The sequence below is a fragment of the Chrysemys picta genome, chromosome 11 (genome assembly GCF_011386835.1).
Source record: "Chrysemys picta bellii isolate R12L10 chromosome 11, ASM1138683v2, whole genome shotgun sequence".
NCBI lineage: Eukaryota > Metazoa > Chordata > Testudines > Emydidae > Chrysemys > Chrysemys picta.
The window spans coordinates 13,791,260-13,849,237 of record NC_088801.1 but is presented as its reverse complement, the minus strand read 5'-3'; the positions used below and the strand labels follow the sequence as shown (position 1 = coordinate 13,849,237).

The window sequence follows — 57,978 nt, the reverse complement described above, 5'->3', positions numbered from 1 at the left end:
ATGATTTAAGCAAAGATTTTGGGATAGAGAGAATGCAAAAGTCTGAATTTACCATAAAAATGTGAAAACTAAAGTAACAGAATTTTCAACAAGGAGAAAAATACTAGAAATAGAGTGTTATGAAAGAAAATTGTCTCTTCAGGAAAATGTATTTGTAAAGGAAATAAATTAAAAGGTCCAGGTAAAATTGCTACAAGATTAACATAAATAAGTGTAGTATTTATCAATAAATATATTGCTCAGAAATGGAAACAAGAAGAATGGGAAAAGAAGTCTTAATCACCTAAAATGCTACACATTGAGAAGGAGCTCATCCGAATTCAATACAGGTAGGAAAATAGAAGATAATGGGCCAGGTTCTGATCTTTGGTACACCCGTGTGAGGTCACAATCCTACAAGTTATAACCCATGCACAATAATTTCTGTCATCAGGGCCTAAATCTAGAGAATTTCCACTAAAGTCCATGGAGTCGCTCCAGACATTTATTGCTATAATTGAAATCAGAATCTGGCAGTAAGGTAAGGATGTCTGATGACACAGCAAAAAGCACAACTTCCTTTTTTTTTTTTTTAAAAAGTACTTTCTGCCGAGTGCCGAAGAAAATAAAGTGATCAGTAATTCATTGTAGGATGGGAAAGAATAAGTAAGAAAAGACAAAGGGAATAAAACTTTATGAGTGGAGATATTTTTGCTGACGGCACAGGTAGAGATATATAACTACAAGCTTGCTGGTAACAGATAAGGATGTTTACAGTCTTCACTCACAATCCAAGGTGAGAGGCTGGAGATGTTGTAAATACAATGGGGTTGGGGGGTGTCTGTCAGTGCTGTGCTTTTGGAAATACAAACACATGCAGCAACTACTAATAGGGGACGACAGGGAAGGGAACTGCCCTTCATTACAAAGAAGAACAGGAGGACTTGTGGCACCTTAGAGACTAACAAATTTATTAGAGCATAAGCTTTCGTGGACTACAGCCCACTTCTTCGGATGCAGACTAACACGGCTGCTACTCTGAAACCTTTCATTACAAAGAGACATCTTAAGGCTCCCAAGAGAGAGGTTTATTTATTTTATGTTTAGGCATTTCCATGGCTGCTCATCATTGGGGTATCTGATAAGCCAACACAGGAAGTAATTTTAGGTCAGCCTAAATGATCACAATGATCCCTTCTGGCCTTGGAGTCTATAAAAATTTCCAGAGTTTGGGGGTAGAAATCCACATACCTCTTATGAGCCGCAGCTGTCTGTATGAAAGTGTGATACATGTGTTTGAGAAAGTCTGGAGCAAATTAAAACAAGGGTGTATAATAAAAAGTGCCTTTGCAACACTAACTATAGTATTTACTACATGCCCTTATATCTACACTAGGCCATACAGTTAATGCAGACTTGTTATGTGTATATAACATTCAAAACCTGAGCTCAATCCTGCTCCCATTAAAATCAATGGCAAAATTCCCATTGACTTCAGTGAAGCAGGATCAAGCCCTGTGTGCTCCTAGTTCAGCAGCACTGAGCACTCAGAAAAGTAGAGGCAAAAGCCTAAAAAAAGGTGGAGTGATGTTTTCTTACTATAACGGCACTAGCAGCTGCTGCTGCAGATGTAAGGGGACTGTTGCCCCCTTACTAACATTCAGTGGGGGTGTTTTGGTTGGCTAGCTCCCAGCACTAAAAGGGGAGGGGTCGATGGCAAATCAGGAGCCTGAGACTGATAGACGCCATCAACAATGGGGAGAGGCCAATGCTCCAGATCAGCCTGATTGACAGGGCGGGCAGCTAATCAGAGAGTCAGGAGGCCAGGGGGGTCCCGTCCTCCCTGTGAACTGGAGTTGCCTGGATCAGACAGAGTGGGGCCGAGCTAAGGAGAGAGCAGGGGCCTGAGCTAAGCTGCTGGAAGCAGAGCTGCAGCCTCAAAGCCAGAGCACAGCCCAGAGAGAGCAGACCTGCCCTGGGGGCAGAGCTGCAGCAACCAGAGCCAGAGGGGCCAGACAAGCAGCCCAGGGAGCTGAAGGCAGAGCAGCAGCAGCAGCCGTGCTGAGGCAGAGTGGGGCTTGGGCTGGAGTTGGGGCTGGAGCCGTCCGGAGCTGGGTGCGGTGAGCAGCTGGGGAGAGTGAGGGGGACCCTGGGCAGTGGGCCCAGCGCAGGGAGACACCTCAGCCAAGAGGCTCTGCAGGCCAGACTTGGAGGGGGATCGTAACCCCGATCGGGCAGGGGCGATGCTGGAAAAAAGGGTCCTGCCACCTAGAGTCTGAGAGCATGTGGCCACCGCCAGAGCAAGTGTCCAACCCGCAGCGTGTCTGCAGCACAGCCAGGGCCTGAGAAGGAGCCTGGGACCTACAAGGAACAGACTTCAGAGTAGCAACCGTGTTAGTCTGTATCCGCAAAAAGAAGAACAGGAGGACTTGTGGCACCTTAGAGACTAACAAATTTATTAGAGCATAAGCTTTCGTGGACTACAGAAGTGGGCTGTAGTCCACGAAAGCTTATGCTCTAATAAATTTGTTAGTCTCTAAGGTGCCACAAGTCCTCCTGTTCTTCTTTTTAAGGAACAGACTGTGAACTGCCCTGACGTTCCAGAGACACTGTTTGTAATGTTCCCTGCCACAGAGCGGGGTGATGTGTTTTCCTTTAACCTTTCCCATTTTTCCTTATTCTTTTTTTAAAATTAATTGTTAATTAAACAACTTGTATTTGCTTTAAATTGTATGAAATCATCAGTGGGTCAGGGAGGTGCCCAGTGCCAAGAGAGTACCCCGGAGTGGGGACACCCTAGCCCCTGTCCTGGGTGACCACAGCAGGGTTGGGGGTTGAGCCCCCCAGGAATCCTGGGCCCAGCCTTGTCGGGGTTTACGAGGACTCTGCCAGACAGGAGAGTGGAAGGGGAGTCCTCAAGGGCAGGGAGGCCTCTGGGTAAAGGAAGTGGGAGCGAGGACTCAGATCCTGTCGCTAGCCCACTTCACCAGGGTAGTGCAGAAGCCAGGAAAGTTCCCCACAATAGCAGGACCATTCCCCCGCTTACACAGACAATACCGCCCTTTGCAGAAGTGAGGGGAAATCTAACAACAGGTGATGATTTTCTTCCAAGGCTATTTTATTCTTAATGGAGCATGTGAGAGATTTCTCACTGGTTCAGATTTTGTTCACAGCTCTGCTAGCATAAATCAGGAGCAGCTCAATGTAAAATAAGATTGGAATCAGACGCTCTATGTGCACCCCTTCCCCTCCTACATGTGGAGATGAGGGTTTAGTGAGCAGAATGGATGTGTTTAACCTTCTGAACAAAGAGATGCTCCAAGTATTAACCCCATCCAGAAACTTTCAAAGTGCCAGCTTAGAGCCCTGGAGGAAAAGATGGTATTGATTATATTGTATTTTTAGAGTAGTTTAGGAGACACTTGCTCTCTCCCCTTATTCAAAGATTTGAACATTTGGGGGCCAGAGGAAGGCGAGGTGTTCATACTGTGTAGGGTCTTCAATTCTGCAGTCACCCCACTTTTTTTTCCAAAGGAGACAGTGTTATCAACATTGAGGATTTGCCCCAGTTATAGCCATTAGTGGGCAGCTACAAAAACGATCCCTAGCATAAAATGGCTAATTTACTGTAAGCAGTAAAGGTGCAGCTCACCCTTGCTTGAAACCAGAGTAAACTGTACCAATGCAAACTGCAGTATATACCAGTGTTGGTTGTTTACACTACGATTTTGTACTAGTTTAGCTATAACAGCGGCTTACATCCTCGATGCTGACAAAGTCCAAATGGGCTCCAAAGCACGCCACAAGGTCTGGTAAAAGAGATGGGTGGGAATTTGTTCATTTCTTTAGTTTTGTTTTTTTTGGTTGAGTCCTTTTATTGAGATTCAATCAACTGGGTACTTTGTTATTTATTTTTGCACATATTTAATGACGTAAGGTTAGGATGTTCCATAAGGAAAAAAGTAAATCACTTACACATCCATCTCTTCATGAGACTTTGAGCTCCTACAAATGTGTATTTTAGCTAATACAAATTTGTTTAGTGGAGAGTATACTTTCATTTCTATGCATGTTATGCTTTAATAAAACCTAGCACACATTTTATAGCACTTTTCTTTTTCAAAGCTCTTTACGAACATTATCTAATTGATCCCACAGTGACTGTCTGAGGCGAGTATACAGTATCGCCAACCCCAAGAGTTCAAAAATCATGAGTCAGGCTTCAGAAAATTATGAGATTGGCTTAAACATCATAGGCTCTTTAAAAATATATTCCATTTCCTTTTGCCTCTTGGTTTGTTAGCCTCCACTTGTCTCCAGTCACATTTCCAAGCTTTTCTCTGCAGACATGTGGGCTGGAAAGTTACTTTTTTAAAAATGGAAGTGGAGGTTCTCACCTCATCACATGCCTCCAGCAGCTGGGGCTTTACAAAAACCACCAAACACCGCAAAACTCATGCTAGAAATCAAACAAGCTGGCAATACTGCAAAGAGAGATTATTTTCCCTGCTCCCAGCAGCTTTGTATTTTGCTTCATCCCATTTTGTGTCCTTTTGTTTGATTTTTACCATTAACAAAAGCCAGGTTTAGCAAGCTGCCCACCCAGGATGGCTGACACACAACCGCTTGTTTTGGCCCCAATCCTGTCAAGGAACTGATGAGGAGATATCTGAGCCATTAGCGATTATCTTTGAAAAGTCATGGAAGACGGGAGAGATTCCAGGAGACTGGAAAAGGGCAAATATAGTGCCAAACTATATAAAGGGAAATAAGGATAGCCTGGGGAATTACAGACCAGTCAGTTTAACTTCTGTACCTGGAAAGATAATGGAGCAAATAATTAAGCAATCAATTTGCAAACATCTAGAAGATCATAAGGTAATAAGTAACAGTGAACATGGATTTGTCAAGAACAAATCATGTCAAACCAATCTGATAGATTTCTTTGACAGGGTAACAAGCCTTGTGGATGGGGGGAAGCGGTAGACGTGGCATATCTTGACTTTAGTAAAGATTTTGTTACTGTCCCTCATGACCTTCTCATAAATAAACTAGAGAAATGCAACCTAGATGGAGCTACTATAAGCTGGGTGCAAAATTGGTTGGAAAACTACTCCAAGAGAGTAGTTATCAGTGGTTCACAGTCATGCTGGAAGGGCATAATGAGTGGAGTCCCGCAGGGATCAAATCTGGGTCCAGTTCTGTTCAATATCTTCATCAACAATTTAGATAATGGCACAGAGTACACTTATAAAGTTTGCGGATGATACCAAGCTTGGAGGGGTTGCAAGTGCTTTGGAGGATAGGATTAAAATTCAAAATGATCTGGACAAACTGGAGAAATGGTCTGAAGTAAATAGGATGAAATTCTATAAGGACAAATGCAAAATACTCCATTTAGGAAGGAACAATCAGTTGGACACATAAAATGGGAAAATACTGCCTAGGAAGGAGTACTGTGGAAAGGGATCTGGGGGTCACAGTGAATCACAAGCTAAATATGAGTCAACAGTGTAACACTGTTGCAAAAAAAAAAGCGAACATCATTCTGGGATGTATCAGCAGGAGTGTTGTAAGCAGGACACAAGAAGTAATTCTTCTGCTCTACTCCTTGCTGATTAGGCCTCAACTGGAGTATTGTGTCCAGTTCTGGGTGCCACATTTCAGGAAAGATGTGGACAAATTGGAGAAAGTCCAGAGGAGAGCCACAAAAATGATGAAAGGTCTAGAAAACATGACCTATGAGGGAAGATTGAAAAAATTGTGTTTGTTTAGTCTGAAAAGAGAAGACTGAGGAGAGACATGATAACAGTTTTCAGGTATGTAAAAGGTTGTTACAAGGAGGAGGGAGAATTGTTCTTCTTAACCTCTGAGGATAGGACAAGAAGCAATGGGCTTAAATTGCAACCAGGGAGGTTTAGGTTGGACATTAGGAAAAACTTCCTGTCAGCGTGGTTAAGCATGGAATAAATTGCCTAGGGAGGTGGTGGAATCTCTGTCATTAGAGGTTTTTAAGAGCTGGTTAGACAAACACCTGTCAAGGATGGTCTAGATCAGTATTTCCCAAACTGGGGTTTGTGAACCCCTGGGGGTTCGCAAAATGTTACAGGGGGTTCTCGGGGAAAAATTCCCTAAGGGTGGACAGAGCTGGCCCTAGGGACCCCAGGCAGCATGGGGCCAGCAGCCCGGAGCTCCTAGACTTCCAAAAGCTAAGCAGATCAAAGCAAGCAGATCTATCACACTGAGGAGACTTCACCTCCCTTTCCATTTCTTATAAGGAGTCTCGAAGGTAGATATTTTTTGCTGTTTTTAAAATTAAATAGGCAGCTAGTATTGTTTTTAAAATTATTATGAAGAACAAGTTCAAGCTTTGTTGTAACGTGCATTGTTTGCTTGGACTGCTCAAGACCTGAATGCTTGTGTAGGAGGAACTCTTTGAGTTGGCTTCTTAAATACCTTCATGCTGTTTCACATCTGATATTCCTTGATGAAACATAGGAGCCTGGTCTTATAACAGGCTTATTCAAAGTGATACAGGCTATGAAAGTGAGATCTTGGAAGAGTGTTGCCGTTTTCATAACGCAATAAAAATACTGTAATGATAAATAATACATAGTAATAAGCATGTCACAAAAACAAACTTTATATTTCCAAGATCTTTTATAATTTATACTCAGGTAAAGGAGAAAATCCCTGGAAATATTCATTTTTAAGAGGGGGTTCACAAGACTTGACATTTTAGTGAAAGGGGTTCACAGGTTGTTAAAGTTTGGGAACCACTGGTCTAGATAATACTTAGTCCTGGCATGAGTTCAGGTGACTGGACTAGATCAGTAGTTCTCAAAGCCGGTGCGCCGCTTGTTCAGGGAAAGCCGTGGCAGGCCGGGCCGGTTTGTTTACCTGCCGCGTCCGCAGGTTTGGCCGATCACAGCTCCCACCGGCCGCGGTTTGCCGCCCTTCCCGCAGCCCCCATTGGCCTGGAGCAGCGAACCGCAGCCAGTGGGAGCCGCGATCGGCCAAACCTGCGGACGTGGCAGGTAAACAAACCGGCCCGGCCCGCCAGGGACTTTCCCTGAACAAGCGGTGGACTGGCTGTGAGAACCACTGGACTAGATGACCTCTCCAGGTCCCAGCCAGCCCTAGGATACTAAGATTAACACACATGTTTAAAATTAACTTGCTCTGGAGCTCATGTCACTGAACTGGCCAGAGCTGCTCAGGGGTCCAAATCTTAGGTCCAGGAGGACCCACCCCTGGTGTGGACCAGGGAGGAGAAAGGCCTCTGGCCCTGCCCAGGCTGGAGACCCCAGACCCCCTAGGGACAGAGGGGAGAGACCACGGGTTCCGGTTGCTGCTGTCCAGCTGCCTCTCCTTCCACCCCCCGCTTCCCTCCCTCGCCCTCGCCCCTGCCCCCGGCTGCCTGCCGCCGCCCGCGCCCTTTCCTGGCTCCCCGCAGTCGCTTGTTGCTCTGCTCGGAGCGCTTCGCTAACCTCCGCCTCCCTCCTTCCCTCCCTCCTTTGTGGCCGCGGCCGCCTCCCCCGGGCGGCTCTGCTGCTGACTCAGCCAAAGGGGAGGCTCAAAGGGCAGCAGCCAGCCCTGCCTTGCCGCAGCCCCCGGCTTCCCTGACCCCGGCGGGATGTTGGCCGGCTGGCTGCTGCCCCCCGCTGTCCCGGCCGGGACCCTCCAGCTCTGAACTGGGCGCTGGCAGCGAGAGCTGGTTGTCAGCACCTGAAGCGAAGCGAAGCGAAGCAAAGTTTCTCTCTGGTCTCCTCCTCGCGGCAGGCAGCCGGAGCCAGCATGACAGCCATAGCGGTGCAGGTAATGAGGGGACACCGGGGCCCCGAGTGCCTGGCTGGGGGGAGAGCTCGGCTGTTTTGACTAGACACATGCAATCAGTGTTGATGCAGAGACGCTGGATTCCTGCTGTGTTTTTTTTCCCTTTGTTCTCCCGCTGGAGGCTTAGATGTTTATCACCCTGCGAGCTGAACTTGCTATGCTGAGTTCTTGCTACCTGTTGCTGTTTATAGTCTTCTTTGTGCACAAAAAAACCCACAACTTTCTCCAGATGTACCTTTCCAGGTCCCTTTTTAAATAAAAAGGAGAGCTTCTCTAAGAGCTCCGTACAGAGCAGAGTATTGGTACATTAGTCTCACCCAAATAATGGAAAGTGACCGGGGTTAGGAAGGGACCTATTGCCTTCGAAATCTAATCTGACCTTTCCTAGGAGAGATTTCTTCATTACCGCAAAGTGTACCCAAAAGCTGTATTCTTACTGTTCTGTGTCTTGGTTTAAATCCTCTCAATGATCATTTAACACCAAGCCTTCCTTTTACTAGCTACAGGACAAACTAGTACATGGTTATTAGTATAATATGTGGCTGGGAAGTGCCTAGGTCTGGAAAAATGACTTGCACCATACTGTAACAACAAGAGTTTGCTCTTATTTAGAAAGCAAGAGATTTTATAAACAAGTGGCTATAGTGTGAGACTTGTCTATCCAGTTAGTCCTAATACTAATTAATAAATCAAAGTTGGTCCATTTCCCTTCCCTACCCCCACAGTATTGTGTGTTGTTTACAAAGTTCTCCATCACTGACATGTTACGTACACTTCAGCAGTATGACTCTTCCTCTAAGCGTCTTGTGACGCTTTATATGAAAGATGATATTTTCAAAATAAAGTACATCAGTATGGTGAAGGGAGGTGTTTAGGCTTGTGACGGAGGGAACTCGCTGACAATGAGATCTCTTAAGCAGTGGAACACTGTAATCTCCCAAAGAAAGTGAGTGAAGCCCCCTTATTTGAGAAATGTAAAACCGGACTGGACCAAACTGTAGAACACATTCGGGAAGAATCAGTCCTGCACTGGCAAGGAGACTGACAAGCTAATCAGTCTATACACCCCTAGATGGGGTCGGGTGTGGATTACAACATGCAGGGCTGCACTACTCTGAAAGAAGGCTTGCTGTTTGTGTGAGAACATACAAATTGATGCTAGTAGCAGTAACTTACTTTGTAAGTACTTAGCAGTAGTTAGTCATTTGGGGATTTAGTTCTTCTTATTAAGCCCATCCATGTCAGAACCACCATATATGTCACTCTGAGATATCCAATTAAAGCTAGATTTCATTTCTTTTAAAACAATTCCATTTATTTTAAAAATGTATACTGACCTTATCAGTGTAGCATGTGGTGGGAATAAAACCAGATAAATATTAGGTTCCAGAGTAGCAGCCGTGTTAGTCTGTATCCGCAAAAAGAACAGGAGTACTTGTGGCACCTTAGAGACTAACAAATTTATTAGAGCATAAGCTTTCGTGGGCTGTAGTCCATGAAAGCTTATGCTCTAATAAATTTGTTAGTCTCTAAGGTGCCACAAGTACTCCTGTTCTTTTTGCAGATAAATATTAGTTGGTAACAAGCCAAACTCATGCCCACCTTTACCACCACCCCAGAAAATTAAGTATTCCAAGCACATATAAAGGAAGAATGGTCTGCTAGGGGTTAACAGGTAGGCCTGGAAAACAGGAGACCTGAGTTCTATTTCTAGCCCGGACACAGACTTTCTCTGACCTTGGGCAAGTCACTGCATTGCAAAGTTACTAAGGAGATTTAAGACCCATGAGTAGGAGATACAGAGTCCAAGGTTTTATGCAGCCTGGGTGTATTTTGTCTTTAGCTATCATGGAATGCATGGTTGAAAACCTACCTAAGGGGAGAGTGGGCAAGTGCTGGGGGATGGGGGAGGAGAGCAGCAGAATGCAGGGAGGCACGGAACAGCCTGTGTTTTTGGGCTTTGGAGGCACCTGCTCTCACTGAGTCACAGGCAGTAGATTGGCAGGGGTAGTGTTATAAAATATTCCCTGTCAGAATGTGCTACTTTGCTGTTAGTTGAGCACGCTTGAGTGATACACAGGCAACCCTAGGCTACTGCAATAGCCATACTTGCCCCAGGCACCCAAATGCTATTTGCACAGGGGATTGGAGTAAGTTAATGCTGACCTAGTCAGCAATGATGTGCATGCTGTTTAGTAGTATATAATATGGTATTTTTGGAAGGGACTGACAGTGGAAGCTGCTGAACACTTTTGAAAACCTGACTCTAATTGTGGGTATTGAGCACCTGAAAATCGGGCTTTAAGACTGTAATCTTTGGGGCAGGGATTGTCTTTTTTCTTGGGAGTGTGTATTGTTCCTAGTACAATTGGGCTCTGATCTCTGACTAAGAAATGTCAGTTCTGGCTTTATATTCCAGGATAATACAGGATTAATATCCTGGGACCGACACGGCTATAGGTGCACTGCGTAGGCTGATACATGACTGTGCAAGGTTCCAGCATTATGACTCAATATCTTGTGGGTATCTTTGTACAGTACAATAATTTGAATAAAATCAGAGATTGTTTCCTCATGAATAGGATATTCTGTGAACATACAGGCTCTAAAAACTGAGTACACTGAGCACTCACATACGATTTTAAAAACAACTCAAAGGATTAAAGATTTGAGAGTCTCATAAGTAACATTTTAGTGTTCGTGTATTACTATTTTAAAAACTCTTGTTTTTAAAACCCTCTTGGCAGGTTCAGTATAATACTTCTTTCCCTACCGTTTCCATTAGGCAAACAGTTTTTTCCCCACTTTCCTTTTGGCTCATACACCAAACACTGCTCTGCATCATGTGTTTCCTGTTTGTGTTCTAGCACCATCAGCAGTGTTAGCCACACTCTAGGGATAAGGATTGTTAGTGACCTTGTGCCCCATTGGCTGGCTAGTTCTGGAGTGGCAGAGCACAAAGGATTGTTCACCATACAAAATGGGGCTATTTTGACACTTGTGGTTTATTTTTGAGAGAACTGGATTTAAATAATATAGGTCAGATTGTGCTTGCCTTACTCCTACTTTACTAGTAGTCCCATTGACTTCAGTGGGACTGTTTAATATGAACAAGGCTATCACAAGCTCCCCCCCTAGTTCGAGGGTTCAGGCCCACACTCCTTATTCAGACAAAACTCCCATTGCCTTTCACAGAGTGCAGTATTGGGCTGATGATCTAATGGAGAATACTCTACAGATTCCAGTAGTTATAAAGAAGGTCAAAGCATGATCCTAAAGTTATATGGCAGCTCTCTTTCTAATCTCCGAAAAAGCATATTACAAATTGTTTCATGAAGCGAGTTGGCCTGAGTCTCTTTTCACTAGCACAAATTGTATATCAAGAGGAATACCATTGAAATCGATGGTGTAACACACTGGTGAAAAACTGGTAAGTGAGATGGGAATCAGGCCTAGTGAGTTACATTCATGAAGGCTGGGTTTCTATGGAGAATGCAGGAGTTAAAAGAACAGGAGTACTTGTGGCACCTTAGAGACTAACAAATTTATTAGAGCATAAGCTTTCGTGGACTACAGCCCACTTCTTCGGATGCATACCATCTGTATGTGGCTGTAGTCCACGAAAGCTTATGCTCTAATAAATTTGTTAGTCTCTAAGGTGCCACAAGCCACAAAAGTACTCCTGTTCTTTTTGTTTTGCGGATACAGACTAACACGGCTGCTACTCTGAAACCTGCAGGAGTTAATGCACCCCAGCCCCCATTCCCCCTTTAGGCTCCTTTGACAATCTCAGCCTACATCTGGTGCATAGGAGGCATTGTTATCTTTAAGGTTGTAGTCATTTCCACTGGAACCTCCTCTTTTCCATGGCTAGTGCCTTTCTGAAAAATTAATCTTTTGGTCTGAAAGTTTCCATGCTTGGTTTCTGTTCCAAGGGTGACTTTTTTTCTTTTTCTTTTTTTAATTTGAGCAGAATCTCTATGTGGCCATCTTTGAGTGATAGGAGAGTGGGGGAGGGGGGGAGAAATACACATTTCCCAATGTAAAGTAAGTTCTTATTTGCATTACAGTAGTGTCTTAAGGCCCCAGTCCTGACCAGGGCTCTATTGCTCTTGGCACTGTACAAATACACAGTCAGAGACAGTCCCTGCCCAAATCTAAAGTCCTGATCTTGAAAACACGTATGCATGTGCTTAACTTTCCATAAGTGAGTATGTAGTGAGGAGTCCTGCTAAAGTCAGCAGGACCATTCACATGTGCAAATTTAAGCACGTGCATAAGTATTCACAGAATTGGGGCCTAAATGGACAAGACAGACAAAGTGAAGCAGAATAATCACTTGCACAAGGCTGCAGTCAAGCAGGGAAGTCAACACAAGACAGCACAAGTCCCCATACGTTGCTTCAACCACAATACCATGCATCTTCTCTAATTTTAAAGATATATGTACACTGCAGGATCTATGTAGTCAGTCATGATATTAGGTCAGTGGTTTGAGCATTGGCTTGCTAAACCTAGGGTTATGAGTTCAATCCTTAAGGGGGTCATTTAGGGATCTGGGGCAAAAATCTGTCTGGGGATTGGTCCTGCTTTGAGCAGGGGGTTGGACTAGATGACCTCCTGAGGTCCCTTCCACCCCTGATATTCTATGAATTATTATTAAGCATGCATTCCCATAATTTCTAAAGGTCTCTCCATTTTGTTCCTATGACTTAAATATATCTTGAATAGTAACTAAAACAGATGAATTTTGTAACTTGTTTTCTTTTGTAATATCTCTTTTAAGGCACAGAGGTTGCTTGCTCACAGAAGACCCAAGAAATCATTCTTTGAGACGTTCATCAGAAGCCTCATTATTTTATGCGTGGCAATAGCAGTTGTCCTGTCATCAATTTCAGTTTGCGATGGCCACTGGCTTTTTGCAAAAGGACAGTTGTTTGGACTGTGGCACTTCTGCACCATAGGCAACAGCACCATATTGAAATGTGTCACTGATCTGAATCAGGCCAGTGTGGAAGGAATTAATTTTGGAATGATTCTTGCAAGAAGTGTGGTGTCTCTTGCTGTGGTTGTAGCAATATTTGGCCTGGAACTTCTGATGGTCTCCCAAGTCTGTGAAGACACTAATTCAAGACGAAAATGGTCAATGGGATCAATCCTTATTCTTCTCTCATTTCTCCTGTCCTCCAGTGGAGTCCTGAGTTTTTTAATCCTCCTGAAGGACTACATTACCTTCATGGGCTTCACACTGACCTTTTGGTGTGAGTTCATTGCTGCCTGCCTTTTCTTCCTTAATGGAATGAGTGGACTTCACATTAACAACATAACATACCCGTGGAACAGAGCAAGAAAATTCTAGAACTGGTGGGAGTATTCTGCTTTTGTGTCATCAGCTTTGCCAGTTAGACTGGAAAAATCCGTCAAATGAAATTGGAAAAGGACATCAGGTTTTTAAAGTCATTTGCAAAGAGAAAAGGTTTGAGTCAGTCTGAGAATTTCATAGGATGTACCCACAGTTCACTGAGGATGGCTGCAGGGGAAAAATTAAGACCCGCTCTAGTTTTATAATTTTCTGCAGTAGTAGATAACAAAATAAGGAAAGGCTCCTATTTTGTTTAAATTTTAAAAAAGCATCGAAAGTGTTTTATGGATAGAAGACCTGAAAATTGCACTCTATACCAGTTGTTTTAAAGTACTGGGGTCAAACACTCTGGGTGGTGCTTTTGGGTTTGGTATTGCTTTTTCTCTCCCTATCTTCAGTTGCTCTTCTTGAGTATGCGAACAGAGCGTGAGGAGGAATGCATGCCCAGCGTGTTCAGCCCGGCCAATGGAGCTTCGTTTCAGATTGGACAGACTATTTATGTCTGGTCACATTTATTAGCGTGGCATATTGAAAATCTTTATCAGGGTTTCACGCCCCGTCATTCTCTTCACAAGACATGGGGGAAACAGGTCTGAATCAATGTTAATTAGCTCATGTTTTCCAACTGTCATTCGTGTCCCTTATAACTATCCCTTCCATATATAATATATTAGAGGTTTGGGGTATGTACATCCACTATGGTTAGGATATAGGGCCAGAGTCTCATTTTGTCTCCAGCCCCTAGCAGCACAGAGGGACTGGATTGTGGCTATACATGGCCAGCAGATAAGGTGACCAGACAGGAGATGTGAAAAATCGGGACAGATGGGGGGTAATAGGAGCTTATATAAGAAAAAGACCCCAAAATCGGGACTGTCCCTATAAAATCGGGACATCTGGTCACCCTACCAGCAGAGAATTCCATGAGGAAAAGGGAACTAGCCTCTGGCATAAAGCCAGCAGCACCTGCTCCTGCACCAGCCACCCTATTCCAGCCTCTTCTGGTGTAGGCGCTCATGGGATACTTTAGTAAAGGCCAGTGCAGACCAGGACTCAGAATCAGGGAGCTCCAACTGGCTCCCTCATATCCCCACAGGGGCGACTTTGGCCCATAGGGTTAATTAAAGTTTAGCCTTGCTATTTCTGGTCATTCATTTGTCCATTCTCCTTTCACTTCGCTCCCGGGACAAGCATGTCTGAGAGTGTTAAAGTAGCTGATGTGATTTACTCCACCACGGTGACCCTTCACCCTGCCTTTTACCATAGACGGTCAGAATTACTCTGGTTGCACAACACCAATAATTCCCAGTGAGTCAATGGGAATTACTGCACTCCTGTAGCTAGAGAAATAAACTCATTCGCTTTGCCATGTAGAGGCTCTTCTGTGATGAGAGAGAAAATCTGTAGACCTGACAATTTAGACAGAATGATTTCCCCTTGTGATTTAAAATGAGGAAACATCAAAAAATAAACTTCCCCAAAAATGAGGTAACCAGAGGGGCTGATTCTGCATTCACTGAGCGCTGATGTAAATCAGGAGTAACTCCATTGAAGTCAGTGAAATTGCTGGTGTGATGGAGAGCAGAATGCCAGACCTAAGATCTCTAATTTAAAAGATGCGTAAGTTCATTACAGCTTTAAAAACCCTGCAAGTTGTTGATGTAGTAAAATTAGTCAAGCTGTCGACAGTCTAATCAAGTTCCTGCATGGCTGGCAGAAGCAGAATACAAGCATCTGAATTTAATGCTTGGAGCATTGCTCCAAATTCTTTTCAATATCCTTCCTGTTCAAAGTAGAACACTCCATTGACAATGGATTAAAACATTTAGAAAGCGTTTCACAGCGTCTGATAAAATCTATTTTATGTCTTTTGGAAAGATTTTTTTTATTTCTATAAAGACAAATATTTAAACATGTTCCTTCTTCATAGTTATATTTGAATCAATAATTCTTCAGCAAGGCATTTAATCTCCTGTACTACACCAGTTTCTAAAACATACTCTACCCAGTGCAAACACACCAGTATAGTTTGTAGAATAAATGTAGTGGAGAGAAAACGCTATTTATGCGAGCCATGAATAAATGTCATCCTTTGTGCAAATCTGTTCTTTAAGGCCAAGAATCATAAGCACTGACTACATACATTTTGTAATCTTGTACAATGCTCTTAAACTGACCGCTCATTTTCTAATGAGGAAATATTTTCATATTTTCTTTTTAAGAGATGTCAACTTTCACAGAATAAACTCCTAAACCTTTTTGTGTTCCTCATCAGTACGGGTGAGAGTGAGTTTTCAGTCCAGATCCAGATATGTATGTCTTGTTCTGGTAAATGTCCATTGTTCCCTAGCACCCTAGTTTGTATGTCTTCTTGATATGATAATGCACTAAGCTAAGTTACCCAGAGTAACTACTGAATTTTATCTTTTTGCAATATTGGGCCTATTCCTGCATTCCTTGTGCCTTCAGTAGGAATTTGGGATGCACAAGGAATACTAGATACATGCCCCTGGATCTGCCTATGACATGCTGCACTGTGATCCTAGCTGTTTCTCTTATTTAAATAAGGTGCTTTTGCTTCACCGAATTGCAGTTTGTTTAACACAACTAGAAGCTGAACCTGCAACCACTTAACTCATGGAAAGAGTCCCATTGATTTCAGTAGGGCTACTGTTATGAGCAAGCGTTTGCAGGATCAAGCCCCAAATTGTTGCACATGGGTTATATCAACGGCGTCAGTCTGTGGAGTGAGTGCCTTAAGCCATCATTAAGTAGTGTTTCAGTATGGGGTACGGGGATACAAACACAGAGTACCTCTGAGCAGGATGAACCTGGTGATGGAGCACTTGCATGAGATCCATGACCAGTGTATCCAGGGTTTTGTGGAGACACAACGCTTGATGAAATTACATTCCTTCTTGGTAACTTCAAAACAATGGATATAAATGATGTATGCACTTTGAGGCCAGCCTTAACACTAGCAAGAATTAGACCCACGGTGCTCCTGAACTGCTTCTTTTGGGAGGAGGGGAAAGTGGACCATGAGTTGTATATCCCCACTAGTCACATATAAAGAGGAAAAATCAGAGGATGAGTTAGAGTCCACATGGGACACACAACAGTTGCTTGTGCTTAAGGATGGTCCTGTAGAGTTTTATGAATAAATGAAAAGTCTTTTTTTTGAAAAAGTCCCCTACTGAAAGAATTGTGCAAAGTTTCCTTCTATAGCTGGCTTTGTCTAGCAAATTATTGTGCTTGATTATTACATTGTGATTATAAGGTGTATTTTGTTAGTTAATACTGCAGAACAGGCTAGTACTACTGTTAATTTTTCTTAGGCTGTTGCCTGTAATAAATGCCTGTATATACAGTAGTTTGTACCTTTTCTAAAGCCTAAGACAAAAAAAAATTGAAAGTCAATATTCCTGAAGTTGATGATGTTAAATAAACTACTTTGAAATTAGAGGACTAGTCAGTTCAAACTATAATTTGTTTTTATGTAACCTTATGAATAGATCTTATCTGGATTCCTCATTCCCCCCCACCCCTTTAAATATATACATAATCTCACATGTAACAAATGTGTAGGAAGATACACACACTAAAGAGAACTGATCAGAAAGGCAGCTGGAGAAACTATTGCCATTACATCTTGATCTATACTCAGATATGGCCAGCTGGTCTGCTGTGGCCTACACCCACTTAATATCTCTAAATCGGAGACTACTCATGTCCCCCTTAGCCTGACAGTCAGGCCAGCTCTCTGTGAGGGGAAATGCAGTCTGCAGTGTTTCATGTAGATTAGGGGCAACACCCTTGCCCCTGCATAGACACACACACACGCACCTCCCTTCTACTACATATTGTTTTACCACAAAATTCTATATTGTCTCCTTTCATGTATTTTCAGTCTTTCTCCTTGCCCTCACTAGGCAACCACATTACAAATGTTGTTGCCTCCCTTCCCATTTTTATATTGGTCTTTGAGTTTGGGATACTGGCAACTAAGTGAAATATATAAGAACGACCTGATCTCTGTTCCAGAAGTTTTATTCGGAGGTTGTGGTGCTAGGAGCTAGGTCCCAGGATTGTGAGTTAGGACTCCTGGTTCTACCAACAAAATTTACATGTGGTTGTAGGCATGTAGGAGGGTGTGGCCCTCCCTCGCTGTCAGTATCTGAGGGAGGCCACGCCCCTTTGCTGTCACACCCCTGGAACAAGTCTTAAAAAAGGGGGAAGTTAGCAGTCTCTAGGGCTCCAAACCTCAGGCAGGGTAGAGCAGCAAATAGTTCAGGGGGCCCAGGCAAGGGCAGGGCACCAAACAAACAGTCTAGCATCCTAGCTTGGTGGACAGTAGACCAACACAGGTCTCCACCATCTCCCAGCCCAGGGCCCTAACTGTGGCACTGCCACTGGGTCAGTGGGGATCTAGCCACAACACGCTGACCTAGAATCAGCCAGCAGTGTAGCCGGACAGTAGTCAGTTGCCCCTGGGCTACTTCCTCCCCTCCCCTCAGGGTCTACCTGAACCCTGAGGTCATCGTCCATCTCCCCAGGGTACACTGTCAGAGGCAATCCCAGCAGCCCCTCAGCATTGGGCGTGTTTGGCAGTTTGGGTAGCTCGTGTGAGTCCTCAGGACAGCAGAAGTTTTCTGCGGGCTCCGGTTCCAGCAGCGGGCGGGACGCATCTGTCTCCCTCAGCAGCTCCAGCCCAACTGAGCTACAGAGCCCGCCTCTTATACTTCCTATTCCTATCCTGCCCTTTTGCTTCAGGCATGGTGACTGAGGCCCTCCAGGTTCCACCATCCCCAGGGGTGTCTGGCACTCCCTCGCTGTCAATTTCCGAGGAAGGTCACTCTTCTTTGCTACAGTGGTTTTAGACAAGGCAATCAACATCTATTTTCCTCATTTATACAATGGAGATAATACTTTCCTAGCTCACAGGGGTGTGATCAGACTCACTTCTTTAATAGCAGATTGAAAATCTTTTCTTCCCGTTGGTGAGCAGTTACTCACACCAAGAGTCACGTTAACTTCAGTGGGAATATTTGTGCCAGGCAGTAAGGGGTTCGCAGTCTTTCTAAAGGGCTGTAAGATGAAAGATGCTATAGAACTTCAATTTATGACTAACAAATGTCACTGAAGTGAACATAAGGGAGCAATGCATTGGCAAAGGAATGCATCTGACCAATGAACCCTGAAAATGGATTTTCTGATGGTCAAATCATACTTACATTCGTTGTTCAGTGGCAGATAAGTAGCCCCAGGTGACTAGATTCAGAATTTTGCATGAACTCCTTTTATAATCATTTTGTCCTATTCCCCATTGTAATGTTTCCTGAGAACTATTTTCCTACTGATTTTTGTTCAGTTCAGTACACACTTCAATATGAGTCTAGTGCTGTAGGAATTCACGCAGCTGCCTTCTGTCTCCACCACAGCACCAGTGCTGTTAGCAGAAATATCCACAGAGAGCAAACAACAATTTTGCTTACTGCTTTTGAAGAGCAGCAGGGGGAGTGCCCAGTGTCTGCAAGAAACTGATGGCTTTTATGTTCAGTTCTCAACACACATAGTACGTGTCTTTCTGCATCTGGGGCTTAGATGCTGCGGGCCTGATTTTCAGAAGGGCTGAGCCTCCCCAACTTCCACTGAATACAATGGGCCTTGCAGGTGCTCTGCACCTTTGAAAAACAGATCCTGTATGATTAATGCCTTTATAAATACCCAAAGTAGAGTGCCAGGAATATGGAATGTGGAGAACACTTCCTCTAACAGGGTTAAGTAGATCAAACAGAATGACCTTTTAAAACTCCATTTGGTACTAGAACGCCGGGAAAAGAAGTGGGGGAGAGAATGCAGTTTTGTGACTGCAGAGGTTGTTGTGATCAAACCCTGCTTGGGTAGGTGTTTATTCCAGTGCATGTTGATGATAGGATTCACCTTTGATCTAAAAGGATTTCCATGACCTATAAAATTTATACCAATGCTAACTCACACGTAGCCGGCTGCTGTCTTTGGGTACCTCTCTCCTTTCACCGTATTCTGAGGCTAACCCCATTGTTATGTGGGTTTGCAAATAGTTACATCAGATAACAGTTGGCATTAATATGCAAATCTACATTGATTACGTCCTACTAAATCTCTTGACCTACAATTTTGTATTCAGATAGAAGTAAAGCTTTTCCCTACAAACATGCAACAATCAGAGGCATTGAATTAACTGATAAATGATTCTCAAACTGAGAACGTACACACTGTTTAGCTACTCTTGTTGGTTTTGGTTCAGGTTTGTGTATCTGTGTGATGGAAAATTTGGATTAATGTTTGTATCTTTCTGGCAGCATCTGGGATGTTGTGAGGGAGGGAAATTTAATTATATGCTACATGGACTGGGCTGAGTGACTCACAAAAAGCCTGTAAGTTCTATTTGTTTGGGGTAAGTAAACCAGAAGTAGAGATGCTTGTCTGTGTCAGAGAGTGGTGTAATGTAATCACCCAAGCACAGGGCTAGATGCCAAGGACTCCCAGATTCTAAGCCTGATTCTGATTCTCCTTCCTTTTGTTGCTGTGGGTAAGTAAGACTCAGAACACTCAGAACGCTACCGCAGCACTTGTGCCACTGTAGCACTTCAGTGCAGACACTTACTACAGTGACCGGAGGGGTTCCCCGCTGCTGTAGGTAACTGGAGGCAGTAGCTATGTCAATGGAAGACTTCTTCTATCCACCTAGTGCTGTCTACACAGAAGGTTAGGTCGGCTTAACACCGTCTCAAGGGTGTGGATTTTTCACACCCCTGAGAGATGTTGCTATGCCAGCGTAACTTTTCAGTGTAGACTCGCCCTAACTTAAAGGGACACCATCAACTTGAAATTCAGCCATTTTCAAAAACACAAGTTAACAGTGGTTCCAGATTGTAGGCCTGCTCCTGGGAAGTCCTATCAATTTGTGTGATTTTACACTGGCATCTTTCTTTTTTAAAAACATTTTTGTTTTCCTGTTGGTGGGTGAGCTATACCATCAACAGCGAAGCTAACTGAATATAGAGGGAAACGGTGAAACTGACTTTACACAAATGTCAGATTGTCCATCCCTTTCTTCTCGTGATGAGCCTTTTCTCACCCAAGTAGTTCCACTTAGTCAGTAGCACAGGTCATATGAAGAGATACTCACCAGAAAACGATGGGGAAGCAAAGGGAAGCTGTGCAGGGGGAGAGGGGGCTGGGGATGCCAATGGGTGAAGTTTGGGGTGCATTGTCCCCTCAAACAAAGGCGAGTGGGGGGCATGCAGGGTCATGTGCTGCTGACCACCCCACCCCCCATTTCTGCAAGGCAGAGCTGCCCGGCTGAGGGAGGGTGCCGCTCAGACGTTGCCTCCTGGGTCCTAGGCTAGTCGTGCTCCCCTTTGTGTGCTGGGAGCCATCCTGTTTTCTGTACCACAGTGAATGCCCCTGGTGGGGCAGGGGAAGGGGGCAGGGTGGGTTGGGGGAAATGGGAGAAGAGGGGTGAGGGGAAGAGGGAGTGGGGATGGAATGTGGTGGGATAGGGCAGGGGATGTGGGAGTCAGGGGAGAGGGATGAGGCAGGGAACAGCAGGGAGAGGAAGAGGGAGGAGATGAGGCGGGGGACAGTGGGGAAGGAAGATGGGATAGAGAAGAGGATAGGGGAAATGGGAGGGGAACAGGAACCTGGCATGTGGCATCCCCTCAACAGCAGCGGTAGGGGCTCCCCCTGGTAAGCAGGCCCATCGAACCCCCACCCTTATGAGCCCTGCCCCCCTGCACTTGGACCCTCCACACTCAGACCCTCACCCTACTAAGCCCCACTCCCCCAGCATCCAACCCCCCCCTTCTGAGCCCCTCACACCGATCCCTGCCGAACCCCATCCCCCCACACCCAGATCCCTCCTGCTGAGCCCCAGCCACCTTCACCTGAACTCCCACTGCAGAATCCCATTGCCCCTGCGCAGTGCCGTATTATTGCCTAGGCCGACAAGGCCTAGGCCTAGGGTGGCAAATTTGCAGGGGCGGAAGCTCCCCTCCCCTCCGCGCCCCGCCCCTCTGCTCCAGCTCACCTCCGCCTCCTCTGCAAGTGCGCCGCCGCATCCTGTTTCTCTCTCCTCCCAGGCTTGCGCCGCGAAACAGCTGTTTTGCGGGGCAGAGAGGGAGGTGGGAGGAGGGGGAACGCCACGCGCTGGGGGAAGAGGCGGGGCCGGGGGCAGTGATTTGGGGAAGGGATCCAATAGGGGAAGGGAGGGGGCGGAGTTGGGGCGGGGACTTTGGGGAGGGGGTTGGAATGGGGGCGGGAAAAGGGCGGGATCGGGGCGGGGCCAGGGCGGCAATTATTTCCCGGCCTAGGGGCGGCAAAATTATTCATCCGCCACTGCCCCAGCGCCTGAAACTGCCTCAACAAGCCCCTGTGCATTCAGATCCTCCACACTAAGCCCGAGATTGCCCCCACATGGAACTCTCTTACCCCACACCTGGATCCCCTCACACTAAGCCCCTCTACACTTGGATCCTGCTGGGCTGAGCCTGCTTGCCCACATCTGGTGCGCCTGGTGCAGAGGGGCAGGGCCCTGGGGTGTTTCTGGGGCAGGCCCAACCCTTGCACTGTCAGGGTTGGGTGCAGCCTCACGGCCGAGTTCCTGTCCCAGGGGGGCTGCTGGTGATCTCCCACCTCTGTGTACCCAGTGGCCTCTGCGTCCCACTACTATGCTGGAGCCTCCACATTCATTTATCGACAAATAAAATTTGCAGAATTTTTATATATTTTTTGTGTGCAGAATTTTTAATTTTGGGGGGCAGAATTCCCTCAGGAGTAAAAGCACTAACCCAAGTGGAGGAAAAGAATGTAAATGAACTTTTTCTATGCTCTCAAAAAAACCCAACCACCAATTAGTTTGATTCTTATTTTCAGCTCAACTATTTCATCCCTTCCTAATTGGGACCAAGAGGACTCAGTTGGCAAGATACTATTCTTAAAATCAGAATTTTTGACCAGAAGGTCAGGTGGTATATATGTGTAGCCAGCGCTTAATTTGTAATGAAAGAGGTACCGGGGCTCAAGCAATTAGATGCCAGGGCTCAAGCAATTTTTTTACATTCATAACTGATGTGGCAAGCCCAGAGGTGCCAGGGCTATGAACTGCCAAGCCCTGGGGTGCTTGGACTATGAACTGCCAAGCCCAGAGATGCCGGGGCTCAGCCCTGGCACAAATTAAGCACTATGTGTAGCGCCACTGAGGTCATGCTCTGTATAAGCTCATTGATTTCAGTAATATGGTGTAAGGCAGAATTTGTAAAGACTTTCCCCTGCCTTCACTTGGAAGACCAGAGAGGCAGATCTCACAAGTATAGACACAACAGTCTAAATGTTGAAGGCTTTTTTTTTTTTTTTAATTTGGAGGAACGGAGAGCTAGTATGGGAACTTGTCAGAATGGGTCTCTGCTTCTACCAGTTCAAGTGATCATATTAACCCAGACAATACAATTGCGTTGTTTTCTGATAACTGCATTGTTAGAACAGTTGAAGGGAAGAAAACTATTCCCATTTATTCTGATGCCATTGAAACCTAGCTGGACAATGGATACATAGTAGGAAAGAAACAACAGCTGGACCAAGCCCTACCCTTCCCAGCACATTTAATCTACAATTGGGAGATTTTAAAGACAGACAAGTTTTAAAGGTTGAAACAAAGGGTTAAACAACTAATTCTACATCTTTAACTAATATGGTGCTTTAGAATATATTGTACAACCTTCATCCTGCAAAGCAGAATCATATCTACAGTCCAGCCTTCAACAGAAAAAGAAATATGAAACATTTTATAATCATGAGCCCAACCCAGCCACAATGGAGTGGAAGGAAGCCATGTTACAGGAAGAAGGAATTACCGAGTGTATCAAGGTGTCAGAAGTGCCAGGCACCCAGCTGAGGCAGGAGCAGAGTCTAGTTAGCATAGAAACAGGCACTGAAGCAGGGGTGAGGACTAGCTGGAGCAAGAGCAGTCTGTCAGAATGTCGGGGTTCAGACCAGCCAGGAACAGATGCTGGCTTTCTCCCTGACCAATTGTGCTGGTAGGCAACTAGTGAGCTTCGCTGGACCGCCTTAGAACTCGGAGTGCCACAGCCCCGATGGGCTGCTGCTTTAACAGTCCTGCTTATAAGCCTGGGCCCCACAGCCATTCAGCGCATACCATACCCTTTAGTTCTAGCATTTGGCTTCTGTGTCTCCAGTAGTGACCCTCCACCCACCTGGGACCCAGCTCTTAGTGGTAGGATGAACTCTCGCCCTCACCATTAGGTCTGACCGCCCACGGCTTGGTCGGCAACACAGAACTACAAGGCAATGGGAATGATCCCAGCCAGATAGTGACACTGAGCAGACTGGAGAGACTATGTCCCTTAGGGGCCTATATACCTGCCTTGGTCCTCACCTGTGGATTGGCTGAACCCTGGTTGAATGTCCTGGGTCTTATCACAAGACCTGCAGGTAATTGCCTCTGATGACTCATCACACTCTCTGGCTCAGGGATGACTGATTAGGTTTAAGCAAGCTCAGTTTCAGAGGTAACTCAAGGCTGACTCATCACACAAGGTGAATCATCATCATCATCTCCTTTTTCCAGCGCCAAGGTTGGGTAGGGCTGAGGGTCTGAGAAGATTCCATCGATGTCTGGTTTGAGTTGCCATTTGAGCCTGTTGAGTAGTTGGCTGGGTGGTTTTATGCACTGTGTTATACCTCTCTCCTTGGATGTCCACAGCCTCTCACTGTGCACTCTTCTATAGAGAACAGTTTTAGTCAGTTGGTGTGTGGTCATTCTAGCAACACGGCCAATCCATTGTAATCGGTGCTCTCTAGTGAATGTTGTCAAGCGCTACGGATGTCACCATTTCTTACTTTATCTAGCCTTGTCCCTCCTAGGATATGACCCAGGCACCTCATTTCAAATGTTTGCAGCTTTTGCTCCAGATGTTTTCTCAGTACCTTCAAGTAATGTAGGTACAATGAATGTTGTATATAATCTGGTTTTAGCTGTCATGGAACCAGAAAGGGGCGGGGAGGGGGGGCAGAGAGCAGAATCCTTGCAAAATAACCATAGTAGTAATACCGCTATACAGGATACAGACAAACAGAGGCAAGAACAGTTGACTGAGGGCCAAGTTCTGCTTTCGGATACATTCAGGAAGTTCCTGGTGCAGCCCATGGGAGTTGCCCATGTATATCTTAGTACGGAAGTAGCCCTGGACTGCACTTTTCTAAATTACACTTGACTTCTGGATAGTCTGCCTCTTTTGCTCTTGAGGGCTGGGCTTCATCATCTGCATCACCTGGGTGGAACCACTTCCTCCGTTACTGGATGAAGAGCTGAGGTGCTGATTCAAGCGAACGTGTTGGCTTAAATGCCACTGCCTCCATTTTCTGTGAATTTCCAATTGAACCTAAGCAGTGAAGTCACAGAATATTTTGGTCAGCGAGTATGTGTAGAACCTTGCATTTTTGCAGGGACTCAGCACAATGGGAAAAGGAGAGACAGTTCCCCTTATCCAAAGCTTATGTTTGTTCCACACAAGGTACTCTTTATTTAACCCCGAGTTTAAGAATGGAGGTAGATACTGGATACTATTATTTTATTGTATTGCGGTTAGAGCTGGTTGGGAATTTTCTGAACAAAGGTTTTTTCTTCAGAAAAGAGTAAAGGTCTTTGACAAATTTCCCATTTTTTAATTTTTTTAAAGTTTCTAAATTATGAAAACACCCTGTTTTGACATTTTCAGAATGAAAAGTTCCCTTTTTGTGTTTGAAATGGCTTTTTTCATTTAGAAATGTAAGTTGATTTTATAATTTCTTTTTTTCAAGGTTGATATTTAAGGGAACCATTTTGATTGACCTGATCCAAAATTGTTTTTCAGATTTTCAGTTAGTGAACATTTGAGATTTTGACTTTTTGGCTAGATTTGGGATGGGGAAAAGTTTTTGAAATCTCAAATTCTCTTGGGATGGGAAAATTGTTTCCGACTCTGCAGTAATTGAGGTAGCACTTAGGACCCATAGTCATGGACCAAGACCCCATTGTGCTAGGTGCTGTACAAACACAGAACAAAGAGTCCCTGCCTCAAAGATCTAAGATGACATAATTTATTTGGACTCTAATAAAACTTTTGATAAATTCTCTCACAAGAGGCAATTAAGAGAACTAAGCAGTCATGGGGTGACAGGTAAAGTATTGCTGTGTATTAGAACCAGTTTAGATACAGACACCAAAGTGTAGGAATACATGGTCAGTTTTCAGTCTGGCCAATGATTAACAGGATGCTCTCATGTTCCCTCCCAGGCCTGGTGTTTAATAACCGGGGGAAAGGTTTGGGGGACGAAGAGGTGGCAAGGTTTGCAGATGGTACATACTTACATAGGTTACTCAAGTCTAAAGAAGACTGTGGAGAACTTCAGAGGAGAAGCTGGGCAAATGGGCAGCAGGCTGACAGATGAAGTATAAGGGAATTCACATGCGAAGAAATAATTTGAACTAATGCTCATTGCTGCAGTAAGCTTGAGTGGATGCATAACTTAATAGGAGCTGTGTATGCAGAAAACTCACCTCACCATTGAGAAAACAGTACAGCACAGCCACAATAAAGCCCTGTAAAATAACAGAACCATATCAATAACCAGATTTAGTATTTTGGGGGCAGTTTTTCCAGATTAGAATTGATTTAAAAATGTAAAAGCAGATCAAGTATCTTGCTTCTACTGCTGCAGCTGGGATATTAGAAAGGGAGGGAAATGTCCTTTCTTTGATTAAAAGATGATAGATGCCAAATATCACCTGGAATGATCCGAGTCCTAATTCAAAAACCAGCTGAATTTCCATCGTGCCGCTGTTCACGTCCTCAGGGAAAAAAGCAAAGATGATATAGTGAATTCCAAAAAGGGGGATGAGAAGGAGTGTTGATTTTGCAAGTCTCCTAGGAGTAGAAATAAACAGGAAGATGATATCGTAAACTGGGAGAAAAGGGAACTATTTAAAGGTGAGGTGTTTATATATATATATATATATATATATATATATATATATATATATATATATATATATATATATATAAAATAGTAAAGAGATAACCTACTTGTATTGGTTGAAATCATTTCCCCTTCCTTCTGGCGATTTGAGCTTTCTCATTAAGATTCTTAAAATATTTACAAAAAGAATGAAATTAACCTGTAAGAACAACAAACATGGATGACAGACGTCAGACTATTGAAATCACTTATTAGCAGCACACTGCTGTGCCCTACACGGGACCTGCAGGCTGGCTTTACCCATCTGATTTAACTAACTACATTAATCTCTAGGTGCTCCTAGAGCAGTAGTTCCCAAACTGGGGTTTGTGAACCCCTGGGGGTTCACAAAATTTACAGGGTGTTCTTGGGAAAAAAATCCCTAATGGCGGACAGAGCTGTCCCTAGGAACCCCGGGTAGCATGAGGCCGGCAGCCTGGAGCCCCTGAGCTTCCAAGAGCTAAGCAGATCAAAGCAAGCCTATCTATCACACTGAGGAGATTTAACCTTCAAGACTCCTTATAAGAAATGGAAAGGGAGGTGGATATTTTTTGCTGATTTTATAATTAAATAGGCAGCTAGTATTGTTTTTTAAATTATTATGAAGAACAAGCTTTGTTGTGACGTGCGTTGTTTGCCTGGACTGCTCAAGACCTGAATGCTTGTGGAAGGAGGAACTCTTTGAGTTGGCTTCTTAAATACCTTCATGCTGTTTCACATCTTATACTCCGTGATGAAACATAGGAGCCTTTTCTTATAACAGGCTTATTCAAAGTGATACAAGCTACGAAAGTGAGATCTTGGAAGAGTGTTGCCGTTTTCATAATGTAATAAAAATACTGTAATGATAAATAATAATTAATAATAGTATGGAATAAGTATATGATAAGAACAAATGTTATATTTCCAAGATCACTGCTTTTATAATTTATACTCCGATAAAGGAGAAAATCCCTGGAAATATTCATTTTTAGAAGGGGGTTTGTGAAACTTGACAGTTTAGTGAAAGGGGTTCACAGGTTGTTAAAGTTTGGGAACCACTGTCCTAGAGGGTGACATTCACCTGTGTGCCACCTATGCATCACTTAAATCCTACTTAATCCCTATTTTGAAGACTTAAGCAGCACATAGGCCCTGTGCTGTCCCTCTGCCAAGGGGTTAATTTCATCCAGACACAACTAAATAGTGGACAGAATTCATTATTCAAACTTCAAGACAAATCACCAAAGAAAAGGGAGGTGATGCACTCTGGTAAAATGAATAGTTGCCACAATTTTCAAATATCTCCTGTTCAAAATTTGGCTTTTAGGGGGCCAGCTGATTGCCCCAGCTTGATTAGACACAAGTGAAGATGTTCAGAGGAAGCCATTAAAGTTATCCTTTGACAATCATTGTTACAGATACCATTTGTTCTGCATATAGGGGATCTTAGATACTGGATCCACATTAACTACAGGCAAAGCAGGCTTCATACTGATAACCATTGTAGGAATGCTTTCATTTTCCTCCACAAGGAGGAAAACCAACTAAAAATGCTGATCTGCTTCTTGGGCAGTGGGAAAAGGAAGCAATATCTTTCTCTGCTCATTTGGCCTGCAGACAAAGAGTAGAAATAATATGATACAGTGAGATACAGATTCAGTTCTCCTTTCTTGGTAAGAAGTAGTGTAAACCAGATTGAAGCATGGAGAAATAAAATTCAGCTTATCTATGTTTTGCATCACCTCTCCCAAGGTGGATACTCTGTGCTCCATCCACTACGCAGCTAGTGACCCATTAATTTACTCAGCTGCAGTGGCTTCCTTATCATGCCGCTGCACTGTCGCTTTTAACCCTTTCCTACACATACAGACAGTATTAAATGTAATGCCCTATATTAGGGGTCTCCGGTTAATTTGAGGAAACATGAAGGAGAACCTTTTTGTGTTTTCCCCAGTGGACATTGCAGATTGGAATGCCCTTTTGTGTGCCGTAGATTTGTTAAATGAGTGATTCCTTATTTTTATCCATTAAAATATTATTGCATTTCAGTGTATGTGAGCTATCTTCATAGCTGTGCTTTGTGCTGCTCTAGGAGAGACACCCCCCTCTGCCACAATACACAGTTAAGTTTGTCACTTTATTGCTGAATTTCCTGATCTGGCTAGAATTTAAATCTCACCCCATCTAGTCTGAATGTAGGTTGTTGCAGTCAATGCAAAGAAATGCTGTGGTCCTGCTAAGTTTTCTGATTGGCTTGCCCAGTTGTCCAGCCTTCCATTCAACTTTGTGGGGTCAAGAGAGTTGCCTGGGTGTGAATGAGGGCAGAATTTGGCCCGGGATTCATATTGAAAAGCTAAAACTGGTGGCTGTGTGGTCCAAAGCAAGTTGGTTTGCGCTTTGCTGAGCGAGGCAGTGTCGGAGCGTAGGCAAAACGACTGTTGTGCTGAAAGCTTCGGCCCTTTTGTTTCTCCTCCAGAGCCTCCCATGGAACAATGCAAAACAAGCTTCCACAAGCCAGTTGAAGTTCATGTGAAATCAGCAGGATGTGGAAACCTGATCCCCCTTAGGCTTTTGCTTCTTGGAAGGAAGCTCAGAGCTTTCTTTGTAAAGTTAGCCCTAAGGCATTAGTTACAGATGCTGACTCCTACTAAGCAAAAGTCACTGAGGTTGTATCACGCCAGTTAAGGCACATGTTTAAAATCTTTTGACAAACAGTTTTAAAACATGTCAAGTGGGTGATCTTTGATTTCACAACATTTGGAAATGCACTTTGCAAGCACTTGTTACAGAACAGACTTACAAAAATAGACAGGACTATAGGGCCTCTAATGATCCACCAGATAGCAGCATTGGTATTAATGTCCCAACACCTGTAATAATAATAAGAAAAAAAAAAAAGATGTACTTTTTAGATCCCCAAATGCCAACTGCTTTCACACCGGGTCTTAATTTCTTAGCTCTTCAAATAGGTATCTATTGCATTTTTCACAATATTAAATAATTTCCATTCAGGGCCTACTCCTGTGCCCACTGACATCAGTGGCAAAACTTCAATGAGGCTAGATTGCATCTGGACTAGCCAAATGACATATTGCCCTTAAAATGAAGTACAATCCTATTTATCCAAAAGCCTTGGGGAAAACATCTGAAGCCATCAAAGAAACGAGGTTTCATTGTTCTTACAAATCAGCTGCAAAGTCGGGCTTTGAAATGGCTGTGCTCCAAGTCTGTTACTGGAGTGCAAAAAGAGAAGGCCACTTTAAAGGGTGGCTTTAAAGGGGGCATCCACTAGGTTTGAAAAACTTGGCTGCCTTTGTAGACGAACCCCATTTAAAAAGAGTTTTAAATCATTTGGTGCATACTGAGTCCCTCAGTGCCATCTGGCAGAGGGCACATCATACAATAACTTCCATCAGGCCAGACATACTCATTGCCACAACACGCTTGGTCATCATCTGTTTCTAAAAGGTATCATGGAAGGTGTCATAGACAAACCAGTAACACGCCGGTCATTAATATGATTGCACAATGTATGTACAGGGGGTTGTATAAAGAACTATGGAGGTGTGCTGGAAATATGGTCTTAAAAGGTGTTTTGCAAACAGTGCATAAGCCCAGCCTGTCCAAGACAAAGGAATGTTATTTCACCATTTTCGTGTGTCTCCAATGTACTACCTCAAAGAACAATGAAAAGTACATCTGCATAGAAGGGAAACAAAGCCAGCAAGCTAAACAACCAGGCCGTGTGTGTGTGTGTGTGTGTGTGTGTGTGTATGTGTCTGTGGATACCGCTTAATGATCACAACGGGAGATGGAACTGGAACCCCAGTAGCTCTTCTTGGATCTTGAAACAGAGACAACAGGCTCTGTGTAGCGAGGCGGTGGGCTACCCCACAGCTCCGCTGAGGGCCGAACCTCCCCTAACTCCAACGTGGGCGGAGCCACCGGGTCCAGCGCCCGCCCCTCCGAGGTCACGGCCCCGACCCGGAAGTGTAAAAGCCCGCCTGCAGAGCTCAGTGGTGCCCAGGCCGGCGGAGAGAGCAGATGTCTGTGGCCGAGCTTCCGCTTGGGAAACAGCCGCAGGCCGCGAGTGGCCTGCTGACTCACCGGGTCGGTCGAGCCTACCTCTCGCCAGGTACCCCGAGGAGGACTGGCCAACCTGCCCCGTGCCAGCTACCCCGAGGAGGACTGGCCAAGCCTGCCCCGTGCCAGCTACCCCAAGGAGGAGCCAAGCCTGCCCTGTGCCAGCTACCCCAAGGAGGAGCCAAGCCTGCCCCATGCCAGCTACCCCGAGGAGGAGCCCATGCTGGTGGAGAGCACCGACGACACTAAGACGGCCCAGGTACCGTACGAGGGGGAGTGTGGAAGTAGCCCAGGGGCAGCCGACCCCAGTCTGGCTGCTGCACTGCCAGAACCGATGTCAGTGTGTTGCGGCCAGGATCCCCACTGACAGCCGCGAGTTTCCGTCACTGCTAGGTCCCCGGGCTGGGACGCAGTGGAGTGGGAGGGCCTGCGTCCCCCCTGCCACCCACTCCTTGGGTGGCAGACTCCCTCCTTTTTCCCTGGCCTAGAGAGGCTGGGGGCTGTTACAAACCCCGACCCAGCCCCTGCTTAAGGGCTGGGCCTCTGACTGACTATTTGCTTGCTGCCCCGCCCTGACCTAGGGCCTGGGCTGCCACAAACTGATCCAGCCCCTGCTTAAGGGCCTGGGTATTTGCTTGACTATTGGTTTGCTGCCCCGCCCTGACCTAGGGCCTGGGCTGCCACAAACTGACCCAGCCCCTGCTTAAGGACCTGGGTATTTGCCTGACTGTGTGAGTACTAGGGTGACCAGATCACCCAAGACAAATATCGGGACGCGGGGGGGGCCAAAAAAAAAACAACCCTTCCTCCGCAAGTGCTGGAGGGAGGCCCGGGAGACTCAGGGGAAGCGCGGGGCCGGGGTGAGTAAGAGTCCAGCCTGGTCCCTTGCAGGCAGGACTCAGTTGGGTGGTAGGGCGAGGAGGGGGGCGGCCCGCGGGGCCAGGCGGCGGCTGTTCTCACCCCCGGCCAGCGGGACTCGGGAGCAGCCGCTGCTGCAGCTCCCACTGCCGCGGGGGCAGGAAGCGGCCATGGCGCTCGGCGGCTGCAGCTCTGGCGCCCCCGAACCCCCCGAGCCGGGGCCTGCTGCAGGGACCCAGCAGCGCGCACGCTGCGCCCAGCCCAGCCCCTGGCCAGGCGCGTCTGGGCTGCTGCCCAGCTGGTGCTATCGCGCGGCAGCCCCGGAGTGGGGGCAGCAGGCCCCAGCCCCCCCGTCCCGCAGGGGAACGAACGGGACTGGGCTGCCGATGCCTCCGCCCGGGGCCACCGCGGGATAGCACCAGCTGGGCAGCAGCCCAGACGCGACTGGCCAGGGGCTGGGCCCAGCGTACGCGCTGCTGGGTCCCTGCAGCAGGCCCCGGCTCGGGGGGTTCGGAGGCGCCGCAGCCGCCGAGCGCCATGGCCGCTTCCACCCCCGTGGCAGTGGGAGCTGCAGCAGCGGCTGCTCCCGTGTCCCGCTGCCCGCCGCCTGGTCCCGCGGGTCGCCCCCCTCCTCTCCCAACCACCCAACTGGGTCCTGCCTGCTCGGGGCCAGGCCGGACTGTTACTCACCCCGGCCCCGCGCTTCCTCTGAGTCTCCCGGGCCTCCCTCCAGCGCTTGTGGAGGGAGGGGGAATGGTGAGCCCGGGGAAGAGGCGGGGATTCGGGGAGGGAGCCAATCGGGGGAGGAGGGGGCGGAGTCGGGGCGGGGGGGGGGGGTGCGAGCACTTCCGGGCTCTAGGCTCCGGGGCATTTCCTTGTTTGTCCCGTGTCCCGACCGCATGTTGGTTGGGACACGGGACAAACAAGGAAATATCGGGACAGTCCCGATAAAATCGGGACGTCTGGTCACCCTAGTGAGTACTGCCCCACCCTGATTGGGGGCTCGGGGCTCTTTCCTGACTGTAGCGAGGCGGCGGGCTACCCCACAGCCCCGCTGAGGGCCGAACCGCGGCCCAAAACTACTACACTCTGGGAAATATAAGCAGAAGAGCCTTTTTGGCATCCATCACCTAGGGGACAAAGGGGAAGCAGCACCCTTCGAGCTCATCAAATGTGGATCTTCTTGGCCTAAAAACCAAGAGCAGCTGCAACAGACTATAGGTGAGAAAACCTGCTTAGGCAAAGATTGTAACTTGCTGAGGTTTTAGTCACTAGAAAGCGTGTTTGGTTTTCTTGCACTTGTTACCATACCCGTATCTTCTAGTCCTACTTATTGTCACTTAAATATCTGTTCTTTGTCAATACGCTTATTCTCGTTTTAGTACAACTCCATCTCAGTGCTATGTATTAAAAGAAAGGGTGAAGTCCTCAGCTAAACTACCAGGCTGGTGTGCAGGGTGTTGGAACCACTGGTATAGTGGGAGTGTTGAGAGCCATTGAACCAAGCTGTAAGCCCTGTATACAGTAAAAGCTGTTTTATCTGGCGTGTTGGGGGAATAAGGGTTGTCAATAAGTGAAAAATGCCAGTTAACTAAAAGGGAGGGAGTTTGGGTGTGGGAGGCGGTGCGGAGCTGGGGGATGGGATGCGGGAGGGGATGCGGGGCGTGGGCTCTGGGAGGGAGTTTGGATGCAGGAGGGGATGTGGGGTGCTAGATCCGGAGGCTCCTCACGTCGGGTGGCTCCCCACAAGTGGTGACCTGTCCCGGCTGCTCCTAGGCAGATCAGGCGGCTCTGCGTACTGCCTCTGCCCGCAGGTGCCGCCCCCGCAGCTCCCATTGGCCGCAGTTCCCAGCCAATGGGAGCTGCAGAATTAGCACTCAGGGCAGGGTGGGGGCAGCACGCAGAGCCGCCTGCCGTGCCTTCACCTAGGAGCAGCCGGGACAGGTCGCCGCTTGCAGGGAGTCACCTGAGGTGAGCGGCCCCCGGATCCGGCACACCGCACCCCCTCCTGCACCCCAACCTGCTTCCCCAAGTCCCCTCCTGCATCCAAACTCCCTCCCAGAGCCCTGCCCCACATCCTCTCCCACACCCCAACTCCCTGCTGGCCCCGCGCCAACCAGACTATAAACCGGAATGTCACTGAAAATCAGAAATGCCAGTTTATAGAGCTTTCTGATTGGTGAAGTGCATAAAATAGCTTTTACTGTATAATGGAATCCACTTCAAGCCAGGGGGTACAGTAGCACCCCCATCACCCCTAGTTCCAACACCTATGCTGGTGTGTGCTCTGCCTCCTTGGAAACAGTGAACTTAACTTCTGTAAGGGTCCAGTGAGAGGGACTGGATGCTGCAGGGGGGATGGTTGTGGGCTGTTGGTGTCACCCTGCATGGAGTAGTCAGGCCGGTGGAAGCCAAGATGAGGTCCCTGTGCGGTGAGCAGGCTGCTGGTGTCAGGGCTCTGAGCTAAGGCTGCACAGCACAGAAGTTCCCAGGGCTACAGGGCAAGAGGTGACAGAACCCCCTTACCAGTCTGGGTGAACCCCCTAACGTCACAATTCTCAATCAGGGTTTAACTATCTGCACAGCCTTCAGGCGCTAACTGAACCTCAGCAAAGTGGAGTTTGATTCACTAGGGTTAAACAGTAATAACAGCTGACGAGGCTTTCAATGGGCAAATAATCGATGCAGCTGCCTCTTAGACGTATATGTTGCATGTTCCCCTATTGAGTAAAACTTGTATTTAATTAAAATGGCTTACCCTGTATCTTCACATAGGTGCCTGGTGACGGACCATGCTATAACAAATATGGTTGGGATGCCTGCGATGGAAAATCCAGTTATTGTTCTATAAACCTCTCACAGATAAATCAACAATCACCCAACCATTATTTTGACTGAAAAGATAACCAAACAGTACCCCATCCCAGGGCGATGAAACACCAGAAGAACTTCCTTTCTGAGAAGAAAGAAACGACCAGAAGGGTGTGGAGATACAGTCCCTCCACAAGAAGCCAACTGTAGTTAGCCATGATGCAATACTGAAAGAAGATCATGACGAGTTTACACCCAATCTGAGGAAACAGAGAGAGTATCGTTAGCTTTTGTTGCGTCTTCATCTATCTTCCTGCAGAGAGTCAGAAGGTAAACATGGATGCACAATCATTTTTGGTATCCAATATTGAAACAGATTGGTGGGCTCACTCCAGGTATTGACAGGAAAGGAAGGGGGGTCCAGTAGGTTTCTTGCCTATGCAGATGAGCTAAGGGCAGGCTCTGCATGGTCGAATGAGTGCTCCCTTTTCCTCTTCCATGTGGCCATCTCCCACCCAATCACACACAGAGAGGACAGAAAGCCTGTGACCTTCTGCAAGATTCAGCTCACAGGGTGAAATCCTGGCTTCATCTAAATCAATGGCAAAACTCCCATTGATTTCAATGAAGCCAGGATTTCCCAGAGTTCTCAGAGCACTTCCCCCATTCATTTGGATTCTTCCTTGGGAGGAGAGAATAAAACCAATCTCTAGCCCAAAGTTGTAAAAGATGGTGAGAATTTCAGCTTGACACAATTAACATGCACAATAAAGTGACAAGAGGGAGAGAGAGAGGTGCTTTTATATGATAAGACAACACTTTCTTCTCCAGTAACTCTCTATATAAAGGAAAGACCAAGGAAACAGGCTCTCTTTCCTGCATAAGCATTTCCTTACAAACTGCCTTGGTGAAATTCCAGTGGAAGGGTGGGGAACTGAAGATTCTGGAAGTCTGGGGGTTTACCGTGTGTGCCCCACAGTAGTTAATGTCCTCAGAAGAAAACAAAACGGCGTCTTTGATTAAGTTTGACAAGGCTCGGAAAATGAAGGATGTAAACAGATGCATGTGGATGTAGTTCCTCGTACAACGGAGTCTTCTGTACCCAAAAGAGAGAAATCTCATGAAGTTATGTTTCTAGAAAGGGGATGGCTTATTGATCTAATCAGGCTTCAAAGACCTAGGCTACCAGCAGGGCCGGCTCTAGGCACCAGCAAACCAAGCACGTGCTTGGGGCAGCACATTTTCAGAGGCAGCATTCCGGCCATCGTTTTTTTTAGCTTAAGGTGGCAAAAGCCTAGAGCCAGCCCTGCCATCAGTAGCGCGGGGACGCCCTGGGACCGCTGTGGTTCATGTCGGGGAGCAGCACCCACACCTTGTGACTGGGTTGAGCGGGCTCCAAGCGTGGGACACTCGGGCTGGGGACCGCCATGCGGGGCGCATGGAGCTGCCTGCAGGTGCCGCAGGGCAGCCGCCCCCCAGCGCCGCAGCTGGGGCTGGGCGAAGCGGCCCGAGCCACCCAGGGACTGCGGCAGGGCGACCAGGAGCAGCAGCAGCAGCGCGTCCATAGTGGGAACCGGTGCCCGGGGCGCTGCCGTGCGGGGCCTGCGTCCCACTCTCCAGGGCTCCGCTCCCTCTGGGGCTACCCTGCGCCAGCTCCTCAGTCCCTTGCTGGGGCAGCCCCCAGCTCTGCCCTGCTGGGTCCCGGCTGGTCCTGGAGGCAGGAGCCCTGGCTGGAGGGACCCTGGGCTGAGGCATGGCCCGGGACCCCCGCTGCTTACCCCAACCCTGCCAGCGCTGGACCGGCTGGAGGTGAGGGGGGAGCGGGCGGAGTCAGCACTGGTGGGGGGGGGAGCCCAGGGCTGGGGAGGCAGGGGTCTGTGTGGGGGAGCCCAAGGCTAGGGTGGGGGGCAGCCAAAATTTTTTTTGCTTGGGGCGGCAAAAAACCTAGAGCCGGCCCTGGCTACCAGGGCCTACAGATTCAAAGCCTAGCAGAATCAACTCAGCCCTTTGTCCTTCAAAGGGACATCAGTGTTAATTCCATGCAATTTACCCACCCCAAGGGTTTCCTTTCGAGAAAATCTGAAAAAACAAAATCATGTCTGCTCTTACAGGGATGATATCAGGACATAGCCATAAAAGTTGAGGGTAATATCTGTAATAGCTCTGGCCAAAATTTCCCCTCCCCGCACATCCTGAACTGTGATGTGCGCCAAGCTGCTGCCCCCCACCCAGAGCTGGTTGCACATCAGTGGTGCTGTCTAGATTCTGGACTTGTACCCACAAACCCACTACGTGCTGAATCCCCCAGCAGCCAATTGGAAATCTGTGCCTGGAGGCTTAGGACGGACTATAGTTTGCAAAGCATTTTGGGTTCCGAAGGCACTTTACTGATACATTATTTATGATAAATGAAGTTTATTTGGTTGAGTAAACAACAAAATCAAGCCTCCGGCGTACTTAAATTATACATGCCTGGGGCTCAAATTTGTACTCTGTCACGCTTGTATAAATCTGAAATACTGTACTGCAGCCAATGCAGTTACTCCAGATTTAGGCCCCAAAAATGCATTTAAAAAAGGAAATTTAGGCTGAATAGCAAAGAAAAAATTTCCTGTGGGGAAAACTATTAAAATATGTACTAGTCTCGTAAGGGAAGTATATGGTGGCAGCGCCAACCTTGGAAACCAGCCTGGCAAAAGCACAGAAAAAACATGCTATGGGGAAGAATCCTGCACTAACAGGAGATGGACTAGTGACCCCGAGTGCATTTCCAGCTCCGATTTCTATAACAATTTTGAAAATGTCACCATTTAAATTCATCTGAAAGCAAACAAAGGAATGTGGGGCTTCTATGGATTAATCAGCAGTTCCGAACAAATGCAAACAAACAGCATAGAACTTCCCCTCACCTAAATGAGGCCAGGATTCCTAAGGCTACTGTCAGAGTCCCAAGGGAGGTACTATATCCAACTGTGTACATGGTCTTCAGCTTCATGAAGTAGATGCGCTGTAAAGAGACATACATTTGAATCTTCGCTTTAAGTTTTAAATATCTCCTGGAAATCAGCCCATTTTGACGTGTTAGGAGACGAGCATCTACTTTCTTTCTTTGTATTGTTTCACATCTATATTTTTTTCATAAACACAGGTATTCTACTTTGGGGAAGGAGTGCGGTGTGCAAACTGGAGGATCTTCTGGGATGGACAGACAGACAGACAGACAGACAGACACATACACACAGACCCCCGCCGCCTGACTCCCAATCTCACACTTGAACCGCAAACACCATCCTTTCTCTCTGGTACTAGTTTGGAATATCTCTCCCCTGAGACCATTGTTTCATGAAGCAACAAACTGTAACTTACAAACAATAAATCAGACTCACTCTCTCCTCATTGGCAGTGTCGTTCACGTCATAGCCACAAGCAACATCGGGTCTCGGGAATGTCTCTGACCACCCTTCACTGGTGCAGTTTCGATGCACAAAACCTGTATTGTGGCAGCAGTAACAAAGCAAGGTGTAATGCCTCCCAACTGTACCAGGATGACTATTCCACCTGCTGATCAGGAACGAGCAAATGGCAGTGTTCCAACAGCATGCAGAATAGTTCCCTTCTCAGAGTGCAGACAGCATAATACAGGTGAAACGCAGCTATCGGTGTGAGCATCTTTTTGATGTAGCTAGTAGCTGAACAGAAGCCAAATGAATCACCGGAGTGTCTAGAAGGGCTAGGAGCCTCATCCAAAGCCCAGTGAAGTCAATGGAAAACTCCATTGGCCACAATGAGCTTTGGATCAGGCCTACAATCCTGGATTAATGAAGTTAACGGGAGTTATGCTATTGGCTTCAGTGGGAGCTAGACCAGACCCTACAGCCCTATACTGTTTGGCTGTGGGCTATACATATGCTTCTCTGCATCTGTGTTGTCACAACAACTGAGATCAGCTGAGGTGTTTCAACTAACAGTCCCTAGTCTTGAACATCTGGGAGCTGGAGATGTGATTCTCAGCCATGGATATTGACTCTGGAGTTCAGGGACTGAGTCTGTTAACCTTTAGGGGCCCAGTGCAAAGCCCACCAATTCTTCAGTCTTCTTTCTCAGGGCGGGGGGCGGGGAGGAAAGAGAATTACTGTGCATAGTGCATGCAGTTTATTGATGAGGCGGTGAGTTAATTATATTGATATTTGTCCAATGTATTGTGTGGTTCTTACGATATTGTTCACACATCCAGGGACAGTTGTGACGGGTGCATTTTATTAATTGAAAAATAAATAAGCAAAGCTGTTCTGTACATCTGGTGTTTGCTGGTTTGTGTTCTGGGAACAGCAAATCTATGACTCATTGCACCACAGATTCATGCCCTGGAGAAGTTTGACATTTTCCTGAAGATCCCTAGCTCAAAGGTCTGATTGTTTATCTCTGTCTGATGAGAGGACAAGATGTTTGATTTGCAGCAGTGAATACTGTTGCCCCTTTTTGACTTGAGAGGCTAGTTACATTTTGGGGCCCTCGGGATGCTCCAATTGGAACTAGAAACTGAGAGATTCTGGTATTTTCCCTTGTTTAGCCACAAGGAGAGCATGAAGTCCTGCTCCTCTGAACACAGGAGGAACCAGAACCAAGAGGAGCAGTCTCCTAGCTCACAGCCCCAAGCCTCTGTAGCTAACAGACCCAAAAGCTTGCTCTCTCTCTCTCCCCAGCCCCTTTCAGGGTCACGCTGCACTCACAGGCTAGCCTGCTGCCTGACTCTGGCTTTCTCACACACAGGGCCGACTCTACCATTTTTGCTGCCCCAAGCAACAAAAAAAGCTGCTCAGACTGCTGCCCGAAATGCCGGAGCAAAAAAAACCAAAAAAACCCACCCAGACAGTACCACCCCAAGAATGGACGGAATGCCACCCCTTAGCATGTGCCGCCCCAGGCACGTGCTTCCTCCGCTGGTGCCTGGAGCCGGCCCAACACACACACACACATACACATACACACCCCTCTGCCTCTCTGTTCTTTGTCTATTCTCAGTTTCCATATGTGCTCTCACACACTCCAGGCACGTGCTTCCTCCGCTGGTGCCTGGAGCCGGCCCAACACACACACACACATACACACACACACCCCTCTGCCTCTCTGTTCTTTGTCTAGTCTCAGTTTCCATATGTGCTCTCACACAACTGGTCACAATACCCAGAGGAACCCAACCCGTCACCCACCTGGCAGTAGTTTCTGGGCAGATTCTTTTTTTTAGATTTTAGGTGTGACCCCTGAAGTGTTTCTTACAACTATCTTAAGTGAAGGGCGTGTTTACACATCAATCTGAAAAAGGTTTTAACTCAACCCATAACAAGGTTTCACCCAGCTCATAATAGTACGAATAATGCCTCAGGTCTGAGGGCTCTGTTCAATCTGTACGAAATCACTGCTGTGATTCTGAGTGATGGCTCATCTCTTCTTTTAAAAACACAACTGTGAGTGTGTGTATCTGTGTATTTTTATGGGATTTACAAGGAAAACACATCTGATTTGTGCGCATGTGTGCCAGCAGGAGGGGAGAGCTGAGTCCTGTGGAATTATAACATGGATACAAGTCCTTCTTACAGCAGTAAACCATATCTGTGGGTTTTCTACCTCGTGGAAAAAGAACACCACCTGCTTGACTGTATTACCAGTCTGTTGAGCAGCGGGCTTCCAGCAAGAACTCAGTTTACAATCTGAAGTGTGATGCATTCCTTGAAATTTACATACACAGGAATGTTCCTCAGTAGTTTTTCCCTAGTGAGCATGCATATGTATGGATTTTACATATGGTAAATCACAGTGGGCTGGGATTTGCAGCATAATCAGAAGCAATCTATATGTGGAATTTCTAGAGGACCAATCACACACTGAATGTGGTTAAGTGTATTGACGTCATAGTGCTCAAACTTGTATTAGGCACCTCATACTACAAGAAAAAAGTCCTGGTCTTGGCCTAGACAAGCTACAAGCTAACATCAGATCACCGGAGAAAAGTAACTGTGATTGGTTGCTGCTATGGCCATCAAGCCCACATGGTGTGCTGAAGAGAAAGGTATTTTTGCCAAGCAATAAAGTCTGGGTAATAGCGATAGCCATGCGCAACTGTCAGCCAGGAGCTACCACTGTCCCATCTGCTGTAGAGCAGAGGTTCTCAAACTGTGGTCCGCGAGCTCCATTCAGGCAGTCCGCAGATAGTTCCCTGTAAGGTGCGCGTCTGGGAGGCCGCACATGACAGAATGAAGGGCCACCAACCTAATTAGTGGAGCCACGCAGGAATGGGGGCTGCTGTGGTGGGGGAAAGAGAGAGAGACTGCCCTCTTTCCCAGCCCCAGCTCAGGGGCTGCCGTGGCAGGGGAGAGAGGGCACATCCACCGCATTAGAAAAGTAAGACCACTGATATTAAAATATGAGTTGTGTGCTTTTATTTGTAGAACAAAAAAAATTAATTATTATTAAGGGTTTTTTATATATAGCGTTTTTATCCAAAGTGCATTACAGTAGTTAGCTAACGGTACAAACAAAATTTGGAAAGATCATTAAGTGATCCGCTGATACCCTCAGCAATTTTCAAGTGGTCCGCGAAAAAAAAGTTTGAGAACCATTGCTCTAGAGATATGGGGTAAAATACTGGCGATACTGAATCAAACTCCCAATGACTTCAGTATGGTCAGGATTCCATCGATGCCAACCGCATCAGCAACCATTCTCAGGACAAACCCACTTGCTCTTCTCCATCTCTTGTTGTACTCTTCCAGTGCAGGGATATGACTCAGAAGGCCATACTCAGCTCCCCAATGACCACAGCTGGTTCCTGACAAGTTTTGTTTTCCTGGATGGTATCACATGGTTTCTATTTTTCCAGTGATTCTAAGTTAAGCTATCACATTTCTGCAGCAGGAGTGTCTGGCAAGATCCCTCCAATACTCAAGGGAGAGAAGGAAAAGCAACTAAGATGCACACCTTGTGAGAGTTTTGCACTGGCTCATGCCTTGTGGCACCCCATTGGAGTCAGTAGTATTGTATGGAGAATAAATCAGCACAACATTTGGGCTGCTGCACCAGACAGGACAACTCCGATATACCGACAGCCCATCTACATTTTGTTCTGACTTTACTATGACCCTTGAAAAAAGGCTGTCACTTAAAGATCGGGTGGAAAGAAAGATGCCTGACACAGGCTTTGAGCATCTCTTGACAATCCACATCTTCCCCATCGCCTCCCCACCCCATCCTTCCCTCTCAGCCTGCCTACAAAGTAGAGTGCACGTGTCCTTGACTGTAGAAGCAGACTGTGGTGTGTTTCTGTCAGACAGAGATAAGCAACATTAAGTTAAACCAAAATGCAGTGCTTAGAAGTGGGCCTAGAAGTGGGCCTATAACTGACAAGAAAGGCTCTAAGTGTGTCAAAGAGGACAAGGCATGATAAAGGGGTGGGGGGCTGGGTGTGCACAAAAGTGCAGAGCTTTAGATGCTTAATCAAGAAGGAAATTTCATATTGATGTACATGAGTATGATTTTAATGATGCTATTTGTTTTTTAGGAAATATTTATATTTTGGGGAAATCATGACATGCTCTCTTTTATACTCTGCTGAAACTCCATCCTGAATGCGTGTGAGACTCAACATTCAGATCTGGATCTGACCTTCACTCATACGATATTTGGGTCCTGACCTTTGTTTCAGCTCATTACACAGGCAGGGATCAGCCAAGATGTTTGTGATGCAGATACAGATCTAGATCCCAGAGCTCCGGGATGTTTGGATCGAGGATTTGGTTCAGATCCATCAGTGTCCCTAACGTGGTTCTTTTGTATTTGTGGCTATCAGTATTCTTTGTAGCTAAGTGGCTAAGAGAGCAAACTTTTGGGAGTTGTTTTTCTTGCAAATAAACAAATCTCGTGTATATTTGGTTTTTCCCTTAAAATTGCATAAGACAGGGCAGGAGGCAGTTTAAGAGTTTAAACGTATGAGTCACAAACAAGTCAGAGTATATGTAATAGAACTGAATGTAGCTACACTGGAAATAAACTGTTGTTGGTTTCAACCCAAGATGCTAAATGAATAGAGTTAAAAAAAATTTAATGCTAGTGGACATTGTCTTGTGATTCTGTTTTGAACCCACCCACTTTGATCATTGCTTATTATTAGTGACTCAGTACAATTCGGACACTCCTTATATTAAAGGCAAATTAAGTTTAGAATTGCTAGAGTTATGGTTTCCCTTTTCTTCAGATAACAGAATGCACCCATGATTTCAGATAGTAACCTTTGGATGTTTGACCTCTGTTCCACTCCAATCACCATCCAACTTTGATATGTATGCTACTGTTTTCTACTGGACAGACTAAATATTGGACCTTCTCAAGTGTTAGCAGCTCCCTCTAGTGGCTGAATTAGTGGCTGTCCTTTCAGCATACAGAGGCTCCTGCTTTTCCAGCCAAAAATCATTGTGAGTAGAACTGGCTGGGAAATAGTTTTCCCATCCCATGAGAATATTCAACATTTCAAATGATTTCCCCGTTTGGAATCGGGATGAAAAGTTGATTTTTTTTCAAACTGAAAATAAAACAAAAAACAGTTTGGGTCAATTGAAACATTTTGTTTTGAAAATTTCAAACATTTTGTTCCGATTTCAACCTTTTTTCTTTTCTTTTTTAAATTAGGTATAAAATAAGTTATATTTTCAAATGATAAGTCTTTTGAAATGAAAAAACAAAACAAAAAATGTTCTTCATCCCCGTCTGAGCCTTCTGGATCACCACAATAAAAAGAGAGTAGTTCGTTTTATTTTTGTTTTTAGTCAATTTCATTTTCAAGCGCTCCTGCATTAGTACAATGATGAAAATATTCAGGCTGCAAACACCACAGAATTCTGGTCATTGGCCTTTAAAAAACATGGAAACATTTTTCTTAGTTTAGGTTTTCTAAAAACGAAATCTGACCTGAAAGTGTCCCCTTGAAAGGATTTTCCTTTAAATTACTTTATTTTACCTTTTTTTCCAGTAAGCATTTGGAAGAATTCTGAACAACGAGCATTGACAGTCTGTCCAATTGAAGAAGAAGGCCAGCAGCTCGTGTTATCCCACATTCCAGCACATCTGCCTATGTTGTAAGAACAGAAGCATCATTGACCATATTCCCTGGACAGTCACATCTTCAGAGAATTAAAAACATTCAGTACTGTACTCTTAAAAGCAAGTCTGAAGGACTTTAATGGGGCTTTAATGCTTCCATTGAAGACAATGATGTCTTCATCCTCTGGCTACAGGTAGTTCCCTTAGCTTCCTTGGACTACTTGCTTCATCAGGATGAGGAAGAGCTGGGGCCTGATTCAAAAGCAGAGAGAAGTCAATGGAAGTCTTTCCATTGATTTCAATGGGTTTTGGATTATGCTCTTGGCCCATACTCCTCTATCACAATAACGGTTTAATGAATTTTTTGGGTCACCTCAGCCTTTCTAAAACTGCCGTTTGGAAAGCATCTAGTCTTTTACGTACATACCACAATTCATTTGTATAAATACAAAAATACACACCTTGACTAATATGTTAAACAGCTACAAAATTATATTACAGAAAAAGCCAGAAGATACTGCATTGATGTCAGACTTGTACAAATGTAAATACTGATTACCATTTCAACACCTCATTCATTACAGCTGAGATTGTGTTAGAGTGAATAATGTTAATGTACAGCATTCTGGGCTCAGCTGTGGTTCTCGATTGCTTTCCTGCTGTAAGAGATCAAAACTAATTTAGCTATTCTAGAAAAGCAATTACTGTGATTATAAAGTAAACGAATTACACCAGCTAGTCACAAGTTAGGGGGAAAGAAAGATCATTATTCCCTCCCAAATACTAGTCAAATCTGACAGAGGGCTGACTAACATTATTTCTTGCACAAGCCATGCCCTTGAGACTATACTGTTTGAACCTACTTTCCCACCAATTATTTCAATTTGAGGCCCCATCTTTATTGATCTGAGATCCCACTTGCAATGTATTTAGTGATGTAACTGTTGTGACTTTTTCTCTGTACTGCATCTTTAACTCACTAAGGTCTCTGCTCTCTGCAATGACTGGCAGACATTCTGAGTGCAAACTGTTAGCAGAGAAGAACACACCCCACACCCTTTGTGCTCTCTCTCTCTCTCTCTCTCTCACACACACACACACACACACACACACACACACACACACACACACACACACAGAGAGACTTTACTTTTGTTCTTTCTTGTTTTGATGCTCTCTTCATTCAAATTGAAATGACCTGTTTTCCTATCTGTGTATGAAAAAAGTTACACTTGCCTTCACTCAGTTATATTCATTTTAGCCACCCTTCCCCCTCCCACCACCAATGTAACAGACTGAGAAACAAGGCAGCTGGCACGGTGCTGCATTTGCAGACTAAGGGCTCAGTCCTGCAAGGTGCTGAACACCTTGTTGAACGGGGCTGGCTGGAAAACAAGAATTACATTTTGTGAAAAATTTCCAGATTTCAAAATTTGTTTTTGTTTTGTGATGCAGAAGGAAAATGAGACTTTTGTAAAAAAAACATGAGAGAGAGAGAAAAGTGTGTGGCACTTTCTACACAGTGCTTAGTACCTCACAGGATCAGCCTCCATCAGACCAACACACATTTCTAAATTCCAGAAATGCTTTCGTCATTTTTCAATTGATTTCTTCTTGTATGACAGTGATCACATTTAGAAACAAGTAGCTTACTCACAGCCAATGGCTTTCAGCTCGGATAAATGCCTCCGCTTGAATGTTTATCTGACCTGGCAACTGTTTATTTCTAAGCAATATAATTTAACTACTGCAGTTCACTCAAACCATACATTAACCCCAGGGGTGTTTATGTTGAGATCTGCTGTGCTGTCTGGGTTTAAAAGCTCTGTGTCAACACAGCTGATATAAAATCAGTGAAACAGACTGTTCTAACTCCCAAGTATCAGAGGGGTAGCCCTGTTAGTCTGTATCCACAAAAACAACAAGGAGTCCGGTGGCACCTTAAGAATGGGGTTTTTTACCCATGAAAGCTTATGCCCAAATAAATCTGTTAATCTTTAAGGTGCCACCAGACTCCTCATTGTTTTTGTTCTAACTCCTTCATTTCACAGAGAACAATAACAACTTAAACACCAGCAAGTCTGTAATATTGGGAGATGGTTTTCTCCAGGGACGATGCGGGGACAGAACAAACAAGTTTTTAGTTACTTTTGCCCTTGGACATATAAGGCCAGATTCTCATGTGGCATGAAGCTGTTGGAATCTAGATGTAACTGGCCAGCTAGAAGTGCCTCCTAAAGGCGGTATCTCTCAGCTGCTGTAAAGCTGGCATACTGGCTTCTGTGGCAACTACCCATCCCGACCCCAGTGTAGGAGGCATGTCAGAGTGAGGGCAGAGCACCGCTGCATTCTGCTGATTTTCAACTGCTGTATGCTCTCTTTGGAACAATAGCCAGCTAACAAAAATTAGAGCAGCCCCATAACTGCTCTGAATTATGCCAGAGTGAACAAAGATCCCAGTTCCCTAATAATCTCCCTCCCCAGTCACTCTCCTGCACCAAGCACATTCCAAACAAGAAAGAATCTCCCCCCCCTATAAACTGGAGTGTAAAAAAGAGTGTTATGGTAATTAAGGGTATGCCTACACTGGAGATGTAATTTCTAGCGTGGGTACGTACAGGTGCTAGCGTTGACCTAGCTAGTGTGCTAAAAATAGAAGTGTAGCTGTGGTGACGAGAGCAATGGGATGGGTTAGCCGTCCCGAGTATAGCCCCACCTGGAAACACAGGTACTTACTTGGGCAGAGCCCCTCACCGCAGGCGCCACAGTGGCTGCACTTCTGTTTCTAGCATGCTACTCCATCAAAGTTAGCACTTGTACGTCCACGCAGAGCCAGCTCCAGGCACCAGCAAATCTAGCAGGTGCTTGGGGCGGCACATTTTCACGGGCGGCATTCCGGCCACCCTTTTTTTTTTTTTGCGCTTGCGGCGGCAAAAGCCTAGAGCCGGCCCTGGCAGCAGCAGCGCGTCCTGCACGGGGGGCACCCTGGGCCGCTGTGGTTCGCGTCGGGGAGCAGCACCCGCACCTTGTGGCTGGGCCAGGCAGGCTCCGAGCGCGGGACACTCGGGCTGGGGGCCGCCCTGTGGGGCGCACAGAGCCGCCTGCAGGTGCTGCAGAGAGGCCGCCCCCCAGCGCCGCAGCCAGGGCTGGGCGAAGCGGCCTGAGCGACCCAGGGACTGCGGCAGGGCGGCCAGAAGCAGCAGCAGCAGCAGGGCCATAGAGGGCGGAGTGCTGCCGTGCGGGGCCCACGTCCCGCTCTCCGGGGCTCCGCTCCCTCTGGGACTACCCTGCCCCAGCTCCTCAGCCCCCTGCCGGGGCAGTCCCTCGGCTCTGCCCTCCTGGGTCCCACCGGTCCTGGAGGCGGGAGCCCTGGCTGGAGGGACCCTGGGCTGAGGTGCAGCCCGAGAGCCCCGCTGCTTACCCCAACCCTGCCAGCGCTGGACCGGCTGGAGGCGAGAGGGGAGCAGACTGAGTCAGCACTGGTGCGGGGGCGGCAGGGGGTGCGAGTGGGAGAGGAGAGTCCAGGGCTGGGGCAGCAGGGTGGTGCAGGGGGAGCCCAGGGCTGGGGTGGGTGGCAGCCAAAATTTTTTTTGCTTGGGGCGGCAAAACACCTAGAGCCGGCCCTGCGTCCACCCGAGCTAGAAGTTGCACCCCAGCTCCAGTGTAGACATACCCCACTGGTATTTGAGGGTAACACTCCTCCCTTAAACCGTGGTGGGGAAATCCAAAGGGCTCCTTTTATTCACATAGTAATCTACAGAGCACGGCCGTTCGTGTAGATGTTTTGTGCCTGATTCTGGCACAGCCCTAACATCACAGAAATTAGCAATGTGCAAAGCACAGTTAACTAATCCTGTTTGTTTGGGCTTTTTTAATGGATGTTAGTCATCAGAAGGAGAGCATGCCCCCGACAGAATCTCTTTTCCTCCCAAACCCCCACACCATGCTGAGCTACTCCCTCATTCACCAGGTAGAGCTTTTGCAGAGGGGTCCGGGGTAGGTATACAAGAGCAGGGGGAGGGGATGGGGGAGTCAGACCCTGCATAGCTGCCTTCCTCTTTCCTGCATGCTTACTCCTATTATGTCCACCACAGGCTGTCCAGGGGTTGGTTCCGCACTGCACCAGCCTGAGGATCACTGCACGTGTATTTCTCCGCACAGGTGTCAAGCATAAAATCATGCAGATAACAAAAGCACGAAGCCATTAGTGCTGGCAGGTTCCCACAACTTCAGCCTTTGCTGGATGTAATTTAAATTAACCTCACTGATATTAGAAGCAAAAGGCTGCAGCTCTATTTACATAAGACACCAAAGTAATAACAAACCATCATTAAAACACGAACAGGAGGCAGAAAATACTGCTCTTTAGTTCAACCACTCTTCTGAAGTCATTACTCAGGAAAAGGCACACAGCTACCCACACTCACTTGCCTGGGTTTTCTCTGCCACTCTAAAAGGGTGACTGATCAGTCCTATTGACTTATGGGAACTGCTTTATTCTGACTTCCATTTACAAAGTTACACCAAGGATTGAATGTGGCCCTTTGTTTTTAACTGATTTCTTCACAGTGGTTTTTCCAGTAGCAAATCCCATGGGATGATTTCAAGTAACAAATGGAAACAGGCCAAGGAGGCAGTTTTCAGATCTGGATCCAGGGTAGATTTAGACTAGATTTTGGGATTCAAGTTGGAGACTAAATCAATATTAGGTTCTGGATTTAATGGAACCAAATCTCGCAAAGTATCCTCATAAGCTTTGGGCCCCAAATGCAAGACTTCCACCCTCTTGGGACAAACGAGAGGCAGGTTCTGAATAGCTCTAGAAATCAGGCCCTGAGCATCTCACTCATTGGGGCAACAAAAACGGAGGCACTCCATATTAGTGGTGCTTCTGAACATTTAGGTGTCTAAACGTCGTTGGGGCTCTGTTTCCTTACCAATAAAATTATAATAATAGCACTTACCTACATGACAGGGGGTTGTGAGGCTTAACTCATGAATGTGTATGTATGGTGCTTTGAGATCCTCCGATGGATCAAAGCAGATGAGAGGATGGACTGTGAAAAGGCAATCCCTGCTTCTAACCACCGTCCTTTTCAATCGCTGGCAAATATGACCAGCCAAATATGAAACAAGTGACCTAATATTCAACTACAGGGAATGTCTTAGGGGAAAAGGAAACCTATTGTGCTTCCATGAGACAACAGCATGAGGGCTCTGAAAAATTAGATTGTGCCATAGAGTAAGTCCTCCGGGAAGCATAGAGATGCCACTCTTCTTGTACACCCTTTATGCATCCATTTCGTTTTCCTGTGAGGCACTGGATGCTGGGTAATAGAAGCAACAAAGTAGCTGAGGGCAGGCTTGGTCACAGGCTGGGGCTGGAAAGTAGTAGTGGGTTTGTTACCCTGTACACAGTAACTGTACACATTTCTGTACACAGTTGCCTTCCTAACGAAGGGCTTCTCTTATGACCTGTCTCCTTGTTAGTAAGATACCACTTGGACAAACCACAGTGGGGAGCAAGGCTGGGGCCATGATCAGATGTGTTCTAGGCAGCTGTTCATATCTACCAAGCAGATCTCTGCAGCACTGTACCTCATCCTTGGGCTTCCCTGAGTTTTCGCTCATCCAAACCTGCTGAGAGTTCAAGCTGCCTTCCCTGGACCAAGGGACATAATAATAAAATGAGGGTGGGAGGAACTAAACACCAAACAACGTGGGGCAAGGAAACTGCTTTGGACTTAACTATCTTGAGTAGCTTTGTATCATCTGCAAATTTTGCCACCTCACTGGTCATACTCACGCTAAGGGCAAAAATCTGCTCTGAGAGCCACACGACAGATCTTGACTGATATTCTGTTCTCCCTATGGGTCAGCGCTCCCATAGATTTTCTATGAGAGTTTAAGCCTATAGAGAGGAACAGTGTTAGACTGCACATCCACAGTGAAGATCTGAGGTTGGAATTTTCTCCATAGATCCACCATTTACCTGAACTCATGAACTGGTCATTTTCAAATGTTCTGTTCTGTCCTTCCTGGGACAGCGTCTCAGCACAGAGTTCTTCTTCCTTCCTCAGGACAAACAGCAAGTCACATATTGGTGGGGTAGCCTTGATCTGCACATTTTGAAAAGAAGTTGAGTTGTTTGACTTTTTCTCTTGAAACATTTGCCACCCACAAAACTCTCCTTACAGTAACATTGTCTATACAGCCCCATCATCCGATTGTGAGTGACATTTCCTTGAACGTATCAGAGGGGTAGCCATGTTCATCTGTATCCACAAAAACAACGAGGAGTCTGGTGGCACCTTAAAGACTAACAGACTTATTTGGGCAGAAGCTTTCGTGGGTAAAAAACCCACTTCTTATGCCCAAAGAAATAGTCTTTAAGGTGCCACCAGACTCCTTGTTATTTCCTTGAAACACAGCATATAAAAATAAACCTTTTATTTAACAGTATACAAGCACTTAATGATTTACAGTGGGCCTGCTCCCGCATACTGACATCAATGCGTTCAAGTCTGGGCCCATTATTACTCTAAATACTGTATGAGGAGCCCAATTGTGTTCTGTTACACTGCAAAAACATCAGTGGGGTCTTGGATTGTACTTGTATAACTGAGTGCTGAGTGTGGCCCTACAGAATACTAGACCACAGAATTGTTGGGCATTCTCTAGGCCAGCCTTTCACTTGCAAAACTAGGCCAAATTCTATCGCTTGTACACATACAATCCTATGAAAGTCAACACTGTGCTCGTTCATTCAGAAATCTTGCTGCAAATCGGTGAGGCTGCGGGTGGAGACGTGAGCGCATAAGTGCCACTGAGAGTTTTGTGTAAAATTCATGGCAGTGGCTCTTTACTAATTGTGTAAGTTGCTGAGCACTTTCAGCTTTGACTGAAATGTCAATCAGCATTGAGAACCTCGAAGGAGAGGATAAGTACCTTGTACAATAGGATCCATTATGATTTCTAATGCAGAGTCTGTTCAAAAGAACAGGAATGAAATCCTCGCCCCATTCAAGTCAACAGTTAAACTCCCATTGACTTCAATGGAACCAAGATTTCACCCAAGAATATTTTCTTGATATTTTCTTCCTGAATAGAGTTTGCTCTTTTTAAAAGTGGATCATCTCTCATCCAATTGGTCTATTCTATTCAGTATTTCCTTCTTTTCCCCTTCCATTGTGCATCATAATACAGATTGAACCTCTCTAGTCCGGCACCCTCGGGACCCAATTGGTGCCGAACCAGAGAATTTGCCAAACCACAGGAGGTCAATGCAGAGTGCCAGCAGGTCTCCATAGGCGCAGGAAGTAGTGGTGCGGGGGGTGCTGCCACCCGGGATCCCGGACGCCAGCCACCCGCTCGGGGGCTCCGATTATGGCCCCTGGTCCCAGCCACCAGCTCTTTGCCCGGGGTCCCAGCTGCTGGCCCCAGGTCCTCCCTCTCCCTCCTGGAGCTTGAACGTTGTGAATCAGCTGTTCGCAGCACTCCGGAAGTGCTGGGAGGAAGGAGGAGGAGTTGGTAAGCGTGGGGCTGCCAGCGTGTGAGAAGCGTGGGGGGAGGATGGAAGAGGAAGGAGCTTGGCGCTAGTGGATGCTCCACACCCACTAATTTTTCGCCCTGGGTGCTCCAGCCTCGGAACACCCACGGAGTCGATGCCTATGCCAGACCAGGGAGTGCCAGATTAGAGAGGTTCTACCTGTACAATGAAAGGTCACTCATTCACGTCTGAGTAAAAGAACTTTTTGGAATCACACAAACAGAGAATAGTAACATACGAGAAAAATAGCTATTCATGAAATTGGGGTTTATAAATCATTAGATCTAGAACAAAAGCCTTCCAAAAAGAGGGATGCCTTGTTGGATTTAAATGTGTAAAGAAATCAAATTATAGTCACTAGTTTTTGTTGTTAGTTTTAGATTGCATTCAGTCATTTCTGAATTTTGTTAGGTGCCTTTTTTAATAAATGTATTTTTATATTCAAATCAATTACATTGTTAAAGAAGTTTAGTACATTTTCAGGACTTAGCAATACAACCCCAGCAGTCCTGCTTAAGATATATTTGTGCAATAGTGTTTCAATTCAATGCAAAACATTCATTACAAATAGGAAAATCACTATCAAGAACTGTTAAAGCAAAAGGTGAAAATGGCCTAGAATCCTCTACAGTGGATATTAACTCTTCTAGGCGCTGGTCAGCAGATACAAAAAATAAATATTAATGACTAGGTTAATGATATTTCCAGAAACAGTATCATTTTTTTCTTAAAGCACCATACATCATCTCTGGATATCATTTCCTTTAGGTCCCCGAAAAGTTATTTTAGAAATTAAAAAAAAAATCTTTCTCTGAATTAATATTACACATTATTTTTCTATCCCTAGAATGTTTTTGTCTGTTCGGCAACTTATTGGGTATCTGGTTTGCCAGAGTAACTATTCCCTAAACAGCATATGTTGTACATATGCAATTTAATTTCTTAAAATGATGGGTTTGGGGGACCAAATCATGCTTATCTGACTCCCATGAGTTGTGTCATTGGCTTCAGTATTGGTAGCTGGATTTCACATTCAACAGCTAGTTAAGGAAGAATTCAATTTCTGAGTTACAGACTTTGTTTCCAACTAAGAAGAGGTTCTATTACGCCTGATCCTTGGTTCTTTGATGTCAGTGGAACCTGGAGTATGCAAAAAATGAAGGATCTGGGCACACAGTGGGTCTACTTCTGCGATGTGCTGAAAACCTCCAGCAATGCCCTGAGCACCCATTAATGCAGTGACCAGAGAACTAGACAATTAATCTCTCTAGTGTCCACAGTACACAAGTTCAAAGGAAACAGCCTGATGCTGCATTCCTTATACCCCATTGACTCTGAGCCCATCCAGTTTTCATTTCCTTGTACATTGCCGCTTTTCATGTTAGTGCAGCATGCAGCACACAAGCTAGTGTTTACTGAGGAAAATCAACATTTGATTCCAGAGTTTCTCAGTTGCTTTCCTAACTGCCTTGACTTAAATAACTTCTCCCACCCTGAGCCTATGCTGTTCCTGTTTGAGGGGGGCAGGGGTTCCCAAAATTTTCTACAGGTTCTAAGTTTTAATTTACAAAAAAAAAGTTTGTTGTTCTAGTTATATAGAAAATGTTCCAAATATAAACAGCTATAATAATTAGGTGCATGGAATTTACAGAAATCTGCAATTCCTGACATTTTCAATAACAATCAAGACTCTTTTTCCAGCCATTTTTAAACTGGTGAAACTATCAGAGCTATACATATTGAATGTAAATAGCAGCTATGGCCATATATAGCACATTGAATGTAAAACAAATCAGTATGTTATTGTGTTGTATGATAGTTGGGGCTCTGGTTTTTGTGTTTGAGCGGGACTGACAGAGAACAAAGGATTCTTGGACATGAGGCACAAAAGATGTAGGGAGATAGAAGTGGGTGGTTGGAATCACAGAAGAAAGTGGGTGCTTTTGGAGTTCTCAGTAAAACAAAAATCTAGAGTACCCCTGGGCTAGAGCCCAAGAACCTGAAAACAAAAAGAAGAAGCTGGCACTACACGAAACGCAAAAAGTCAGCAACCTGTATTCATCATGGAAACAGAATGCCTAGATCCAGCTTAACACAGTGGCTCTCAACCTTTCCAGACAACTGTAGCCCTTTCAAGAGTCTGAATTGTCTTGTGTACCCCAAGTTGCATCTCACTTAAAATCTACTTGCTTACAAAATCAGACATAAAAATACCAAGTGTCACAGCACGCTACTGGTGAAAAATTGCTGACTTCCTCATTTTTACCATATAATTATAAAATAAATCAATTGGAATATATTGTACTTACATTTCAGTGTATAGTATATAGAGCAGTATAAACAAGTGATTGTCTGTGTGACATTTTAGTTTGTACTGACTTCGCTAGTGCTGTTCCTGTAGCCTGTTGTAAAACTAGGCACATATCTAGATGAGTTGATGTACCCCCTGAAAGATGTATCCCTGATTGAGAACCACTGGTTTAACCCATTCTCCAGCAACCATGGGCCAAATTCCTGGCTGGTGTAAATAATCTGTTGCATTGACTGCAATAAAATTGTGCTCAGCTCATCTTCACCAAATGGATTAAAACTGTATTCATCTGCACCAGCTCATCTTCACTTACCCTGGGTGTATTCAAGTATTGATTTTATACTCGTTAGAAAAAACTGGTGTAAGCTGACCAGTTTGCCATGATTTTGCCCCAGGTTCAGCTATCCTTTGTAATTAGTTGATGGTGAGACGCAGGGGTACTGGAGGGTGAATAACGGGGTAAAAGCCCAATAACTTTAGGAATCTTATGCTAGCAAACCAAAATATATGTTGTAAAGCATGTCAGAACATTACATTCTTCCAGTCTGAAACAAGTGAGAGGTTAGTAATGTTGAATATGTTTTTTTAAATGTACGTTTTAACCAGTTTCCCTTTAAGCTTATGGCCCTGATTCTCAGCTGCTGCAGATCTGTATAGCTCCAGTGAAGTGCATTGGCACTTTATATACAATTGCCTTGGAGATAATCATTCTTTCACCCACAGAACTTCAGGTTCTTTACAAAAGTGGGTAAGCATTATCCTCCCCAGTGGAAGATGAGGAAACTGAGGCACAGAACATCGCCATGTCTTACCAGGGTCACACAGTGAGTCAAGCAGCAGAGCCAGGAATAGACCCAGGACTCCTGTCACCCAGTCTGGTGTTCTCTCCATTAGACTATGCTGCCGCATGGAACATGAATATATTTATTTATGCCACGTGTGATTCCAGGAGCTATAAAATAAACAGCTGCAAATACTTACAATTAGAGTTGAGAACCAGAAAAGAATCACCAGAATGCTCCACATGGTCAGTTGCTGTCTGTTTCCTTCATCCCTATGCACGAGAGATCATCAGGCTATTTGTGTGCTCTGCACTGTGGCTTTCTCGGTCCCTTCAGTTTCTTTCACATAGTTCATCTTCCTTCTGGTCTCCTGGCTGGAATTAGCTTTTATCATCCCGAGCCAATGCTCCTCTCCTGCTGCTGAACCCTAGATAGACTCAGCAATGACAGCAGCACCCCCAAACTCGCCGCCTGCTTTGCAGCAAGATCCTGTCCCAAGAATAACAAGCACCTCCGTTGAGCATGTTCCTAATACCGTCCTCTTCCTCTCTGTGCTATTATTCACTGTTATCGCTGCATGTCGGCGAGGAATGATCATTCCTCATGTTCAAATTGATAAGGGAACAATCAGGGCTCCTGTGTGAGATGCAAGTTTCACAATGGCAGAGCTAATCTGTAAAGGGGAAATAGTAATTACCATGGGGCTCGGAGATGCACACAGCCCAGGAGTAAGTGCCCTGCTGGGAAACTGGGCTAGCAGAATGTGATTCGGGCTGCGTGAGCCTTCTCCGCTGTGAACATGCGTTTCCAGAGAGAGTGCAGATGGGACAAGTGCAAGGATAAATCAGTAGAGTGAAAGAGTTTCTATAGAGGAACTGTTACTTACCAAGCAGGTGGGGCTGAAGGCAGCAATGCACATTAAAGGAGATCTAAGGCAGGGGCAAGCTTCAGGGGTGAGAGTGGAATATGATATGCTATTCACACCCCCTAAGGGAAGGAATCTAAATATTCTCTGGACTCCACCCTCAGCCACTGGCGCTCATAAAACCTCCAAGAGAACAGTTCTATTTTTTTTACTGCACTACAGATTTCAGGTCGCCATCACTTTCATACAACTGCTGTACCTCTTGGTGAAATGTAGGTTTGTCCACCCTTCTCCTGCTCCTTGCAGTGATTCCAGTGTTTGCAGCATCCTGTTCACTGGCAGCAGAACACTTTTCATTTTAGTGGGGACTGCTGCCAAAGTCAACCATTTTAAAGGGGACAACCTCTTACATGGGTTGTGGGCTACAAGTCCAGGATTGCCAAACCCAAGTGCTCAGAAATCTCCAGCTGCCGAGTTTATTCAAAGTTGTGAGTAAATTCAATCGAGCAATCACACATCCAACAAACCACACGTGTGCAAACACTAATGGCACCTCAAAGAAAAGCAGAAATCTGTCAGTGCAATGAAACACAGGATCCCCAGCTGTGGCAAGAAGTATCTTGAAGAACTCTGCCCAACCCACCCTTTCCCATGGCAGCAGGGCCCCCAGAAACATTTAAAAGAGAGGGCCATATAGGACTGAACAGTCAAATAAGCCACAGCAAAGATCCAGATCAACATAGGAGCTGAGAATGTGGCCCCTTACTAGTGTAGTCCGTGAAATTAAAAAGCCGCATTAGTTTCAATCTGTGATGCTCCAGATATAGTACAGTGTTAAATGAACTTTGCATTATGGCTCTATGAGCAAACTAAACAAAGTACGCACTTTGAACTGTATTAGTCAGATTTTTAGACTCTTTACACATCAAGTTCCAACTAACTTCAATTGTAAGTGCTTGCTAATAACACCTTCCAGTTTTTTCAATATTTCTGTTAAAATTTCTCTGATTCTCCTCCTTCCAGTGATTTGTAATCCTCATCAGATTTAAATCCTGGATTAATTTGCCTCCATTATGATTTGACACTCATGCAATACATCTTTTTAACCTGATGTTTGGAATATCGATTTAAAGAATCACAGGCTAGAGTCACTAATATAAACCTTGATCTGTCAAACGCTTACTTATACTTACAATACCACTGACGTCTGTGTGGTTGCTTACACGGTGAAAGGGTCTGTAGACTCAAGCCAATAGTTTGTGTAAGGTGATCAGATACTAGAGCAGGGTTTGGCAACCTTTCAGAAGTGGTGTGCCGAGTCTTCATTTATTCACTCTAATTTAAGGTTTCGCGTGCCAGTCATACATTTTAATGTTTTTAGAAGGTCTCTTTCTATAAGTCTATAATATATAACTAAACTATTGTTGTATGTAAAGTAAACAAGGATTTTAAAATGTTTAAGAAGCTTCATTTAAAATTAAATTAAAATGCAGAGCCCCCCGGACCACTGGCCAGAACCCGGGCAGTGTGAGTGCCACTGAAAATCAGCTTGCGTGCCGCCTTTGGCACACGTGCCATAGGTTGCCTACCCCTGTACTAGATTGATGCACACAGCATAAATACCTCCATAGATAGTTTTACATTCAATTTTTAAATGGACTTTTTTGTTTTAATCCATTAGGAGTTTCTTTAATTTGGCCCTGTCAGCAAATTTCATCATTCTGGTTGTTGATCCTCTCATTCAGACTAACTTTTTCATTGAGTGTCATCACCCCCAGAATAACTTACACAGCACTTTTCCAAAGGCACATTTAGTTCAGATCCAGGGTTCTTGTAGAGATAGGGAGGGAGATGCAGATGGAACCTGGTTATGGTTTGAACCCAAAGGTACATCTACACTGCAGTAAAAGACCTGCAGTACAGCCGTGGGTCAGCTGAGTCAGACTCATGGGGCTTGGGCTGTAGGGCTATAACATTGCAGTGTAGATGTTTGAGCTTGGCCTGAAGCTTGGGGTCTGAGACCCTCTCACCTTGTGGGGTCTCGGAGCCCAGGCTCCACCCTGAGCCTGAATGTCTATTTTGCAATTTTATAGCCCTGTAGCCTGAGGCCTGCAAGCCTGAGTCAGCTGACCCAGGCCAGCCGCTGGTCTTTCATTGCAGTGTAGACGTATCCCAATATGACTTTGCAGATAGATAGATCAATAAATAGATAGAGCTATATATGCATGATGTCTTTGAGAGGGAGCATGGGACTAAACCATTATAATACCCTATTTGCTATGATGTGTTCTCTTTTCCTAACCTTCTTCTAAAAATTTCCTGAAGTGTTTTTCCCAGGTAAATGAAGTCAGCACTGTACATAAGAACGGCCGTACTGGGTCAGACCAAAGGTCCATCCAGCCCAGTATCCTGTCTTCCGATAGTGACCAATGCCAGGTGCCCCAGAGAGAATGAACAGAACACCCTCTCTGTTTGAAAGGCTGTGTATGTGATGAATGTGGGTGGGGAATCTGGAAAAGCAACAGGCACCAACTCTACACTATACTGCTCTGATATTTGAAGTGATCAAATATCTGCTAAAGTCAGATGATTCTGTGCCTAGACCAGAGACAAAGTTATTGGCATCTGAGAGAGGAAACTTTGCTATTGGATAAAGTCTAAAAATTGAAGTTTGGAAGAAATTCTGGCTGTCTTAGGTGCTTATATGGGCCCCTTTAATATTATATCTGAGCACCTTACAGTCTTTCCCTGGGAGGTAAGGAAGTGCTATTATCCCCATTTTGCAGATAGGAAACTGAGACACAGGGAGACTAAGGCCTTGGCTACACTTACCCGGTAGTTCGGCGGCGAGCGATCGAACTTCTGGGTTCGACTTATCGCGTCTAGTCTGGACGCGATAAGTCGAACCCGGAAGTGCTCGCCGTCGACTGCGGTACTCCAGCTCGGCGAGAGGAGTACCGCGGAGTCGACGGGGGAGCCTGCCTGCCGAGTGTGGACCAAGGTAAGTTCGAACTAAGGTACTTTGAACTTCAGCTACGTTATTTACGTAGCTGAAGTTGCGTACCTTAGTTCGAATTAGGGGGGTAGTGTAGACCTGGCCTAAGTGACTTGCCCAAGGTCACACAGGAAGTAGAACAGTTCTAGGATAGTGCCCTAGACCCTACTTAGACCCTACCCCAGTTAGACCATCCTTTCTCTTCCTCATAGCCTTCTAACCAAAAAAGGAAAGTCACCTACACTAATTACAGTGGTTTGATTGCCTCTCCTGACTATCATGTAATATCAATTTATGACAGATCCTTCAATCAGAAGAGCTCCCAAACCCACACGCTTTTCTTCTACCAATAGTATGCTGCTTCAAATTGATCTGTTTATTAAAAATCAATCAATCTAAATGTTTCTGTGAGCTTT

The 57,978-nt window shown here is 45.6% G+C and overlaps 2 protein-coding genes across 2 annotated transcripts; one reads left to right on the top strand and one right to left on the bottom strand.

The window, feature by feature from the left end:
• Positions 1 to 7,605: 7,605 nt before the first annotated feature.
• On the top strand, positions 7,606 to 16,640 carry TMEM37 (transmembrane protein 37). The gene is made up of 2 exons (XM_005279850.5): positions 7,606 to 7,797; positions 12,602 to 16,640. The coding sequence occupies exons 1-2, from the start codon at positions 7,777 to 7,779 to the stop codon at positions 13,172 to 13,174; spliced, it is 594 nt and encodes a 197-aa protein (XP_005279907.1). The 5' UTR covers positions 7,606 to 7,776; the 3' UTR covers positions 13,175 to 16,640.
• Positions 16,641 to 22,551: 5,911 nt separating this feature from the next.
• SCTR (secretin receptor) lies at positions 22,552 to 54,667 on the bottom strand. The gene is made up of 14 exons (XM_005279849.4): positions 54,589 to 54,667; positions 53,902 to 54,375; positions 49,053 to 49,179; positions 42,978 to 43,088; positions 37,357 to 37,460; positions 36,880 to 36,977; positions 34,934 to 35,066; positions 34,077 to 34,230; positions 33,918 to 33,978; positions 29,019 to 29,088; positions 26,305 to 26,396; positions 26,007 to 26,145; positions 25,779 to 25,820; positions 22,552 to 24,621 (listed from the first exon to the last, which is right to left on the bottom strand). Exons 2-14 carry the CDS (start codon positions 53,944 to 53,946, stop codon positions 24,439 to 24,441), a joined length of 1,359 nt encoding a protein of 452 aa, XP_005279906.2. The 5' UTR covers positions 53,947 to 54,375; positions 54,589 to 54,667; the 3' UTR covers positions 22,552 to 24,438.
• Between the last annotated feature and the right edge of the window lie 3,311 nt (positions 54,668 to 57,978).

What these genes read in the sequence shown, in the direction of transcription:
- SCTR (XM_005279849.4), bottom strand. Translation starts at nt 53,946, where the DNA reads ATGTGGAGCATTCTGGTGATTCTTTTCTGGTTCTCAACTCTAATT. An exon ending in ACACTGCCAATGAGGAGAGA is followed by an intron (nt 36,978 to 37,356) that starts GTGAGTCTGATT and finishes GTCTCTTTACAG; the next exon opens with CGCATCTACTTCATGAAGCT. An exon ending in AATGATTTCAACCAATACAA is followed by an intron (nt 26,146 to 26,304) that starts GTAGGTTATCTC and finishes TTCTACTCCTAG; the next exon opens with GAGACTTGCAAAATCAACAC.
- TMEM37 (XM_005279850.5), top strand. Translation starts at nt 7,777, where the DNA reads ATGACAGCCATAGCGGTGCAG. An exon ending in TGACAGCCATAGCGGTGCAG is followed by an intron (nt 7,798 to 12,601) that starts GTAATGAGGGGA and finishes ATCTCTTTTAAG; the next exon opens with GCACAGAGGTTGCTTGCTCA.